This window comes from Cydia splendana, chromosome 1, assembly GCF_910591565.1.
Source record: "Cydia splendana chromosome 1, ilCydSple1.2, whole genome shotgun sequence".
NCBI lineage: Eukaryota > Metazoa > Arthropoda > Insecta > Lepidoptera > Tortricidae > Cydia > Cydia splendana.
In genome coordinates this window covers 19,210,496-19,274,209 of record NC_085960.1, presented here as the reverse complement: position 1 = coordinate 19,274,209, position 63,714 = coordinate 19,210,496, and the positions used below count along the sequence as shown (strand labels likewise).

The 63,714-nt window shown below is 38.2% G+C and overlaps 4 protein-coding genes across 5 annotated transcripts; 2 read left to right on the top strand and 2 right to left on the bottom strand.

Moving 5' to 3' along the window:
- Positions 1-11,911: 11,911 nt before the first annotated feature.
- LOC134791688 (N-acetylgalactosaminyltransferase 7) lies at positions 11,912-27,486 on the bottom strand. 2 transcript variants are annotated; one of them, XM_063762793.1, is made up of 6 exons: positions 27,142-27,486; positions 24,996-25,158; positions 22,813-22,984; positions 18,006-18,942; positions 17,446-17,596; positions 11,912-17,328 (listed from the first exon to the last, which is right to left on the bottom strand). In XM_063762793.1, exons 1-6 carry the CDS (start codon positions 27,335-27,337, stop codon positions 17,178-17,180), a joined length of 1,770 nt encoding a protein of 589 aa, XP_063618863.1. In that variant the 5' UTR covers positions 27,338-27,486; the 3' UTR covers positions 11,912-17,177. The 2 variants fall into 2 exon arrangements, with proteins under 2 accessions (XP_063618863.1, XP_063618871.1); XM_063762801.1 differs by lacking the exon at positions 27,142-27,486 and adding an exon at positions 26,356-26,425.
- A 303-nt stretch (positions 27,487-27,789) lies between these two features.
- Positions 27,790-45,622, top strand: LOC134791420 (myosin-7B-like). Its single transcript, XM_063762442.1, has 9 exons — positions 27,790-27,814; positions 27,959-28,116; positions 28,964-29,221; positions 29,388-29,480; positions 30,366-30,548; positions 30,771-30,970; positions 31,758-31,937; positions 36,606-36,768; positions 45,464-45,622. Exons 1-9 carry the CDS (start codon positions 27,805-27,807, stop codon positions 45,551-45,553), a joined length of 1,335 nt encoding a protein of 444 aa, XP_063618512.1. The 5' UTR covers positions 27,790-27,804; the 3' UTR covers positions 45,554-45,622.
- A 2,060-nt stretch (positions 45,623-47,682) lies between these two features.
- On the bottom strand, positions 47,683-48,453 carry LOC134799924 (lysozyme-like). Its single transcript, XM_063772392.1, has 3 exons — positions 48,252-48,453; positions 48,008-48,166; positions 47,683-47,928 (listed from the first exon to the last, which is right to left on the bottom strand). Exons 1-3 carry the CDS (start codon positions 48,376-48,378, stop codon positions 47,798-47,800), a joined length of 417 nt encoding a protein of 138 aa, XP_063628462.1. The 5' UTR covers positions 48,379-48,453; the 3' UTR covers positions 47,683-47,797.
- Positions 48,454-62,208: 13,755 nt separating this feature from the next.
- LOC134799842 (lysozyme-like) lies at positions 62,209-63,010 on the top strand. Its single transcript, XM_063772281.1, has 3 exons — positions 62,209-62,528; positions 62,614-62,772; positions 62,851-63,010. The coding sequence occupies exons 1-3, from the start codon at positions 62,402-62,404 to the stop codon at positions 62,979-62,981; spliced, it is 417 nt and encodes a 138-aa protein (XP_063628351.1). The 5' UTR covers positions 62,209-62,401; the 3' UTR covers positions 62,982-63,010.
- The last annotated feature ends 704 nt before the right edge of the window (positions 63,011-63,714 follow it).

The window sequence follows — 63,714 nt, the reverse complement described above, 5'->3', positions numbered from 1 at the left end:
GTAGTAATTACTAATTGCATACCTAAATAATAAATTGCAATTATTTTAGTTAATTCATTAGGAAAAGATAATAGATTATAATCGCAAGAAAATGAGTTCTTGCGATTATAATTTCACTAGTCCTAAATAGTCAAAATAAGTTATCTCTAGGTCGTTTCCGTTTCCGTAATTCATGTTACGGTAAAATATCGGCAAAGGAGTCTTGTAATTTTATTTGATAATTACTTATAAGATTTATAATAATTGAATATTATTGGGGAAGTACCCATTTTTTTCAATGCTTATAATAAAAGGATGAAAAGACTTTTGTAAGCTAAACTACTGTGATCGTCCTCTTGTCTTTGATATTATTCATATTTTATATTTCAAAATGATTCACTGAAGGTGACCGGAGTAGGGAGTAGGTATTAAAGACTTGGAAGTAATTTAATGATGTATCGAAATTTGACTTCAGAAGATTAAAATAACTAGTCTAAATTCGTAGTCAGGGAAAAATGTAGGTTAGATAAACTATTTCTAAACTGTGAGCCCTTCCTCATACATACCCTCCTTATTAAGTTTGATGAAATTTAAATCATGTTCAATTGGAACAGAGTTGCTATTCTTTTGTCTATTAAAATTTTCGAACGAAGAATGATCGTCATACCTTACGCTACAGGTTCAAATTTCATGTATGGATGGGCCTTAGGAGGATACCTAAGATATTTTGTAAAAACACGGAAAAATTAACTGTTTTTTGTGCATTATTACGTCTCTAAGTATAATGTGAACGTAGGTGCCTAGGAGGAAGCGCTGTTTAGTCTGTTTAAAAATTGGTTCTTAAAGTGATGTGGTGCTAAGACATATATGTTTTTATTTAAAAATGTGCTCACTTCTGCGTTATATAGTAGGTACATTCGACCTGTGATTATGAATTAACTATCATAGTAACGTTACTTGTTAAAAATATATTTTTGATAGTGAGATAGTGAAGTAAGCTAACATGCCGTATAGTCGTGTATTTAATAATTGTACAAAACGTGTACTTATTTAAACGCATTCCAGAATATTTCTAAAATTGTACTATGATAACTTTGCGTCTGAAAGTTTCATGTCATTGTAGCTTACAGAGTTATAACATTATACGTGTAATTTTAGGTTAGGTACCTATAGTTAGAATAATGATTTTGACATTTAGAATGAATGATTTGTACTAATAGGCATTCGAAATTAATACGTACTGCCACTTTTGCGTAGATAAGTATAGGATTTACAAATGTAATAATTATTTTTATAATATTATTGTGATAAAACTTGTCAATATTTTAATAGTAGTGTATTAAGTAATTTAAAATTGTGGGATATTTATAGCGTTTTAAATAAAATGCAAAATTACATCTACCTATGAACATCTGTAATGCCATGGATTGCGTCAAATAAATGATTATGATTACCTATGCAAGTATCTTATTCAAGTAGTTATGTACCTACTAGAAATATCCCACATGTTCCTCCCATATAACCATTCCAGTCGCAGAATCATCAAAGTGGTAACTAAATGTCAGATGTGTCGTAACAGAGTCCACACAATGTGTCTAGAATTGTTTCGAAACAAAGTGTCGTCGCCGTGTGTACACTCTTCCGTAACAAGGTGTCGACACATTTGTGTGCACTTTGCGTGCGGTTTGCGACTAAATCTGACAGCAAATTTGTGACAGCAAATGTCAATCATGGGCAATGCAAATGATAATAATCGACAGAAACCACCCAACTAGCAAATCTATGTGCTATAAAAGTTGAGAGCACGTTTTTATTTTCGCTTTTTGGTGCTATAAACGGTGTAAAAACAGTCGAGTAAAAGTCCTGTAAGCGTTTACTCAACGCGAAAAGGCGCACTTATACAGACTAAAAGTGTTATAAAAATCGAGTAAGCGCTGTATAAGAAGCAAATCGATGCTGTAAGAGTTGAGTAAAAGTGGATAAAAGCACTTCTAGTGTTTTAATAGCAACGATAGTGCTTTTACTCGACTATTTGTTCTATAAACATTAGCAATTTACTATTACTCAGTAAAAGTGTTCTATAAAAGCAGCCGCACTGCTTTTTCTCAGCAAAAATGTTTCGTAAAGGTAGCCGGTTTGCTTTTACTCGGCATTTTAAATGTGTAAGAGTGCAGTAAATGCTTTTATTCAACTAATATGTGCTAAAAACGATCTCAGGTAAGCGATTATATTTCAATTATTTGATTAAGTTTGAGGCCTAATCGTCTTCACGTGTCTAATAAAACAAAAAGGTACTTAAGTATTTTTTACTGCTGTCATCCATGACATTTATTTTTACCGTGATTGTGTACATAAGTTTTTACTGTCTGTAAGTACACCTAATACAGTAAAACCCAGCGCGAAAAATACTTTATTGATAAAACCAAAGGCACTGGTTCATATATATTCATGGGCCGCCTATTTTCTTAAATTTCAATAAAAAAATATTAATAAAAATAAGTAAAAATTTGCTTACACGATCTAGTTTCTGTTATATCTCATTAATTCGACTATAAGTCGAGTAACTGCGTTTACTGCTACACTTATAGCAGATGATGTCGCCATGTTTATGGATTTATAGTCCGATGGCCGACTGCATGAAACCCTACCTGATAAAAAAATTGAAAAATCCTACTCTGTAGGGGTAGGTAGGGGTACTTTTAGCAGCTTCAACTGCTCTTGGTCGGCCGCGGCTTAACTTGGCAAATTTTGCGCAAATGGCAAAAAAGTGGTACAAATATTCATCAAAAAAACAAAAGTGGTCAGCTACATCCTGTGTTGGCAGGTTCCTGTGTCCGACCGAATTTGTGGTACCAAGTGAGCTACAATTTACCTCATCGAAAAATAGAATGTCACTTGTATGGTAGGATAGCTGCCATTGACTTTTTTTTTAATGCGGACGGACTGAAAACGCTGTCAGGCTAAGGTGAGGCCGACCAAGACATATGTCAACAAATTTAATGTAGGTATTACAATCAGTTGTTTTGATTCTATTTTTCGATGAGGTAAATTGTAGCTGTCACGTGGTACCACAAATTCGGTCTGACACAAGAACCTGCCAACACAGGATGTAGCTGACCAGTTTTGTTTTGCTGTCCTCAAAGGCAGCTATCCTACCATGCAAGTTTCATTCTATTATACGATGGGGTTTTTTTTATGAATTTTTGTGCCACTATTTTGCCATTAGCGCAAAATTTTCCAAATTAAGCCGCGGCCGACCAAGAACAGTTGATGCTACTAAAAGTCAGCTACCCCTACAGAGTAGGATTATTCTATTTTTTTGTCAGGTAGGGTTTCATGCAGTTGGCCACCGGACTATATTGAAACGTCAACATGGCTGACTTGTGCTGTTAATGTAGTTCAAAACTCTTTAAAAGTACTCTAAGCTGAATACATTTTGAATAAAACCTGTAAATACACTTCAGCTCCTATAACAGCGGTTTGAACCCCATTACCCGAATTATGATATAAGCGCGCTGTTACAGCAGCATTGTTGCCAAATGGTTATTTGATTGCTTTTAATAGGCTTTTATAGCAACAGAGAAGAGAGTTAAGTAACAGTTGTATTAAAGCGCCTTATTCAGACAATTAGCTAATCTATAGCTGTTATATGATTTTAATAGAACAATTATGCTGAATAAAAGTGATTTAGTAGCGCTAACTCAGCATTTATTAAAAGGTGGAATAAAAGTGCTAAAAGATAGTGCTATAAACGTTTATACGACATGATTATAGCACTAATTAGCGAAAATTGCTAAATAGTCGAGTTAACCGCTATTATACGATATATTGGTGCTTCAACAACCGTAACTCGGCTGTTATACGATTACAGGCTGAGTAAATCAATTCTTATACGACTATTTTGCTAGTTGGGCATATAAACACCCAACACCCGTCAACCTTTTACAGAAAAGTTTTTAAAGAAATGCAATAAGCTACTTAGGTCAGGCAACGAATGCTCCAAAAGTTGTAGAGGGAAATGCTCGGAACACAATTTTTGACTCCGTAACTCGGTTTGACAAGTTAGGAGGTGAACATATCAAAAGTCCCCGGCCGTAGCCCTTGAGCGGGGGGGAGAGAGGGGGCTTTGAAGGTCCCATTTTCCGGTTTTTCGATTATATCTCGGAAACTATGCATCTCAGCGAGATGGCAACTTATACAAAATGAAAGTTAATTTAATTTGTTAAAAGTTTATTCAGTCAATTTTTTCGATATGTTGAATAGTTCTTGAGATATCCGCTCTTGAAAGTTTATTTAGGGCTCTCAATTTTATCTTGATATATTTATATGAGTGAAGGTGCCGTGTTTGGTATCGTTTTCGTATAAATCTGGGGTGCTGAATCCATTTAAGGTATCACATTGACACCATTCCACAAAATAAATAAATCTTTTTAGGGTTCCGTACCTCAAAAGGAAAAAACGGAACCCTTATAGGATCACTCGTGCGTCTGTATGTCCGTCTGAATACACAAAATAGTTCTTTACCTATAGATGACAGGAAAACCTATTAGAAATCTGCAGTCAAGCGCGAGTCGGACTTAATGTACGGAACCCTTAATACGCGAGTCCGACTCGCACTTGGCCGGTTTTTTTGAAACTCCTCTTGACGCTTAACCGCTGAACCGATTTCGTTGAAATTTGGTATAGAAATAGTTTGCGTCCCGGAACAGGACATAGGATAGATCTTATAACCAAAATCATCTTTTGAAGGTGTGAAAAGTGGCGTGGAAATTTGTACGGGAAATCAATAAACGCTGAACCGATTTATATGAAATTTGGGATGGTCTACATCTTTGATTTAGTTAAATATGATAAAAAAACATGACTTCAAACCTAAACTTAAACAGTATTAACTTCAAGAAGTCAATTCTGAATTCCCCCCTACACCTCATTTCACACCTTTAAAGGATGATTTTTGAGATAACTTATTATGTCCTGTCTCGGGACTCAAAATATATGTGTACCAAATTTAAATTAAAACTGTTCAGCAGTTTAAGCGTGAAGAGGAGTTTAAAAGAAAGTATTTTAATAAGTTTATATGTTTTTACTTCGGAATGGTGTCAATGTGATACCTTAACTAAATTTGGTACTGCGAATTTATACGAAAACGATAACAAACATGGCCTCGTAGCTTTACTGTTGTAGAAGTCAAAATAAAATTGATAGCCCTAAATTCTTATTACTTGGCCAAACTTGTGTAGATTCTGGAAAAGGTAAAATAAAAGTCTTCGGCAGGAATATAAGACACAAATATATTTTTTTTTGCGTTACTTTTTCAATCATCAAATATAATCATACCTTGATTATATTATCTAGTGAGATCCTCATAGATAAACAAAAACATTTACTTAAAAAATTACAAGGTCGAAATGTCACGGAACTTGTGAGAGTAATATGTGAAAAATAAAAACTTTTATGACAAAAAAATCTGGACACAATTTAAGAATCACTCAATTGCGTCGAGGAATCATTTGTATTTTTGCTTGTTTCATTACCTCCTCGCTTCTTTTTTGTCCTTTGTATTCTGTAGCAATTTGTTAGATCTGAAAATAAAGATAACTTTCGTCGTCACGGATGTCGATTTATAGGTTTTAGGGAGTGCAGAATTCGAAAACGATGATCATTTTATAATCCAAGATGGCGGCTACGTATTTTGTCATAAAAGTCGTCATGAATATCGTTTTATAGGTTTTAGGAAGTGCCGATTTCGAAAATGATGACCAGTTTGGAATCCAAGATAACTGCCGTGCACTTTGTCATAAAAGTCGTCATGGATATCGTTTTATAGGTTATAGGGAGTGCAGAATTTGAAAATGATGACCATTTTGGATTCCAAGATGTCTGCCGTGCACTTTGTCATATAAGCCGTCATGGACGTTGATTTATAGGTGTTAGGAAGAGTAGAATTCGAAAATGATGACCATGACCAACGTGCACGGTAGACATCTTAGATTCTAAAACGGTCATAATTTTCGAATTCTCCACTCCCTAATACCTATAAATTGAGATCTATGACGACTTTTTTGACAAAGTGTACGGTAGACATCTTGCTTTCCAAAATGGTCATCATTTTCGAATTCTGCACACCCTAAAACCTATACATATAGTAGTTCGCCCCGAACTGTGAACTCGCGGTTCGCCAAACAGATCAATTGAATGCAGTGCTACGTACTTAGTCTGAGATGGGCATTTCGTAATTGATTCCTGATTCCACGATTACTTGAAATTACTTTGTAATCTGATTACCGATTCCTAGATTACTTTGTAATCTAACAATACCGAATTACTAAGTACAATTCCATATGAGGAATCAGGAATCAATTTTTCGAAAACTACAATTACTAGTAATAGAAATCAATGTCGATTCTTCATTAGGTACAGGAATATACATTACTTGATTCCTTTCAGATTACATTTCGTACTACTACATAAGTACTATCACAGTGTTGGCCGTAATGGTTAATTCTAATTAACAATTAATCAATTGCATTAACCATTAATTCCGCAATTAATCAATTGCATTACGCATCAATATAATTAAAATTAGTTAGAATTGAAGTTTGAGACGTTTAATTACATTGATTGTCAATCTGCATTAACGTTTAATGGAATTAAATAATTTATTTCATAAACTAATAATTAATGTTACTTTTGCTTGGAACTATTAAAATTATAAATAAAAATAACCATTAATACAAGCTTCAGTGAATTATCAGATGGTGATACATATTTTAACATGAGACTCTACACTATATGTTTCTATACACTCATTATAGGTGTATTCCTATTTGTCGCTGCCATATGTGAGTTGGAGACAAATGGGAAACGGGGACAAATGGGATTTATATGCAGAACCTATTCCATCTGTTCCAGGTGGGAACAAATGGGAAAACATCAGAAAATGATGTGTTCCCATTTGTCCCCACCTTATTGGTGTGGAGACAAATGGGAAACGGGGACAAATGGGATTTATATGCAGCGTCTATTCCATCTGTTCCAGGTGGGAAAAAATGGGAAAACATGGGAAAATGATGTGTTCACATTTGTCTCCACACCAATAAGGTGGGGACAAATGGGAATGTTTTATACGAATGAATATGAACGGCGGGAAACAAAAGGGATACGCCCGATATTAGTGTTCCCATTTGTCTCCGCTCTAATGAGATGGGGAAAAATGAAAATATTTCTATGCAGCGTCTTTTCCCATGTTTCTATACACTCATTATAGGTGTATTCCTATTTGTCCCTGCCATATGTGAGTTGGAGACAAATGGGAAACGGGGACAAATGGGATTTATATGCAGAGCCTATTCCATCTGTTCCAGGTGGGAACAAATGGACATACGTCAGAAAATTATGTGTTCCCATTTGTCCCCCCCTTATTGGTGTGGAGACAAATCCTAAACGGGAACAAATGGGATTAATATGAGGCGTCTATTCCATCTGTTCTAGGTGGGAACAAATGGGAAAACATCGGAAAATGATGTGTTCCCATTTGTCTCCACACCAATAAGGTGGGGACAAATGGGAAATATTTATATGCAGTCTTTTCTTACATGTTCCCCGCGGGGACAAATGGGAATACACCCATTATTGGTTATAATGGGTGCATTATTGGTGTATTCCCACTTGTCCCCTATGCATGTGTCCTACGCCATACATGAGAAGGGACAAATGGGAATACATCATTTTCCGATGTTTTCCCATTTGTTCCCGATTCGCGTGACCTACGCCATGCATGAAGCTGGGACAAATGGGAATGTTTTATATGAATGAATATGAACGGCGGGGAAAAAAAGGGATACACCCGATATTAGTGTTCCCATTTGTCTCCGCTCCAATGAGATGGGGAAAAATGGAAATATTTATGTGCAGCTTCTTTTCCCATATGTTTCTATACACTCATTATAGGTGTATTCCTATTTGTCCCTGCCATATGTGAGTTGGAGATAAATGGGAAACGGGGACAAATGGGATTTATATGCAGAGCCTATTCCATCTGTTCCAGGTGGGAACAAATGAGAAAACATCGCAAAATGAAGTGTTCCCATTTGTCCCCACCTTATTAGTGTGGAGACAAATGGGAAACGGGGACAAATGGGATTTATATGCAGCGTCTATTCCATCTGTTCCAGGTGGGAAAAAATGGGAAAATGATGTGTTCCCATTTGTCCCTTCTCTCATGTATCGCGTAGGACACGTGGATAGGGGATAAGTGGGAATACGCCAACAATGCACCCATTATAACCAATAATGAGTGTATTCCCATTTGTCCCCTCGGGGAACATATAGGAAAAGACTGCATATAAATATTTCTCGTGTGTCCCCACCTTATTGGTGTGGAGACAAATGGGAACACATCATTTTCCGATGTTTTCCCATTTGTTCCCACCTAGAACAGATGGAATAGACGCCTCATATTAATCCCATTTGTTCCCGTTTAGGATTTGTCTCCACACCAATAAGGGGGGGACAAATGGGAACCCATAATTTTCTGACGTATGTCCATTTGTTCCCACCTTATTGGTGTGGAGACAAATGTGAACACATCATTTTCCCATGTTTTCCCATTTTTTCCCACCTGGAACAGATGGAATAGACGCTTCATATAAATCCCATTTACTCCGTTTCCCATTTGTCTCCACACCAATAAGGTGGGAACAAATAGGAACACATCATTTTCTGATGTTTTCCCATTTGTTCCCACCTGGAACAGATGGAATAGGCTCTGCATATAAATCCCATTTGTCCCTGTTTCCCATTTGTCTCCACACCAATACGTTGGGGACAAATGGGAACACTTCATTTTCCGATGTTTTCTCATTTGTTCCCACCTGGAACAGATGGAATAGGCTCTGCATATAAATCCCATTTGTCCCCGTTACCCATTTGTCTCCAACTCACATATGGCAGGGACAAATAGGAATACACCTATAATGAGTGTATAAAAACATATGGGAAAAGTAGCTGCACAGAAATATTTCCATTTTTCCCCATCTCATTGGAGCGGAGACAAATGGGAACACTAATATCGGGTGTATCCCTTTTGTTCCCCGCCGTTCATATTCATTCACATAAAACATTCCCATTTATCCCCACCTTATTGGTGTGGAGACAAATGTGAACACATCATTTTCCCATGTTTTCCCATTTTTTCCCACCTGGAACAGATGGAATAGACGCTGCAAATAAATCCCATTTACCCCGTTTCCCATTTGTCTCCACACCAATAAGGTGGGAACAAATAGGAACACATCATTTTCTGATGTTTTCCCATTTGTTCCCACCTGGAACAGATGGAATAGGCTCTGTATATAAATCCCATTTGTCCCCGTTTCCCATTTGTCTCCACACCAATAAGGTGGGGACAAATGGGAACACTTCATTTTCCGATGTTTTCTCATTTGTTCCCACCTGGAACAGATGGAATAGGCTCTGCATATAAATCCCATTTGTCCCCGTTTCCCATTTGTCTCCAACTCACATATGGCAGGGACAAATAGGAATACACCTATAATGAGTGTATAGAAACATATGGGAAAAGAAGCTGCACAGAAATATTTCCATTTTTCCCCATCTCATTGGAGCGGAGACAAATGGGAACACTAATATCGGGTGTATCCCTTTTGTTCCCCGCCGTTCATATTCATTCACATAAAACATTCCCATTTGTCCCAGCTTCATGCATGGCGTAGGTCACGCGAATCGGGGACAAATGGGAATACACCAATAAGCACCCATTATTACCAATAATTACCAATAATGGGTGAATTCCCATTTGTCTTCGCGGGGAACATATGGGAAAACCCTGCATAAAAATACAGAGACAAAAATTACGATGTTTATTCTTGTTAATTGTTAATTATCAATCACATTTTTAATTTTCATTCAAAATTGATTTAATTTTTAATGGTTTGTAAAGCAATAACCATTAATTCTTTTTAATTGTTAGTGGTTCGAAATAAATTAATATTAATGCAAATTGATGATCAATGCAATTGATAATTAATTTCCCTTCAATGGTTAATGGTTAATGGCAATTAACCTTTTCAATGGTTAATTTTTAATGGTCAATTGCATTAACGTTCGGCCAACACTGTACTATCAAAAGTACATTTCGATAGTAGATATAGATGTTGTTGACTTACTAGGATGCATCTACCGATACCTTATTTGAAACAGGTGTGCAGATTTCGAAATTGATGACCATGACCAATAAAACGACATCCATGACGACTTTTAACATAGTGCATGGCGGCCATCTTGGATTCCAAAATAGTTATTATTTTCGAAATCTGCGCTCCCTAAAACCTATAAAACGACAGCCATGACGACTTTTGGATTCCAAAATGGTCATCATTTTCGAAATAAAACCTATAAAACGACATCCATGACGACTTTTATGACATAGTGCATGGCCGCCATCTTGGAATCCAAAATAGTCATCATTTTCAAAATCTGCGCCCCCTAAAACCTATAAAACGATATCCATGACGACTTTTATGACATAGTGCATTGCCGCCATTTTGAAATCGAAAATGGTTATCATTTTCGAAATCTGCGCCCCCCAAAACCTATAAAACGACACCCATGACGACTTTTATGACATAGTGCATGGCCGGCCATCTTGGAATCCAAAATGGTCATCATTTTCTAAATCGGGGCCCCCTAAAACCTATAAAACGACATCCATGACGACTTTTATGACATAGTGCATGGCCGCCATCTTGGAATCCAAAATGGTCATCATTTTCGAAATCTGCGCCCCCTAAAACCTATAAAATGACACCCATCTCGACTTTTATGACAAAGTGTTTTGCTACCATCTGCATGCAAGACATTTCTATTATTTTTACGTACAAAAATGGCCCCCTGTCAACTTTCAATCGAGATTTAATCGATAATTTATTCGATTAATATTCAGATTAATTCAATTTCAATCTATGTTAGGTCGACTAAACTAATCGCGATTAAAATTTGAGAATTAACTTTTTTTATTCCATTAATTTAGTCGAATAAACAGTTAATCGATTAATGCCCATCTCTGACCACGGCATTTTTACACTTTGAGAATATCTGAAAACAAATCAACACAAGGAGCCATTTTGCAAATCCAGTAACATACCAGTAACTTTGTTATTACTTTTGACAGCGCGTGTCATGTGTCAACACAGAGTCGACACAAAGTCGAAACATTGCGACTACTTTGTGACTGCAATATTTCTCAGCCTTAAACCATATTTATACATCATAATTAACAAGTTTCGTAGTATGTAAAGCGTTATTTCTGTTATTTAAGTATACGTATACGCATCGAAGTACTAAAAATGCTTCAAATAATATAGTTATGAACACAGGCACTGAGAAGTAAACAATTTCATTTCCGGCTAAACTAAAACAATGTGGTGGCGCGTTGATTATATTACACTTAGTTTATCAAATCACTCGAGCAGTTTAATTCCCCATAATAATTTAAGTCCTATTGTAATATAAATGCAAACAATATATAATTACGTCTTGTAATCCGTTTTAGAGATGGCGTATTAATGTCACTTATTTTTATTTAACTATTTTTCATCTGACAGTTTCCATTTGACAGGAACAAAATGAACGAATGATTTTGGCATAAAGTAGTCGCAAACTCGTCACAATGTGTGCACACGGCGACCACACTTTATGTCACTTTGTGTCATGTGTCGACCCTTCCCCATTTCTGGTAACTGTGTCGACACGGCGACGACTCTGCGACTGGAATTGTGACCGAAACAGACGGTGTCGACACAAGATGTGTCTACACCGCGTCGTAACGGCGACTGGAAATGGTTGTATGGGCTAACACATGTTACTATACTTGTCATTATAATTTAAGGGTATAATTGATTAAAGACATTAAAACAATAAATATTAATTTATTTACATCGACCTTGAAAATATATAAAAAATGTCGGAATCACAGTAATACCTTTAGTGAGATTATCTCCAATCATTTGTGGTAATCATTATCATTAATGAACAGATTTATACATAGTTCAGTGCTACAACTTTTTAAGAATTTGTACAAAAGTATACATATTATGATACCAGACAATTCAGCTTAGTTAGAGTAGTTGCCAACATTTAAATTATACGGGTTTTTACCGAGGCGAGGATTTTCGCCAATAAATGTGTGAAATATACAGTGTGGGACCATTGACGGTCGCCACGATCCGTGTTTCCGGCGGACCAGTTCGGCTTCCAATTAGAAGGTTGTGCGACATACCAACATCCTTGCTTCTTATTATTAAAATTATAAATGGTTACCTATAGGTAAAGCTTAGTAATGCTTTTGTTATATGTATGGTCAAGGTATTAAATACCGCAGTTTCCAAAAAAACGTAGGTAATAATTATATCCCATTGACAAAAAACGGGTTGGTTATGGGTTTAACATCTCGACAATTTACACATTTAAGAGGACAATAGATACTTGTAAGGAAGACAATAGATTACGGCTAGGTATACAGTGTGGAAAGATATGTCGGGCCCTGGAGGGAAACTACCTTAAATCCTTAAGGATTTTTTTAAATTAGCTTGTCTCGACCGGGAATCGAACCGAGTAAAACTTCCAAAAAATAAACACTCGCTATTTTTTTCTACCAGTCGATACAGTTAAATGTTAATGATAACATTTCTCCAAGAAACATTAGGTCTTACACTCGTCTGTCGTACAAATTATCCATAAAATCGAATATTTAGTACTCAAGAATATTTTTAGACAAGCAAAATTGAAGAAAAAAAGAAAAATCTTTGAATGTAGTTTTATTTCTTTTTAAAAATAAAGGAATGTCTCCTTTAAGTAAAATGAGCCAACTTAAGGATTTAAGGTAGTTTCCCTCCAGGGCCCGACTTATTTTTCCACCCTGTATGTATAAATAATCAGTCTAAAAAAACATTTTAGTGTCAGCATTTATAATAAGTACGTAATTTTCTTTATGTCCTACATCGAGTTGATGTAACATGTAGACTAATGTCTGTACTACATTTGCACCGAAGCGGTGAGTTTGGTAGAAAGTGTCCGGCGCAGCAGTAGGTACCTAATAAGGGTGGGTCCACTGCACCACGCACAATCAACGAACTGAACTAAGTTAAATAAGTGCAAGAAGTGGGGAAGAGGATATTAAGATGAATATTTTATCCGAGTTTGATCTATAAAATATTCAACTTAATCTCCACTTCCACAATTCTTTCACTTATTTAACCTAGTTATATCCATAGCCACGATGTTTTTTTATTTATAGCACTTATTTTCTTTACTTATCTTATTTCTTTAGGGAATTACGGAGACATTTTTGACAGCCAATTTGATGTAACCGGCCCTGTAATAAGACTAATAAAGCTTTAATGAGAAATTAAAAAAAAAAAAACGATAATGGAGCCGTGAATTTACATTTATACGTATTGTTCGTTTTTAAAGAAGCTATATTATGATTGCATTTGATTTCTTACTTAAATTTATATGCAATATAATAAGAAACAATATAACTATGAGAAAGAGACATTCAAATCTAGTTTAAATACGAGTATGCATGTTGAATTTTAACTAAATACTTAACGCAGATAACGGAAAATAAAGAAATAAGACGCAAATTACTCTTTACGTCTGATTGGAATGAAATATTTTGAACTGTCGGTATTTTTAATTGAAGCAATGCTGGCAAGTAGGTAGTCATTAACTTATACACTATTTACTACATGACAATTGTCAAATAAAGGGAAATTTTAATATAATAATACAACTAAGCATTAATTGTTAAATACACAATCTAGTTAAAGTATAAACTAGACCTATAGGCTAAATTTGCCAATAAATCGATTGCTACGAGCATTTTACAGAATAGGAGCTTGTTAATGATCCCTGGCTGTTAGGGTGGTTCACGTTTGTATGGGAAAAATTCAAACTCTAGTGAGAAGAAGCGGCACCCCCTCATTTTGTTACACTTGTTATGTTGACAAAATACGCCAAGTTTTGTAATCTTATCTCAACTACAAGGGGGTGCTACAACACTTTGAATTTTTTCAAAGTTGTATGATATCCAAAAAAAAAGTATTTATTATTCAGAATTATATTTAAGTATCTGGTTTCACACTATTTGCACATGTGATTTATAAGTTTTTAAGTAGAAAAACATTTTTATTTATATTTTTTATAATTTTTCAAAAGTAAGATTTTTATTTTTTTTTAGATTTTTATGTAAGTAGTGGTTTTTACATTATTTGAAAGTGTGATTTAAAAGTTATTAAGTAAAAAAAAAAATTATTTCTAGTTTTTATGACTTTTTTAGGCGAAATTCAAAAAATCATACTTTTGAAAAATTTGAAAAAATAGAAATAAAAATTATTTTCTACTTAAAAACTTATAAATCACATGTGCAAATAGTGTGAAACCAGATACTTAAATAAAATTCTGAATAATAAAAACTTTTTTTTTTGGATGTCATACAACTTTGAAAAATTTCAAAGTGTTGTAGCACCCCCTTGTAGTTGAGATAAAATTACGAAACTTGGTGTATTTTATCAGCATAATAAGTGTAACAAAATAAGGGGGTGCCCCGTAGGAAAATAAAAAAAAATGTTTTTTGAACCACCCTACTGGCTGTATAATAGTGTGTGTATTACCCATAGAATTTCTTAAATTTATTAAGTACCTTATGAGAGTTATGAGCATTTTATATTATAACCGATACTTTCATAAAAGTAAGGGACGAGTGGTACCTACTATTTCAACCATTCATACCTAAAATAAATCAAATGTTTTATTTGTTTTAAAGACAAATATAACGATTCAGTAACGTTGTCAAAACGTCTACGAAATAAAATAGTGATACACAAAATACACAATACTGACATCGCAAGATGTTCATTTTATTTCTTGTTTTTTTTTTGGGTACTAATCACTAAGTTTAATAATTAATTTCTCAAATGGTATAATGGAATTACGTCAAACAATGACAAGTTTGCTTCACAAATATTAACTTAAATAATTTACATCTTCAATTAAATAAAAATATTAAACATTATATCGAACGGGTAAATGAACCTGTCCCTTTGAAAACTTGCATAGTTACTCTACCGACCATGAGCGTAGTTAGCTAACTTATAGTTCTGGGCTGAGCTACATACTCGTACACGAGATACCTACAATATGATCGCAAAGACCGGCAACTCAGTCCTAGAGCTGAGTAATTGAGCAATGAGCATACATTGTTTTTGGGTAATCAGTATTACACGTTACCCCGACACGTCTTCCGACTAGTTATTAGTTATCTGTGTTCTCCAAGGTACACAATTATATAATTATAATATTATTATAATTATAATTACAATATAATTGTGTACCTTGGAGAAATCATTATGCAAAATATACATCGGCTAGGAATTGCTTAAAATGTTAATAGATAATTAAGATAACTAATATATGTCTGTTCTTCATTTACCGCGGGGACAAGGTGGTAATTATGTCTTTACCCAACTACGGGAATGTATGTACGTAAGTTAGTGACGTGTGTTCCACCGTAGAGTTAAAACTAAGTTTTCATATATTTTCCTTGGCTAGGAGAAGATAAAAAAGAATAGCAAGAGATATAGCAGCAATATCTCCGTAAAATAATAGAAAATAGTAGCTCAGAGATGTACTCTTACAAAGGTGTAGGTGACACGACTAATTAAATTTAAACATAAATAAATGCATACATTTCATAACTTTTGTCTTATTCTGACATTACTGACCGTATAGAACAAAAAAAACATACATATTATATATATACAAAAAAAAATCTAAGCACACTGTAACCTAATTTATTCGGTTACTGCAGTCGTCACTATCCCAAACCCTTTCGTGCTTGAGAGGAGGCCTGTTCCCAGCAGTGGGACGTATGTAGGCTAAATTATTATTATATTATTTCTTTGTCCTTTCCACATCTCGGGACCATGGGGTCCCGGACTTTTGGGAGGCATGCGTGGGGCCGAAGCCAACAGCGCAGAGGCCCTTTAAGACAATTTAATCTAAAGGCAAGGGATACACGTGCTGGATACCATCCCCAAGCGCACAATATGATACATCCGGAGATGGTTCCCGCCAGGTGCAAAGACTATTGCAGTGCAGCACTTTTGTGCTGCGATGGGAACTAAGGTCATAGGCTATTGATTTGAATGTTCGATGGACTGGATATCGGGTTATGGGAGGAGATTAGCGGACACCTGCCATGACAATGTCTCAGAATTTTATTACTGCAGTCGATGGGGTTTTAAAATAACTGACGTGGCATTCATTCACGGCCATACAGTTTGCGTTAACAGTGCCTTGTCGAATCAAAACGCCATGCCCATTGCCAGAAGGGAGAATCGTTTAGTTCCACGAAAGGCAACAAAAAATATTAAAGATCTACCCTATCATCTCGAGCATAAGAAAAAAACCGGCCAAGTGTGAGTCGGACTCGCGCACGAAGGGTTCCGTACCATTACGCAAAAAACGGCAAAAAAATTACGTTTGTTGTATGGGAGCTTCACTTAAATATTTATTATATTCTGTTTTTAGTATTTGTTGTTATAGCGGCAACAGAAATACATCATCTGTGAAAATTTCTACTGTCTGGCTATCACGGTTCATGAGATACAGCCTGGTGACAGACAGACAGACGGACAGCCGAGTCTTAGTAATAGGGTCCCGCTTTTATCCTTTGGGTACGGAACCCTAAAAAGGAGGCTGTATAAAAAGTTTGCGATTACTATTGCCTTCAGTTGTAATAAGTCGTTTTTGGGAGCTAAACGAGACCAAGATATGCTTTCTGTACTTAATATTGAGACATTTATGATTTAAGGCGGTTGCCGGCTGTGGGACACTACCACGAGGTCCGAGGAGATATATGTGAAGCGAAATTACCCAAATGCTACTGTGGGGGTCGGTGGTGAAAGGAATGAAGACGTTCCAAGTCAGTCATAGCGACCGCTGGTGTATTCCTAGCATGAAAAATTCGACACACCCGCATAAACTGACAGAATTCACGAGTAAGATATGTTTAGCCGCACATTTTAGGCCACTTTTCAGGTATATCTGCTCCACACCGTCGCACGCGTCAGCATAGCCTCGAACACTTAGGTATAGTAGAGCTACAGTGTGGGGTATCACCAGCCGGGCTTCTTGTTCGTGATGCTCCACTGCTGGTAGGTGTTGTGCGGGTCGCAGGGCGCCAGCGCCAGGTTGCGCGCGTGCGGCTGCAGCGTCAGGCAGTAGTCGTGCAGCCGGTGGATTATTTGGTGGTTCTCTTCGTCATACCTGAAAATATATAAATATTGTATAAGAAGATCCGTTGTAAGGAATTTCTACTTTAATCTACATTTTTGTCGTGTTGCTAGTCTGATCATGCAACAATGACACCCGCTACGAGCTCACCTCCAGGGTCCGTCGACCGTGCCGAGCCGGCAGATGGCCTGTTTGACGCTGTCGGCGTCGGCCTCGACGCAGCGCTCGCCGACGCCGAGCTGCCCGGCCGCGTTGAGCCGGAACAGCTGGTTGTTACCGGCGCCGTGACATGTTGACGTGCCTGTAAAAAAAATTCTGCGTCATCTTTTTTTAAGTGGTAGTAACGAAAAGTAACTCTCGCACACTTTGATGATGAACACCACTTAATTTTTAATTTATTGAAATAAGTTCCATTTAGCCTCTACTCGGGCGCTGCGCGAATCGCCTTTACTTTTTCTTTTTCGCTTAAACGTGTTGCCCATTTAAGTTATAAGCAAGTTTTCAACTGATTAATAAATATGTTTAACCATACCTCCCATACTGGGGTTGGGCTGATTTAGACGACGCGCGAACTTGCATACGATTTTAGTTACATTGCGGACTGTTGGTTACGTGCACGTCCAATTCAACCGACCGATCAAAACCCGCAATGTAATGAAACTCGTATGCGAGTTCTCGCCTCGTCTAAATGAGCCCTAAGCGTAGCTTACCAATATATGCGGGCGCCGCCTTGCCCATGGTGTCGAGGCACACGTTGCCGGCCTTGTTGCGCACCATGCCCCAGCGCACGTTCTTCGGCAGCTTAGGGAACTTGTCGTACACGTCGTACGCCACGTTGTCCATGAACCACTTGAAGTCCTTGCACTTGAGCTTCTCTTTCAAGGCCACTTGCTCGCTTATATCCCCCATATCCAAGAACCTCGCCATCGGCTCTCTAGTGTAGAAGTATTCTTTGTGCTCCTCGTCGAACCACGTTTCGATTACTCTCTTGTAGTTTATAGTTATCAGTGAACCCTTGCGATTCTTCGCCAAGTTGCCAAAGGAGTAGGGCATGAATGCTCTATAAACGTGACCTACTCTGGAACACGGCACCCACTCGATGCTGCCGCCGCACTGCCAAATTTTAAAGCTGAGCTCGAAATTCTCGCCTCCCCAAACTAATAAACCGGGGTCGTACGCTCCGATTTCCAGGAAATATTTCCTGTTTATAGCAAAAAGACCGCCCGCGTGGGTGGGGCTCTTGTAAGGCTCGGATTTGTGCGGGTGTTTGTTGGCTTCTCTGTCTGGTACTTCGTTTTCTTTGTAGAGCATTCCCCACTCGAAGATGCCTCTGAAGTTGGTGTCGTGGGCGTACACGGGCCTGTACTCGAAGGTCTTGTGGTCGACTCCATCTATAACTGGAACGGTCATGGTCTTGTAGTCTCGGTAAATGGGCGCGAGCAGCGGCGGCAGCCAGTTCACGTTGACCTCGCAATGAGCATCAAGGAACACTATAACTTCCCCTGTCGCCTCCTGGGCGCCCCTGGAGCGGGTTCTGATAAGCCCCTCCCTCTGCGCATTGCGAATTAAACGCACTTTGCCTTTCCATCGTTTTATGTAGTTATCGAGATTGGACTTCAGGTTATCCTTATCGGAATAGTCGTCCACCTAGAAACAAATAAAACACGTGAATACTTATACCTAAGTATATATGTATGTTTCGTCTTACTATATTTCTCTATGGTTTCGTAGAAATTGTGAATAAGTAGTTTTTACATCTTTTAACCAATTTAAATTTTACTTTTTAATTAAGGTAGGTAAATGGGATAAAAACTACTCTTGCGTACAATATTAATGATGTAGATTTGTAGAAGAATAGATACCTACTTTGTTACTTTAATTTTTATAAAGTATTTCGACATAGATTTAGCTGTACAAATGAAGTGTAGTGAATAATCCTCTCCGATCGTATTTTCTCGGAAAACTTTGTATTTATCATGTGCCATCAGATATATCGGAGCGGCCGAGGTGCAAAAAATATCTGAACATGCACTTTAACGTGTTGATAATAAAGTCGTTCAGATTTTTGTGAACACCTTGGCCACTCCAATAAATCTGATTGCGAATTTACTTATTACGATACGAAAAAAGTGTATTACTATTACGATACGAAAAAAGTGAGCAACATACTAAATATATTCGATCGATCGAGCAAGACTTTCTGAAGCAGAAGGGTGGATTTCATCACCAAAAATTTCACCATACAAAAAAATATTTTTTTTAAATGTTTAATTTAACACGATTCTAGCTGGGTAAAGTAATAGGGGGCTGTATATTGAGGATATTTATGGTATTTATACAATCATTTGTGGCTTATATTTGAAGTTATCGCTTTCGGAAAATAAAAACGCAAGATGGTGATGACAATCATGGTATGGTAATGACTCTTTTATAGACGGTAATGACACTGCATGTACGGTAATGACGATTTGGGAACGAATTTATATATGTATTAAAAACGTATTAAAAAAACAAAAACTTTTTTTAATTGTAAGGCTTTAGAACTTTAATAAACATTACAAATAACATGTTTTTGAACATAAGACTAGCTACATAAATTATTTTTAGAAAATTATAAAAAATACATTTTATTCATATAAATAAATATATAACAAGTATTTTTATTCTATAATTTTAAATAGTTTATATTCCGAAATAGGCAATTTATGTATTCATTTATTTTTTTGGGTTTTTTCAATGTTAAATCATATTAACAATATTGTACTCTTATTATCAGTTTAAACCCGCATCTTCTTTTATCTACTGCATAACTTGGTATTTATATCATATTATAAAATTGCTGGCTTACCAGTGAGCTTAATTTGTATGATATATTACTTTTTTTTTTGATAATTTGATTCATTGCATAAGTTTGTATTTTTGTTGTTTTATAAATTAACTTTAATAATAGCTATAATGATTTAAATCCATATATATATTGTTTAATAGCTAAACATTAATATATAATCAGTGTTTTATAAGTTGCAAGACCCCTACTTGTAATGCATGTCATAAGTTACAAAATGTTAGGTATTGGGTCCGGTGACTACCCAATGGTATAATTATTAATTGCTGTAATTATATACATCAATTAATATAATATTATCAAAAAACATAAGGCCATTACGATAGTGAGCCAGTACCGTAGCCTATGGTCGCTTGAAACTTAATATATGTTGCTTGTTTAAATACTTTGTTTTAACACGACTAACATGCAATTACAGACTCTAAGTTGCACGATTTACATTATTAGATAATAAAAAATAAATATTTGTATGTTCTAAGTTCTAAGTGACCTAAATTTTGCCTACTTCAGTCAAAATGTTATTTAAAACTAACCATCCTCTAGTGTGAAAAAAATAGTCATATCTTCTTCTACATTTATTCTACATTTATAAGGTAGACATTATATAGTGTTAGAAGACATAGAGAACGTTTTTCAAACATACAGCTTAATTTCATAATGAATTATAGCAAAATAACTAGAAAAGTTTCTGAGAACCGTCATCACCATACACATGAAATCATCACCGGTCGTCATTTTTCCCGGTGATGATGGGTATGGTGTTGACGATTTGAGAGTTTCTTGTTTTTATTTCTAGAATACGAATAATAGTAGTTAATGTCTATGCTACACAATAAACTTCATGTAGTTTGCCATTCATTTCAATAATTATTTCTAATATATCATTTGTAACTTTTTTAAACCAAAGCATAACGGTGATGATGCTCTGTTGTGACAAACTACGTTTTACAAATTTGTTCGTAATATTTCTCACGATTCAATGATGTGACTTTATAGTGAAATCATTTTTGGCATTCTATATTAAAGTGAAAAATAGGGCAAGGACCTTTATCGGTATTTAGTTGTTCATACACGGAGATAAGCTCACATTGACATTACCATGACGGTGTTGACGAATATTCGTGACAAAATTTTAAATATTTTTAAATGTACTTTCTCGGTGAAGGAATTATTGCATATTTTCCCATGTGTTAAACAACAACATGGAAAAGATATAAGTAAAAGAAAAATCGCAATCGTACGATAGGTATGCTATAATTTTCACTGCAAACAATAAGGTTCAGATTTTTCCGGTAGACGGTGATGATTTTAGACACATAAAACATTTTATATAAAAAAAACTATTAAGTTATTGGAGATGGTAATTGAAGGAACATGAAGATAATAGTTCTTAAAAACATATAAAAAAGTTGCAACTCGCACAACCTACTAGTTTTTTTTATAAAGACCGAACCATAAGTTTTCGCAGGATTTTGAAATCCACCCAGAACCGTCTTGCATATGGTTGACTTAGGTTAGAGAAGAGAGGGGTGTTGCCCCCGCGTTATTGGCCTGGGTAAAGTTGGTACGGTACGTGGCGATTAGGGAATGCAATCTCGATCTCGCAATTTCAAGATCTCGCGAGTACTCGCACGAATTTTCGAGATTCAATCTCGTTGACAGGAAATCTCGATTTTAGCAATCTCGGTCGAGATCTTGATTAATATTTTCGAGATCTCGAACGAGATTGAAAGATTGATCCGTGTGAATTACTTTGTTTTGAGTAATCTTTTTGACCTTAGGTTCATGTTGTTCAGGCAGTGCTATTGTATGCGGCCGGCTTTAGCTGACGATAAAAGCACTGTGGCGCGCTCTGTGCGGAAAAATCGGACGAACTTAACGTACCCAGTCACACTTATTTATGATTTTTGCTCGCTTACCCTACATTTTTTTGTAAGTTGCTGAGTGCTTGTCAAAAATATCAACTGCCTCTGCTTATAATTTTGTAAAATTAAAAATAATTAATATGTACCACTTATTCATAATTACATGCAAATTAGAGCTACATACATATATTTTTTTTAATACCAGTACATAGTTTTTTATATTAAAGGTTGATTCATTTGTTGATCTTCAAAATAAAACATGACGTAGGTAAGTACTCTAAATAAGTAGTATATACGGAATTCTTAGAGATTTATGCTCAAAATAACACATTTTTAATTACTTTGTCAAATCTCGATCTCGTCGAGATTAATCTCGATCTCGAAAGTGTGACGGTCGAGATCTCGAAACACCCTATCTCGATTCATATTTTTCGTGCGAGATCTCGAATCGCCAATCTTGGTGCGAGATTGCATTCCCTAGTGGCGATAATGCGCGGCTCCATAAGCGAGTCTACAAGTTGGACGCCGATTATTGGGCCGTGCATTCTGTTGCGACATTCGTGCGTGCACACGGTCTGAGCGTTATCAGTTTGAACAAACTCAATCCAGTGCAAAAATTCAAAGGCTCTTTTTCGGACAGTGCCAGTAGTAACTTGTAGTACTTCCCAGCACCACCACCGCGTGCAGTATGTGCGGCGGCGAGCAGTCGATAGGGTTGGAGAAGCCTTCATTGTGGAACATGATAGTCATTGACGTGGAGAGAAGCTACGTCGGGCAGAGCCAGTACTTGTAGTGTGCGGTACTCACCAGCACCACCTCGTGCAGTATGTTCGGCGGCGAGCGGTCAATGACGGTGTGCACGGTGCGCATCAGCACGGAGAAGCCCTCGTTGTGGAACACAATGATCACCGACGTAGAGGGCAGCTCTGTTGGATAGTGCCAGTATTTGCACTCTTCCATGCGCGTGTCGGGAATCGACCTGTGGGAAGATACTTGATTTAATTCTAGGTTTACTACGTAGTCATTTAATTTTCTTTGGGTTTACTGGTTTCTACAGGCAGCAAATCGCGTCCACAGAGTAAAGTGACCAAAACTGGACCTTCCAAAATTATGTTTCAATCTACTTGATTGTTATTTAAACATTTGACGCACGTCAAATGGATTTAGTAAACAATCGGTTTGTATTCTTTAAAACAATGCAAACACGTTGACTTTTGGCTCTCACCTATGATAAAGTCGGCAATACTTTATTCGAACCAAATTTTAGCTCAATTGTGGCTACCATGGTATAATAATATACTCCGCCTGGTACTCTATTCCCGTCTTTTCTAGGTCACCTAACTGACACAAGCCTACGTCATCATGCGACAGCGCTATATGATAATATGCGATAGCGCTATATATAGCGGCCATGTTATTGTGACGTAGGCCTGTGTCACTCTGGGAATAGAAGACCATGTTTTATTAGACCATGGTGGCTACGTGAATATTTACCTACACTTGCGACGTCACTATCCTGAATGTGGTTCTATGTGAACTGGCTGACGAGTAGTTACCTATTAACAAAACCTAACTCCTATCGTGTAGATAACTGTAAAGTAGCGACTACCTGGCGCCACATCAAGTAGATACCTAGAAGTGAAAAACACGCTAATTGACAAACCAAACGGTGTCAGATTCAGATCAGATATTATAATTTCTTTTGGATAAATAAATATGTAGGTATACTTTTTAGGGTAGGTATTTTAATTTAGGGCATTCTATATAGGTACCCACGGACAAAGTAGTTTACTTTTAGTTCAAATAATAGAGAGATTTAAGAGTTTCACAAAAAACCTTACGCTACGCTATCGTTGAACATTGTTTCAGATAAGGAACCGTGAAATTTTACAATCATAAACGGTATTCAAACCATAGCGATTTTCACCGGATTATACTTGGTACATACTTATTACAAAACAATTACCCAACTGATTATATTTTCTGCAAAGTAAAATAGCTTAAAGATTAAAATTCTGTTTATAAAATGTGTTGTTTGTTTATAAGTATAAATAAATAGTTTATGGAATAATTAAAGGACCTTGAACATGATTAGGTATACGAAATATTATGATTGCAACAGAATAGATATGAAAATTTATAGACGCTTAGGCAAATTTCCAACAACATTGGCAAACCAGTCTTGGTGAATAGCATAAGTACCTAAATAAAACCTGTTGGAAACTTCTATAAATAACTTTGTGTACTTACTCCATTGCTGTTGAAATAGAACTCCTTTCGGTTTCATTAATGCCTTATTGCGTTTTTTACCAGTCGACTACTACGTCAAACAAATATCTGTGTAATTAGGTAATTACTTTGTCAAACCCATTTTTCATTGTCAACATTTATATGAAACAGATAAATGCTGAGTACTTCTATGGAAGTTAGAATGATAGATATCGTGCGAACCGATACGTTTCTGAAGAACCTCCCCAGTTCAATTACATGTTCATTCATGCATGTGTGTTGTGTTCATGTCTCACAGGGAATACTGCGCGGTTTTGCTACATGTGCTTGGCTTGCGCTTATCGTCCGCACCCGGCCTGCTTTAGCCATCATATACAGAACAGCAGTTCATGGCGGGGACGGTTATGTACATATATGCAGGGCCGTCTTAAACTATGCTGGGGCCCTTGGGCACATAATAATTTGGGGCCCTTTTGGAAAGTAAAGAAAGCAAAATTGAACTAACATTTTTCTACTATGACCGTCTATTTATTATGGGTAATCAAATATACTGTTACTGTCTGATCTCGGGGCCCCCTGAGGATGGGGGCCCAGGGCACGTGCCCCGTGTGCCCTTATGGTAAAGACGGTACTGTGTACATGTCACACTCGCTCTCCGTCTCGGCCACGTCGTTGGCGCGGTCGTGCGACATGTCGTGAAGGGCTTGCAGTCCCCGCCCGGCCCTGCCAATGCTTTGCTACACATACCGAACAGCACTTACCTGTTCATGGCGATCATGTCGGAGGCGGCTATGTTCATGCCATATTCGCTCTCCGATTCGGCTACGTCGTTGGCACGGTCCTGTGACATGTGGTAGGGCTTGCCTTCCTCGCCGGGCCCAACCACTGGCCGCCGCGCTTTGGGCTCGAAGTTACCCAACACATCTGGAACAAATTAGTATAGCCGATGTGGTTATAATACACAAGTATCAATTATCCTGACTAAGCTAAGACACTAAGAAAAGTCATGATGGGGATACAGTCCCATGATTGTAGATTGTATGTGTCCATACACATACCAGTAAAATTACAACTTGCCCTGTCTCACCTGTACAATTTTCTTTTGCTATTTCCTAGGTTTTTTTATTACAGAAAATAACTACATTAATCTTGTCTCTTACACCATAAATTTTAAAATGCTTCTATAAACTTAATATTGAACTCAAATCTCCTTAGATTTTGATTAGCTCAATTTTAAAAATTGATAAGAATTATTCCAAAAGTTTGTAAATTGAGGTTGTTAATTATATTTAGTTCACATGATGTTTTTGCCACTATTACCAGTAATCACTGTAAAAATCCTTAATGTCACGGAACAGCCAATATTTAAATTTCATTCAACATTCAGTATGTTAACACAAAGTTATGCAAGTTAGCAAACTTTATAATTAATGCAGGGTAAAGCTACAAATCCGCTCTATACTTATTAGAGATGCAACGGATAGTTGTTTGGCTGTATGTTAGGCCTGACTAACGGCCGAATATTTGGCCGGCAGAACTATACCTACATTTCGGTTTTTAAGGTGCGCATTGTGCAGGTTTTGACCTGTTTCGTAGTAAACGTTTGCGCGGACTCATTTCTAGGTTTAAAATGAGTGCGCGTGCAAGTGAGTGGAAGGTTTAAATTGTTTTAAAATAATAAACGAGTATGATTGAGTATGATTATGACCGTGACTGTTTCTTAAATACAATTGTTTACTCCAAAATCAAGCAAAGTTACTATCCGGTATCTGGCCGGATATTAATATAAGGAACGGATAGACCGGATACCGGATAGTAACCGAATATCCGGTGCATCACTAATACTTATACTAACCTAGATCAAACAAAAAAAAAAAGATCAAACACACAAGCTCCAACTAAAGGGTACTTAAATAAAACCCACAAGAAATAGTTTCCTCAACAAATATGTCTGTATTTCATTTATGTTCATATCGAAAATGGAAGGAAAGTGTAAGATTAGGTTAAAGGAAAATAAGGATTTTATAAATATAATAATGATAATGATTGCTACATATCACTATACATGAAGCAAAAGATATATAAGGTATCACACGGGGAACTATTGGAAGGTATTATTACCTGGGGAATGTCTAATGGATCCATCTGATAAGTTAGGATTATCCAGGGCAAACATGTTGTAACGATCTGAAAGCTCACTCTAATAAGGAGAAGGTATGTTAACTAAAGTGCGCTAAATTTTAGTATCATCATCCCACCCATCAACAAATTGATTACAATTAAAGTATTGAATACAACATGAAATACAGTTTTATAGTAATTAAAATACATTCAGTGCTAACCTCATGACAGCATTTGTTATACCTACCATAGGGCTTACTACACCCTTATGTACCTATATGGTAAATAGTTCAACTTAAGAATATGAGTGGGTAGGTTTAATAATTTTTGTTTGTATCACTTTCTTCCTGTGAATATTTAGTTTAGTTTCTATATACACATTCATTGATTTACCATCTTGATGCTACCTACTGTGAATGAAAACATTTTTATGGTAGCAGGACAATAATAATTCTACTACTTAGTAATTACTTCATATATTTTCTAGCATTTGAAACATGTATTTATGTAATAATTAATACATACACTTGCCATATATCTTATAAGCTAAGCTCAGTTCATAATGAATTGAGTTCACCTTTATCAAATTAAAATCAATTTACATGCAAACAGTTCCATTTGTATCACTTCAATGCAAATCGTCATATTCGCAAGCCGGGTGTCGTGCAGGCAATAAAAACAATGCGACCGAGAACCGGCATTTACGTAGCGTCTCACCCCATTGGGCCACATAACTGTAACTACTTACCCAGTTCAACTTCAGCAAAAACATAAAAATACACTTACCGGTTTTCAGGGTCGGATAAACATCATGGTGCGATTTGAAAGAATTACTAAGGGAGTCCGAAACTATTACTCTATCCTCTTGTTTGCCGACGTTTTCATTTGACCACTTGTGTAGAGCGTAAATGAGCATCAGTAAAATTGCACATATACCACCCATTCGCGCGATCCTTCCGCGTCTTAAATTTGTTATTCGCATTTTGTAAGTATTTAAAATAAGTTCATTACAAATTTGTGTTAATTTATAGAAATTATATTACTTTAAGCCGGATAACAGCAACACGATTCAACGAAAAGCAATCGAATCGAATGACGTGACGTCGACTGACGTTTGTTGACAACGTCAACTGCCACTGCCAGTACCGTTTTAGGGCGCGTTCAAAGTCGGAATCTACTAACCGTTGTTGTCGACCGTGTAGGAGGCGCATTATTTGGTGTTTGGTGGCTAAAAATCTAGTACCCATGATGCGCTATAATACAATTTAAAAAAAAGTTCAGACCAAAGACGAGACGTTGGGTTGACTTTGATTTGAAACTAAAGAAATAAAATATTTTCTAATCATATAAAATTAGTAATTGTTTCTTTGAAATAATCGATATATTGAATTGACGGTGTATTCGTGACTCTAAAATTCGGCGCTCATTTTCGTTAGAGAAATCAACAAAATGGAAAAAGGTAAATTCAAGTCTTGTGTACGAAAAAGTAGAATACGTTTTTAAGAAACGAATTATGTAAAAGTTTATTTGGAAATACCATTAGCTTTATGGGTAAATAGATCGCAATTAAATACCGTTTAAAAGTAAATGTTGTTTGATCCAGTGTCGACAATAGCTGTGGACAACTTTCTGACGAACTGGAATGGCCTGTTCCCGGACATGCAGCTAACGGCAGCGGATCTGAAGCGACCTCAGGCTGTTATGGTGGCTCTGTTCCACATATTGGATCGTCTCGGTGTTAGCAGGGAAGCTGTGTTAATGGTATGATGCTAAACATAGTCACTGTTAGAGAAACCTGGGTGTGGAAAATACTGAATACTGATACTGAATGTTGATGGCATAAGTGAAAGCTATAATTTTTTTTATTTTTATTTACACGAATTAAAATTTAATTGATTTGCAGTCATGCATTGCAGCCCTGTAGTAAGTACTAGCCACCCCTTTCTCAGCACCCCTCATATAGACTGCCGCCCCATATATATACCCGCCCTAGGCACATGTCTACTGGGCCTTAGGGCAAATCTGACGGTTTCTACCAACATAACAAAATAAAATATATATATCTAACCAACTTTAATTTTAAATACCAGTTTCCAAGGAGTCAAAGCATGCTATGCTTAGACTCCTTGGAGACTGGTATTGTGTGTTTATTTCTGCCCAACTTTAACACATTCATTGTCACCCAGCCGAACAAGACATCCATGCCAGACCACAACAATTTCGACATATAAATCTGTAGTACCACGATCCCGACTATCGGGTCATCTGGCCTGGGAACGAAATCATAAAATACCCGACAGTTGGGTTTTCGGAACTGAATGTGTTAACATTTTAATAATTATATGATCCAAACTCGTACGGCTGCGTTCGTGGCCCACAAATGGTCTCGCCGGAAGATCAGCGCTGGCTCTCGGGTCAGTATTATGCTGAGGCGAGCCCATTTCGTGGTAAACTTTAACGCTTTCCAACTTTATTAATATTTGTAGTTTTTAGTTATACTCTTGTATGTAATCTTAGTTTTAAGTTTATCACGAATAAAATGCTTGATTCTGATTCTGATTCTGATTCTGATTCAAACTAGGTTTCAGTTTCAATACTAACATTCCAGTCACCAGAAGAACCCGACGAGCACACAACATACTACCGTGACCTACTGCCCGTGATCAACATTACACGCATCATCAACCATGTGGTGTCCATCATGCCAGAAGCCAACCTGTGCTTCCTCATTAGGCACCTGCTGCAGCCCACCACTATGACCTCCTACACCATCCTGTACGTGCTGTTCAACCAGATGGTGTTCAATGACGCCAGGCTGGGGGATATTGCAGCCAGTGAGGAGGAACTGTTTGCACATAAGGATGAGGTATACATTATTGTCAATTTTACAATATTCATTCAACCTGTCTTTAGGACAAATGGCAAATGAATTAATACACAGTAGTTGACTTAGTGTTGAATTACCGTTTATCTAAATAGGAAGAATCGAAAGGATACCTTTTTGATTTTATGTACTTATGTCACAATTTCAGGTAAAAGCTTTAACAGAAAAGAAGGACAATCTAATTCAAATGAGGAACATGGAGGCTGCAGAGAAGGGTAACAGAGCAGAACGCCTAGAGCAGGTAAATTTTAATATACTTGTTATTAATTGAAGAGATGTTTACAAAAACAATGTAACTGCTTAGACCGGTTGACACTTTTTTAAGAACATTGTTAATCGTTTCAGGTGTCAACCAGTGTAGTCAGTTATGTTGTTTTTGTAAACATCCCTTCAATTATAGGAAGGAATACCTAACTTCATAATGTTTGACCCAACCATTTATCCAAAATATTATGACCTATACCTATATAAAAAAGCTAACCTAATATGTATAAATATTACTAGATAATCTTAAAAAATAAGCCTTATACAAAAACCCATAAAAACCCTTTGAAAGGGAAAGCAGGCTATATTCTGGTAAAATAATACTTAATTCAATAAAATTATTTTCACCACACCAGCTCTCTTGATTGTTCAAAAAAAAAAAACTGATGAAAAAGTTGCATTTTATCCACATGTGGGGCAAAGTCTGATTACTCAAAAATCTCAAATTTATCTGCAAATTTTGAGTTGTTTCCTCATGTTAGCTGGTAGAATCAACTTTAAATTAAGATTTTGAATAATAAATTTGGTTTTGTTTGTTATTTTACAGTTAATATTTTCTTTGGTTGGTGTGGTGAATAATTTTGTGTTTCACTGGAGGGAAAAATTTGTTTAATATGTCAATGTGTCACGCATAGCAAGCGGTTCCAAAAATGGAATCTTGAGTGTTGCGAGGGTTAAAAAGCAGGAGGGTTAAACAAATTTTGCCCCTGAGTGAATCATACATTTTTTAACTAAAAATAACTTATAAACATTGATGACATTGATGGCTGTCTGAATGTAAGGTGTTAAACTTAAAACATAATCAACAATCTGTTGCAAACACTTGGTTTTATTTTATCCTACTAAACAATTTCTATTACAGCTTGAGCATGACATACCCTTATTAGAAGAGGAACTCAAGCAGGAAAAAGAGATAGAGGCTGAAGTAATAAAAGAGTTGGAGGCCATCACTGAAGAGAACAAACAGACGGATATTCTGCTGGAACAGAAGAAAGCTCACAGGGATGGTATTTTGGCAGAAAATGCAAGGAAAAAGGCTTTGAAGGTACTGTAACTAAATGTCCATTATACACAATACTCACCTATTCTGATCAAGATCTGAAGCTAAATATTAGGGTAAATATTTATTTCCAAAAACTTATTGGTACAGGGCTTCTTGAACCTACAACCTCTGGCTTTCCAGCCACAGACGTATTGCTATTAGGTACTTACAATTTACTAATTTACAATAAATTGTTAACACTACATAACAATTTTCATTTTCAAGGTATATGACGCTGAAGACATCAGAGGTCAGGTGGAGCAAGCGGCCCAGAACTTCAGAGAGGCGGAGGAGAAGGTCAGCACCCTGTCTGCAACTCTCACGCAGAAGGAGAGCAGTCTGCACAACCTGCAGTCCTTGAAGCCCACGCTCGACCAGACCAACACGCTCCTGCATGACATTGTGAAAATGGCTGACAGCATTAAGTAAGTTTGAAAGTCTTTCTTAATCTACAACTCAGAGAAATAGAGAACTTACTGTTCACTTATTTACTTGGTGACTAGATTAGTAAAATTGGTAGATGGCCCATTGTAGAAAACGCTTATAACTACCACAAAAAATCATGTTTGGTTAATAATGCCATAATACCGAGGTGACCGTAACGAAACTATGGAAATGAGTGAAAAATAGAACTTGATTCACCCTCATTAGAATATGATATCTACGAGTAGAACTGTGTCATATGCATAATTATTAGATCGCAGTTTGACTTATAGTGGTGTCCCTTTGCTAGGCTTCAAGAAACTCGGTGTCGCTAGTCGATAAAATTAAATCCCTCTTTGCAAATTGGGCTCAAGAGTTTAGCTCCTAGCGTAATTGCACATAGTGGCAGCATTTTGGGTAACACAGTTGAGTCGGAAGGAATTGGTAGAGCCAATCGCAGGTGGAATTATAAGTTAATATTTATTAAAGTCCGCGGAAGATAACTCGGGCCATAGACTAGGAATCCTCTGTCTAGACGGAGTTTAGAGCAATTGTTTAATGAAACCGATGCTGCCAAAAATACGGGGGTGCGGGGGACGAGGTGAGCGAGGTCCCGTGCCGTGATTGGTCCGTTCAAAGACACGGACGTCACACAAAGACACTTTCGACTCGAAAATGGAGTAAAACTACCGTATTTGTGGCAGAGGGCGTAGAGCTACTATGCTCAGTCTGGAGGATGTCTTGTCTGTGACTCGGGCCTAGATGTAAATAGTGAACGTAATTCCCCAGGGAGTTCGAGACCGGCGACCTGGACACGGACAGCTTGGAGGGCGAGCTGGACGTGCTGGGCACGGAGCTGGGCGAGCTGCGCGCCGCGCTGGCCGACGCCAGGGACGCTGCTGCTCGCGCCGCCGACCGCCGCCAGCAGCGCCAGCAGGCCCGCAAGCAGAAGCAGGCCGAGCACGACAGGTCGCTTACCAACCTCTGTGGCGTGTAGATGAGACGTGAATCATTCGCGTGAACTCGAGCGGTGTTTGGACTCCTATCGGTTTTCTACCGCACATCGAACGGATTTTGTCGCCGATATTATTTTATCGCGACATATGAGGCCATACACGTAGTTTACTGTAGAAGGAAGTAAATATTTCACGTCGATTTTTGAAACCTTGAGGCCCTCGCATTCCAATTTTTCGCAATTAGACCCAAATTCCATGTTCGAGTTATTTTTTTGAAGTTCTCCCCTTTTTTTCTTAATTACTTTGCGCCCTTGCGTAACAATAGTTATTTGTTTTACAAGGGGGCAAAGTTGTTGTTTGACCGCGCGTGCTAATATTGATACCCGAGCAAGCGAAAGATTCGAAAAAATGGAATAATGAGCGTTGCGAGGGTTTCAAAGCACGAGGGGTAAACAAAATTTGCCCCCGAGTGAAACACAAAATTTTTCACCATGTACACCAAACCCGAAGCAAATATTAACACTTTCGCAACCAGGCAAAATTTCAAACAATACCCCAGAAACCGACAGTACTCGCTAGTCGGGCAACGACGTGCAACTCAATGCCTCACGCCGCGAACCCGCTAGTCGGGCAAGCGGCGGACGCTCAGGGCTGTGCCAAGTAACTTTCGTATAAGCACGTGGATAAAATTAAATCTGCTGTCTCATCTGTTTAGGCTCCCCGTTTTGTTCTTCTCCTAATTCTAACTCCTATTGATACATACCCGTGTATGCAATTTCACGTAACCAACTAATAAGAATTTTTATTTTGTAATCGCATTAGGTAAAGTAAATAAAAATACAAAGTGTAGTAATAAAATATAATAATCAACTGTACCAACTTTTCGACCACATAATAATCAGAAGACTTACAATTTTTAGGGTTCCGTACCCAAAGGGTAAAACGGGACCCTATTACTAAGACTCCGCTGTCCGTCCGTCCGTCCGTCTGTCACCAGGCTGTATCTCACGAACCGTGATAGCTAGAAAGTTGAAATTTTCACAGATGATGTATTTCTGCTGCCCCTATAACAACAAATGCTAAAAACGGAATAAAATAAAGATTTAATTGGGGCTCCCACACAACAAACGTGATTTTTGACCGAAGTTAAGCAACGTCGGGCGGGGTCAGTACTTGGATGGGTGACCGTTTTTATAGATAATGGTACGGAACCCTTCGTGTGCGAGTCCGACTCGCACTTGTTTCTGTTAGTGGCAGTGGCAGCCCTGAGGTAGTGAAGATGCAATGCTTGCCCGCCTGTCGGGCACTTCGGCGTCGCGTGTAGGTTTATAGCTCTTGCCCGACTAGCGGGTATGCCGGCATCTGAGTAAAGTTATTAGTGCCCGAGAGTCGGGTACGCGGTGTCGAATGTGTTAAGAGCGCTATTACATTTCGGCGTTGAGCGAGTTTAGGTATTTTACGCGCTGCGGCAGGCCGTGCGAGCTCAGTATGCCGATCCCTTCTACCACACTCGCACTACAATGATGGATTAAACATTCTTGATCCTTCGCGAAGCATATTGAAATCAACCATAACAACACTAACTGTACTTAACTTTTAAAGTTCTAAAACTGTTATTTGGTAAGTACGAAAATACTAAATGCAGTGCAAATGTACATAGGGGCCGTTCATAAATTACGTCATCTATTTTTGACGATTTTTGACCCCCCCCCACCCCTCAAATCATCCAAAAATCAAGCTTCGGATCAATCTGTTTCCTCCTACGTCATGTTACCATCATCCGATGTCCAGACCCCCCCCCCCACTCCTCCCATTTGAAACGACGTAATTTATGAATAGCCCCATACTCGTACTTATGAAGGTATATTACTCGAAAGAAATTATAGGTACCTACTCGCTTATTTACATGTTTCGTCATTGCATTTGGTACCTATAGGTTGTAAAGTTTGTATCAACGAGGGTTTAAAAACGAACTGGTACTGAGGATCTGATGATGATTAAGGTGGTCACGGATACCAATCAACCATGTAGTAACATGATTAGGCTCGTTTGATTCGTCTCAACAAGATCTTTGACACTGAAGATACACAGGGTCTGATGATGGAGCTGGAAGGTGGCCACGGGTACCAGTCTATCATGTAACTAAACAACTTCGTGTTTGGGCTCGTTTGATTCGTCTCAACAAGATCTTTGACACTAGGTGATACTCAGAGTCTGATGATGGAGCTGGAAGGTGGTCACCGGTACCAATCAACCATGCAACTAAACCACTTCGTGTTTAGGCTCGTTTTATTCGTTTCAACAAGATCTTTGACACAAGATAGTACTCAGGGTCTGATGTTGGAGCCGGAAGGTGGTCACCGGTACCAATCAACCATGCAACTAAACCACTTCGTGTTTAGGCACGTTTTATTCATCTCAACAAGATCTTTGACACAAGGTAGTACTCAGGGTCTGATGATGGAGCGCGAAGGTGGCGACGGGTACCTGTCTATCATCATCAGCTCCATCATCAGACCCTGAGTAGTATCTTGTGTCAAACATCTTATTGCGACGAATCAAACGAGACCAAACACGAAGTGGTTCAGTTACATGGTAGACTGGTACCCGTGGCCACAGTCCAGCTCCATCATCAGACCCTGAGTACTAACTTGTGTCAAAGATCTTGTTGCGACGAATCGAACGAAGCCAAACACGAAGTGGTTTAGTTGCATGGTTGATTGGTACCGGTGACCACCTTCCGGATCCATCATCAGACCCTCAGTACTACCTTGTGTCAAAGATCTTGTTGCGACAAATCAAACGAGCCCAAACACGAAGTGGTTCAGTTACATGGTAGACTGGTACCCGTGGCCACAGTCCAGCTCCATCATCAGACCCTGAGTACTAACTTGTGTCAAAGATCTTGTTGCGACGAATCGAACGAAGCCAAACACGAAGTGGTTTAGTTGCATGGTTGATTGGTACCGGTCACCACCTTCCGGATCCATCATCAGACCCTCAGTACTACCTTGTGTCAAAGATCTTGTTGCGACAAATCAAACGAGCCCAAACACGAAGTGGTTCAGTTACATGGTAGACTGGTACCCGTGGCCACCTTCCAGCTCCATCATCAGATCCTGAGTACTATCTTGTGTCCAAGGTCTTGTTGAGACGAATTAAACGAGCCTAAACACGAAGTGGTTTAGTTGCATGGTTGATTGGTACCGGTGACCACCTTCCGGCTCCAACATCAGACCCTGAGTACTATCTTGTGTCAAAGATCTTATAGAAACGAATAAAACGAGCCTAAACACGAAGTGGTTTAGTGGCATGGTTGATTGGTACCGGTGACCACCTGCCGGCTCCATCATCAGACCCTGAGTACTATCTTGTGTCAAAGATCTTGTTGAGACGAATCAAACGAGCCTAAACACGAAGTGGTTTAGTTGCATGGTTGATTGGTACCGGTGACCACCTTCCGGCTCCATCATCAGACCCTGAGTATTATCTTGTGCCAAAGATCTTGTTGAGACGAATCAAACGAGCCCAAACACGAAGTGGTTTAGTTGCATGGTTGATTGGTACCGGTGACCACCTTCCGGCTCCATCATCAGACCCTGAGTACCTACTATCTTGAGTCAAATAAATACATATAGAATGTCAGGTCGTTTCAAATATTTTTAATCCTGTCCGGTAGTTTATTAAACTGTACCATTATAAATTATAATACTATAAAAACAGTGCTAGGATCAAAGTCTCTCGTTGCGGTTTACACGCACACAGTATAGCGTTTTACACGGCGCCCGCCGCACACAATGATAAAAAACCTCGTCGTCGCCGTTGAAAATGTGCGGAGCCGACCGACACACGTCCTGCCTCTACAAGCTCTGCCGCGGCACTGAGCTGGCGCAGCGCGCGTCATCGGTAATATAGAGTAGTTTTCAAAAAATTGCCAAAAAATTATAGTAGAATTTCATGAACACTAATGTATACCACCAGTATAAGCAAACGTTGCAGATTGCTCGAGTATGAAAATGACTTCGATATTAAGTAGATTTTCGTAGGAATTGACACTTGTTTCGGAGAGAAAATCGAGTTCGTTTTACTTTGATTTTCTCTTTCTCAAAGGTATGTAGGAAAAATATAGTTTGATATGCCTAAAGTACAGGGTATTAGTAATACAAAATAGCCAGGTTTAGCAGAGTAAAATTCTCAACATTTCCAAATAAGAGCTCGCCATTCAGTGCTTCACAGGGTTTTTCGGAAACGACCATCAGAAAAAAAATCATTACTAATTTAATAAGTCCTTTTTCTAATATTTACAACGATATTTATAAAGATAAGAAGACGCTTTTACTGGAACAAGTACTCATTGTTTCTAATAATGAGCGCAAAGTCCTGAATTTCGTCGACTAGTATCATCAATTTTGCATTATTTTGACTTTTCTTGTAAGAGCGCTCTTAAATGTAAAATATCAAACAAAATCAAACCAAATCAAATCCAAATGGATGTTATTAAATAATTATCATCCAAAATCATCATTTAAAATTCAATTCTACCAGCAAACATAAGAAAACAACTCAATATTTGCATTTGATTACTTTGCCTCACAAGTGAATAAAATGCAACTTTGCTATCAGTTTTTGAAGTGCAAAGTAAGCCTTTCCGAGCTGGTGTGGTGTAAATATATATTTCCAGCGCCCTCTTGGAGTCTTCGGAGAAGCACCGGCGCGCCAGCGAGGAAGCGGAGCGCGCGGCGCGGCTCACGCGGAGCATCCGGGACGCCACCGCCCAGTACGAGCGGGACAAGGTGGCCGGCGCCGCCGAGCTCGCCCGCATCAGGGAACACGCAGCCGGCAGCGTGAGTACACAATTTGTTGAACCGATATAACTCTGCTCTCTAACTATTTTTACAGAATACCAACAAGTACCATATCCTGCTTTGTCCAAGAAATCTAACTCTAGGTACTACTACCCACAGGATACGAGAAAAATATGCAAAATCGGAATAAACATTCACTCTGTGTTCACACTGTTCATTTTTTAGGGTTCCGTACCCAAAGGGTAAAACGGGACCCTATTACTAAGACTCCGCTGTCCGTCCGTCCGTCCGTCCGTCTGTCACCAGGCTGTATCTCACGAACCGTGATAGCTAGACAGTTGAAATTTTCACAGATGATGTATTTCTGTTGCCGCTATAACAACAAATACTAAAAAGTACGGAACCCTCGGTGGGCGAGTCCGACTCGCACTTGTCCGGTTTTTGATCATTCGGAGTGAGAGTGAAAGATGCCGAATGAAAATATCCAACACTGTTGGATTATTTCACTAATGAATTCATTTTTCACTTTTGGTTCATTTTATGTTCACATGTGTCACTTTGAGCACAGACTACATATATACAGACGCCGCCATCCCATACATTAAAAATGCGACCGCCTAAAAGCGCATCGTTACCAGATGGCGTCACTGAAAATGCGCTATTGCCTATCATGGACACGAGATGGCGCTGTGTCACATCCAAATCATAGAACTCCTAACGACATCTATACATCTTCATTGAAAGTTAGTAGACATATGCCGTTGCCAACGATTAGGAATAATCAACAGATGTCGCTTTATAGTGAATTTAATAAATCATGAATCTAGTTTAAAACTGGATCAGGCATGAGTGGTGGAAGGAAATGACCGAACAGGATAGTCTTATGAATCTTTCAGTAGGAGTAAAGAGAGTTAGGGCACTTAAGGAGTACAGGGAGGGAAGGGAGAGGCAGGGTACAGAGAAATAGCGTAGCCAAACGGTATAACCATAAAATAATTTCGGAAAACGATACTGTGGTGATGATAATATTTATATATTATATGCTACATAAGTCTTGCCGAAACTATTTAAACCGGCTGAAAATAAATACCTGTCATAATAATTTTGCGCATGCTACCATTGGTGCATGGCAAAAGGATTAGACATTAGGCCAAGCGCGCACCACGACTTTTTGTCGCGCGATAATTTAGTCGCAGAAATGTAACGTATGTGTTTATATGGCAGTGCGCGCATATGCGACAAAAAAATCGCAGCGATTTTAAAATTGTGATTTGTCACATTTTTCCGCGACTGCTCGCGACGCGATTGTCGCAAAGTGAATTGCGGCATACGGAGTTGTATGGCCCCGCGCGCACTGCGATAATAAAATCGCACCCGGACCTCAGTCGGCATATCGCTCTCCAAGCGTCAACATGTCGGAACCTGCTGCTGAAGACGCTAGATGTTGACCATTTAATTATGGAAATAGAAGGAGATCACCTTTGTGGTATAAATACTCAAAGTCATACAGCGATCACATATTAAAGACAACGTTTCATGACAAACGACTGGTACGAAATCCATGTTGAGAATGAACAAACCGCGACTTTTTCATCGCAGTGCGCGCAGTGAATTTTCTGCGATATATTACAGCGCGATTCTAAAATCGTGTCGCAAAAACTAAAATCGTGGTGCGCGCTTAGGCTTACTACTAGCGAAAGTCCGTGTATTTGCCACCATGTAGGGAATGCAATAACCGGCCAAACTTCATAACCGGTTTCGGTTACGGTTATGCCCGAAAAATAACCGAATATCGGTTATAATCGGTTACGGTTATTTTAGACGAAAAATTATAAATTTACAATGAAGTAATTAAAAAAATACAAAAATCTTTGTTTTAGTACCTACAGTATTAGGAAATCTGAGTAAAAGTCTTCGTTTTTTAATAAAACACACCAAATACAGTAAAAGTAAAATATGACCTTGAACGTGATACAATATTCAATAAAAATATTTCATTAATAAGGGAAGTAAATTTGGTATAATTTTGTTATTAAAGTCCACGAATGACAAAAATTATAGTCACAGGCGTCACAGCCAAAAATGGCAGGATTTTGTAGTCATTTGATGATAAAAACATACAATTTAAGTCATAAATAAATAACCGAAAATAACCGTAACCGGTTATTCGGTTATGAAATTTTGTCAAAATATTCGGTTATAACCGAATATTTCGGTTTCGGTTATAACCGATTTGCATTCCCTACCACCATGCCACTGGTACTTGAGCGTTTCTTTATATTTTTTTAATACAATTGCTCAAAAAGTTTAGTTTTTGTAGCTGCAAATCGTGTGTAAAGTTTGATTTTTTTACACTAGTGCTAAAAAGTAATCTGATTGATACTTTTTAAATAAATGAGTATTATGCGAGACCCGCTTATAAATGACCCACCTGAACAACGCGCGATTGGGCAAAAAGGAGTATTATTCGAGACCCAATAGTATTACTTGAACAACGCGCGATTGAATGAAGCCGTCGTTCGTACACTGTACTTAATATAAATGACCGTATAAATGTATCAATATTGTTTTTTTTACATAATTATATGTTCTGAATTAATAATCAATTTTTCTTCAATTGGCATATGCTTACAACAGTGACAACAGAATCCACATTGAAAAAAATGGCAATTAAAAGTAAAACTTTTTTATTCCCTTCCGCCTTTTTGCCACGAAAGCATAAGTTATTAAATAAAAATGTGTGATTCAGACGATTTTGGAGTTAATGGGATAAAATACCTCAATACATGCTCAATTCACTCTTTATCGTGACTTCTAAAAATTTACGATACAAGTTGCATTGCAATAACTATAAAAAAGTAACTGATTTGACTAGTTCGAAAATACCCTATTGTAACAATAGGATGCGACGTTGTCGAGTCAAACTTTCGCTTCGCAGCAGTTTGGCAACGTCGCGTCTTGCTTTTATTTTTAAGCAACAGATTTGTACCATTGTATTTAGTACCTATACATACAAATATATGTTTTCATAACGTTCCTTTTCAACTTCTACCATGGCAAAACCCGTAGTACCCGTACCTATCAAACCGGAAATTATTACACAAAAGCATTTAATTTTTGTTTTTATATACTTTTTCTGTTGTAATTAGAATAGGTAAATATATCTAATTTTGCTTATATCGACAAGGCAGGTGTTTGTATCACCAATTACGTGACCTTTAAGTATAGACAGACAACAGCGTGCACAGAAACGTCAAAAACGGCATAAAGTACTGATTATTGCTATTTTAAAATTAGTCCCCTACTTCAGGGTAATCCTGTTCCTTAAAAAAGCAGAAATGGACACTGAGGCATTTCATTATTTTGGAATTTAAGTACTATATAATATTATTTGTAGTCTTTTGGAATATCATATTTTATTTGAACTAATAATATTGTATAATAATAAATCATAAAAGCTCTATTTAGGCACAAGAAAGAACTTTCAACGGCAACACTAAAAATAAACTGTCACACACACAAAGTCGTCACGAACCGGCATCGCGTTTGATGCCTTTGCTTTGTTTCTGTTTATACAAACTTTTTAATTTTATATTATAGCTTCATTTGAAATATAGTACAAGTACGTAAATATAATACCTAGACGTGTCTTGCTTGGTGCAGTTACGTAGGTATGCTAAAAGGAACGTTGGAAGACTGATGCGGCGCTTTAAAGACTGTGCTAAGCGAGACATGTCTGCATTTGAAATCGACCACCATACCTGGGAAGCCTTAGCTAAAGACCGTGATGGATGGCGCAAGCGTGTAGTGGAGGGGAGAAGATTATGCGACCAAGCCTGGTTTAAGATAGCAGATAGCAGAAGGTGTCGCAGAAAGAAAGGACTGGAACCTCAGGTGGCATGAGCTTACTCTGCCCAAAATGTGGGAGGTCGTGCCGCTCACGCATCGGCCTCCACAGTCACCAAACCCGTTGTCTAAACAGCAATGAATAAATCGTCTACAATAGACGGAAAGACCCGTGATGATGACGTGAATTGCCGATGTAGTAACGGAACACTACTAATCCTAAAATCTACATATTAATCTGACAGTGTCTACTGTTTGCCACTTCAGGTAAGTTTGTTTTGAATACAAAGGTTAATTAAATAATTTATCACCACACCAACTGGTAAAGGCTCTTGATTGTTCAAATACTAATGCGAAAATTGCATTTTTCCCACATGTGGGGCAAAGTAATCCGATCTAACTTTTCAGTTTCCTTATGTTAGCTGGTAGAATTTACTTTTAAATGATGATTTTGAATTATAAATTCTTTATAATGTTCATGTGGATTTGATTTTTTTGGTATTTTATAGTTGGTATTTTCCCTGCGTTGGCGTGGTGATAAATTTTGTGTTTCATTAGGTGGCAATGTTTGTTTAACCCTCGTGCCTTGAATTCTCACAACGCTCAAGATTCTACTTCTCGAACCACTCGCTACTGTCATAGTTCAAATCTTCTGCTTGCTCGGGAAACAACATTAGCATGAGCGGTTAAATAACTGCTTGCCCCCTTGTAAAACGAATAACTATTGTCAAGTTTTATTTTAACCCCCCATGCTAATATTGATTAGCGAAAGATTCCAAAGTATTTAGTGTTATTTTAAATAACACATGCACTGCATGGGCTATCAAAATCGCTGCAGACTTTTCTTGGTCTAAATATATAATGTTTGCCACTTAATGCTAGTGAAAGTAAGCAAATGTATGTAATCAATTTGCAAACAGACTCCAATGTGAAGACCAGCCACGCTTGCCCCGCAGCGACACCTTATTGTGACTGTGTATTAACTTTAGTGTGATATTACATTTTATATATAACAAATATGTTTCTGATTTCAGGACCCAGCCTCTAGCCACTAGAAGTAGCAATGTATGCAACAAGAGAGTGAAGATGAAATAGTCAATGCATCTCTGTACCACAAGTAAAATATTTTGAGTGGAAGATGGTTGAGATTGATTCCTGTATCGACGGACAGACACATGCTATGAAGATTCTCTTAAAAATAATAAAATACAATTAATAAATTCAATGTTTAACATGATAGTGACTTTATTTTGTCTACCCACCAATAACCAATTTGTTCAATGCTGGCGGGCAATGGCAATATACTTAAATATTTGATGTGGTTTGAGGCTCTATATTTTGACAAAGATGGCCAGCCACTAAAAAGTTTTAATCCTAGATTAGCCATTAGAGTGTGGCTACCAGTCTGATTTGTCAATTGTTATATAAGTACAGTCAGCGTCATATAGTAGGTAGCATCCAAAGTATTCAAATAGTTCAGTACACCATATTATTTGTATGGCGTACTGAACTATTTGAATACTTTGGATGCTATTTACTATACGACGCTGTCTGTACTTAATTTAAATATATAATGAAATAAATTGTATATTATTTCTACGGCCTCCTAGATAGTCATTAGTGACAGTGACCCTGCTCTGCCTATGAAGTAGGAGGTCCCGGGTATAAATCCTCATAGGACATTTATTTGTTTTTTAATTGTGTGTGTATATATTAATGGTCTATTCCCATTTGTCCACACCTCTTGTATGGCTTTGATATGATCATAAAATATGTATAAGATAAGTATCTATTTACATTTACACATTGTATTATTGCTCTCATACATATACGGATATGTTTTTAGTGTCGGATGTCTCTTTTCTTTGAGCAAGTTTTTGTCACCTGCCCTGCTATTTAAACTGCTCAAGAATTTACAATGTTTTGTTACTAAGTATGTCGGTTAGTGTAAGGTGTAAGACTGTCCTAAAATATATGTATATATGAGGACAATTTTGCAATGCGTAAGGTTAAGTAAATAAATGTACAAACAGCAACACTGCTAATTGTACATCGGTGGACTTTATTAGCTTAATACAAAAGGCATAAGGTCCACCAATGTACAATTAACAGTGTGGGTGATGGTACCATGTAGGTTTAATTTATTTTAATTATTATCACGTTTCTAAGAACAAAAATTATATTATTATTTAATAATGTTGATAGAGTTCAACCACAGAAACTTTGCAGCGCAATAGTCAGTAAACGTCATTCTATATGGTATGTGTTTGTCAAAATCGTTTAGGTAAATATTCGTTGTGTTTTGTGATGAACGGGAAAAACATGGTGAAACCTTACAAAATCGGCGTGCGGGAATTACTTTTCCGCGTGACGAATAATTTTACACTAGTAAAAAATCAGCACTAGGCAATTCGAGCTCAAAAACGACAATGTTTACAAAATTTAGAGTTGATGACGGGTAAGTGGAATGAAACATTTTAATACTTGCACCATATCTAAAGTCAGACCGTAAAAAGTGTGCAGCGATTTTGATAGCCCACGCAGTGCAAGTGTCATTTTAAACGTCAAAGTTCTATGAAATTATGACGTATAAATAACACTTACGCTGCGTGGGCTATCAAATCCGCTGCAGACTTTTATTGGTGCGACTATATTACATAAATAGATAATATATTATAATATTGGTTTAGACTAAGGTTTCACACCAAATTGAACACACCTAGTAGGTATAGGCATTACCTTATGAACTTTCTCTAACATTTCGAAAAACCCATTGGTTCGAGGTGGGTTTTGAGATCGAAGTCCTCTAACCCACAACCTCCATGCTTATGCTTACGGCATGGGTGGCCTACTAGTTAAAGCTTAAATTTATTTTGAATGTATGTTTATTGTTTTAATGGTTTATTTCGTTTTTCCGAAATCCGAAGTTCGCGAATTGCGGGCAATTTCTCTGTCAATATAATTACGCCTTAATGGGAGTAAAAGAGAAAGATGCTCGCAATTTGCGAACGTTGGTGTTTGCGGTTGGCCCTCTGTACCTATTTACTGCTAGGCCGTCGCGGATATTACAAAAGCTCAATAATTTTGATGAAGCCAAATGTCATATTCTCACAAATATCTCAATATTATTTATCAACATTTAGTATATGTATACATATTAATAGTGACATATATTGTTGGAATTGAACTTATTTAACCATAAATGCACAGCTTAAATTTTTCATAGACGGTAAATATGGTAGAAATTTCACAAGTATCAAGACTATTTAATCCATTTTCTGTGGTGTTGTCGCATACTGATTTTTAAAAACTATTTTTTATCTAGCGCTGCAAAGTTTCTGTGGTCGAACTTTATGATCAAGATCATTAAGTATGAGGATTTACCATAGAGGTACAATCATATAGAGATGACACGGGGGAGGGGCCAAACGACCGATCGAGATGCACTTATGGAAATTTCAGTAGGAGTAGCAGAGAAAGCGGTATTATTGCTTGTCCTTGTCACAGTCGCACTTTTTGTTTGTTCCCCACCAAAAATTTAGTATGGTTTATGGTGGGCAACAAATAACCCGACCAAATTACGTAGATTGTTTTTGGTATGTTGTCAGGAATGTTAAAACGTGTTTTTAATATTGTCGCTTTGCGTATGTTTTGTCCCTCACGGAGGCACGCGTATAGCTCATCTATGTAATACTAGGTCTATGGGATTTACTACAGTGACATCTATTGATAGTTTTTCTCAAACAATCGAGCTATTTAGTGTGTTACAACGGCAAGAAACTAACTGTCTAATAATGCGATAGATGGCGCTTAGAATAGTTCATGCCATTATTTATTTATTTTTTTCTGCGTCGATTTACTATGTGTAAATGGATGTTTTAAAAGGTTTTTGTTGTAATATAGTAAATAAATTAGAACTATACATGTTAATTTAAAAATTGGCAAGATTTCAAATGACACAAATATCTATTTAGGCCCAATGGTGCTCTGAGTGACATCTCTTGAATTTCTGTGGAACTAAGCGAGGCTTGTATGGGTCGGCGACTCTATATATATTTACTTTATGCTTTGAGTGAAAGATGAATAATGAAACCCGAAAATGAACACAAGATGAACCGTCTGATCCCACCTTTAAGCGTAAAAAATAGTAAAAATCTTTTAAGAAAATTCATACTTTATAATGGGTGCGAAGGCGCGTAGTCCCATATATATACATAATTATATATCTTTTATTCTGACAAATGGTTTTCTATAGCTGATTGCGAGTAGTTAATGTCGACTTACTGAGTAATTGGTTCCAGAGGCTAGTCAATTGAAAAGAGCGTTAACTCCCATACAAAGCTATGAGAATCGTTATTCTTGTAAATTGCGCTAAAATTATTTGCGTATAAAAAAAGTCACTGTTACTTCGAAGCGTACGTCGGCACAAAAGCACGATGAAAGAACAACAAAAGCATGTCGTGCGTGCATTAATAATTATGGTTGCAAGAAAGAGAAGCAAACAAAAGCAAGAAAGAAAGATTTTTTGAAAAGATGTGTCCCGCCGAGTTTCTTGCCGGACCCATATTGGGATACCCTCCTCCAATTGAGTGGGGATTTAAATCTTCTCGGGTCAGAGCCGGTATATAGCATTATTTGACATTCATATCATAAGCGCATTGTAATATGCCTACTGAATAATAATAAACTATCTTTATCTTTTATCTTTAAACAGCGCAGTTGTAACTTGTAACTTTACTAAACTTGACGCTTATGTCTCTGCACTATTTAATTAAGCTGTAAACGACATGTAAACGATGATATGACACTTAGTCATATTTTAAACTATCATTATAGTTTCTCGATTTACGGCTTTGATCTGTATCATAATATGTTTTTTCTGTTTTAGTTGACGACAATGCAAAACAATCTTCTCACCAAAATGAAGGAAGTCTACAAGAGGGTCGAGGAACAAAACCAGAGACATCAAAAGTTTTGAAAGTTTTTATTAATATCTTACGCAGTAATTACAAGGAATGTTGTTAGTACATAGTAATAGTATTTAGGATGATAATGATGATGAGGCGCGCAAAACCTTCAGCTAATAAATATCTTTAATGTTTAATGTATCATGTCATTCATGTCATGTGTCAATGTGTCATATGTACATTGTCCGTTGTTCGATATATTTTATAATTGTATTTTTAAATAAAGAAAACGAAATAATGAGCTCTGGTTTATATTTTATAAGTCTAAGACTTAATCTTTACCTACTCTAAAACAAAACTTGTAGACTTTATTTTGTCTGTTAGCATAGGGCTGTTTGTTCGCGTCCTAATTTAGGAGACTTACTGCGGGCATATTTACCTATTAGCATCAGTCACCATCATAATTTTAATGGCGTTATAGTTAGTATTAAAATAGTTATTAGTTTAAAGGTAGGTACCAAATGATTGAAACCAACAAAACTAAAAATATCAGGTCGGTAACGTGCTTGTGTTCCAACTCGCAAGCGACCTTAAGGCTCCTCTTCACGTTGGGCCAACGCCAACGCCAACGAGGGACGCAGCCTTGCGGTAGAATGAGATAGCAATATCACTTGCTCCCTCTAACGCATAAATGCGTCCCTCGTTGGCGTTGGCGTTGGCCCAACGTGAAGAGGAGCCTTTAGAATGTTACTGCTGAAAAAACAACCACACTCTGCTGAGTTTGATCCGTGTGATGGATAAAATTAGTGGGTAAGAAAAAAATCTTACTAGATCTACCAGTAGAAATAGAAATAGAAATAGCAGTAGCGAATACAATTCTAGTTGATATGAATGCACCAATCTTATTTAAAGTCATGTCAACTTGTTACATATCGGTAGGTACATTAAGGATTAAAATGCACCCCCACTTTGAATCTTTTCACCGCCTTTTGTCAAATCGAAAATTAATCTTAAAAAAAGAAAAACTGACTTCGAAAAGGATAAAATATAATATTATTCCTTTTACAAGCGCTAGCAACTGATATGTTTTAATTAAAATAATAATTATTATTTTTATTAGAGCGTATTAACGACATGCTATGGATACGATCACACAAGACGTTCTATAAATTCTTAGCGTCTTGTAGCGTCCATGATGTTTATGGCTTTTAAAGTGAGTGTGCTTTGTAGAAAGTGTCGGGTGTAATGGCAACCTTCTGCGCTTCACCGGTATGTCATTACCCGGTCGGTTTGCTGTGAAATTGCTACTACTATAAGTAGGTAACAGTTTGACGCAGTGAACCGAGATGTAGGCTTTAATAGTACCTATAGTCTGTATCTTTAGGTATTTAAATAAAAGTAAACAAAAATTTACCCTCAAATGGCTCCTTAAGCCAGCTGAGGGTAGATGAAATCATTACATGGACAAATAATGTAGGTTAAAGTTAGGTCATTCAGTGACTGATCCAGGCGGTTTTTGTATTTAGTTGGTTAACCAATAAATGTTATAACTACCCGAAAATGTACATATTATTTAAACACCTAAAGATATAGAGTATAGGTACATTATTTTCAAGGCGAAACATTTTGTAAGGACGATGAAACAGGCCTAGTTTTACTTTTGGGTCATCGGCAATCGTTTTTGTAAAACTAGCGCCTGTGCCAATTCTTGGGATTAGGTTACCGATGGCAAGGTCGCTGAAATGAAGGAATGGAAAAGTATGCAGGATTGTGCGCCAGGCGGTCGGTAAAACTCGTTGGGAGACCGAACAGCCTACTAATATGTAAAAAAAGATGTGTATAAACAGATAAATAACGTTTATTCGTAAAATAATCAGGATTATTTATGTGTAAACAGGTAATTGACATAATATTAACTAAATTTAAGCTCCTCGGAGACTTCAGCTAGTTCCGTATTTAAATTGCAACAAATCAATGAGGAGGGTGACAACTTTGGTAATCTAACTCAGCAGTAGCCGTATATAGCAAAGAAACGGCGCGACTACCCGTGACTACCTACCCGTTTTTTTCTAACTGTATTAACTAATAGAGGGACGGATGGCACCGCTCCTATGCTAGGCGTACAGTACAGGTAAGTTCTTCGTCGACGTCGAGTCTAGTTCTATTCTAATGGCGATCCCTGGTACCAATATATGCTCTAACAGAAATAAAAATAATTCTGCGGAGAAAAGTAATGGCAGTAGTTTTGGTGGAAATTATAAAAAAAAATCAGTTCTATTAAGTTGAGCATATTATGTGTGTCTACATATGAGCATCTAGCAGCTGGAGATGTCGGGCTTGGCGCCCTGGCAGTGCGCCTTCCAGGCCGTCCAGCCGCCGAAGCCGTGGCGCGCGAAGATCTTCTTCACACAGGTCGCCGCTGCGGTGATATCGTCCGTGCGCAGCGCTGCAACACACACACCGTCAGCAACCGAGCTCATCAACTACATATCCAAGCATGTTTACTGTATATACCGCTAGCTCACCTGCGCAGGAGACGTTGCACTCGAGGCCGGGCGGGCCGTCGCGCGTGCACCAGTAGCGGTCGTTGACCTGGAAGAGCCCGTGGTCCCAGGAGCTGTCTCCGTTCAGCTTGCCGATCGCGTCCGTGCGGAAACCGCTCTCCTTCTCCACCAGGCACACCCCTGTAATGACATCGTGGTATCATCAGTAAAGTTGTCAAATAAAACAAAAAACTACATACTATACCACTGTGTATAATGTACTTACAGTCTCTCATCTGGGGTTCGGGGAAGCCTTGCTTCCTCAGCTCGCGCACCAGCTCGCACTTCTCGAACTGCTTCGCCGCCGCCAGCGCCACCAATGCCCCCAATACTACCAACACGAGTTTGGTCATCGTTCACTACACCACGAATAGTTCAACAGAAAGTAACTACAGCTCTTTGCAGCGTTTGCTGGCGGTAATGATTGAAACGGCGGCAGCAAACACTTTATATATACTCGTATGCCTTTTATAGTTTCCTGTAGGCTTATCTCGAAGTGATGATACATCAGTAGGTTTATACGTGTCCTGACGTTGCTTTGTCGTAAGCTGTGATGAGTCGTTTGACAACAAAGCACTTGCATCTTGCATCGTGTATTAACGGTTGCGGTTTGAACGAATTGCGAATGTAATATAAGCCGTAACTATAGTATGCATTTTCTCAAATGATTTTTAGGCCTCAGACCCTAATCCGTTAAACAAAAGCCAAGAAACAAAGGCTTATGGAGAGGCGCCTTAGTCGCGTGCCAAAGCAACCATGTCGTTAAAAAGCAACTACATATCATGATAGTATTAAGGTTCAAAATATAACAGCTCATTCTGCGATAATGAGTTTGGGTAATGTAGGGCGATCGGTCGCCTGTGTGTGGCCTGTCAGGTAACAGAATGAGCTGTTACGTAAATATTGACCATATAAATAGGACGGTAAAATTTATTTTTAAACTAGTTTGTTACCATTCAGTCAGTAGCGGTATAGTTTGTAGGTTAATAGACCCCGGCGGCTAATCCTTTGTCTATTGTTAAGTAAAACCGCACGAGCTACTTACCTGCAAAAAAAGGGTCTTAATTCTTCTATTTGGCACCTGAGCGCGGGCTAGTCCAACGCTTAAAAAACCAGCGCAGATGCGCTCTCCGATAACGCGCCTTTGTTACGCATCTCGATGACACATTTTAGACTGGTTCTGTAGCGTTCGACTCGCCGGCACTCAGTAACCGTAGTACTGAGTGCCGGCGAGTTGAATGGACCACACACATCCTAACAAAATATTTATCCATTAGTTAATTTTGAATCTTATTGTAATTTCCATAGGAGTTGTAATTAAATTACCTGGGTAAATAATGAATAATGAAAATATTTATTTTCAGGCAACTATTGGCCCATAGATAAATAATACCTTGAAACTAGCATACATATTATTACAAAATATATCTTAAAAACTAAAAACACACAATTATGGCTGCGATGCAGTTCGCAACCCCGCAGTGTCAGGGAGTCGGCCGCGGAACCGCCGGAACTTGACACCCTTCGGCCAAAACTCCTCCTTGGTGAAGCGACCTGCGCGAATGTTCAGTCGGAACGCTCAGCACAAAAGAATTTAAACTGTAAAGTGAACGAACGATTTTTAATGCAGGCGGTTGTGGCACGTGGCACGAGCGGTTTTACTTAACAATGGACAAAGGATTAGCCGTCGGGGTCTATTAGAAAGCTACAAACTATAGCATTGGTAACCGCTGAACAAAAAAAAAGAAGAAAAATCATTTGAGAAAATTCATACTTATACTTTACTCGTAAAAAACTGGTTATACGAAGATAAAGTTGCGGGCAGGAAATCGATTCAGAGAAATAGATTGTTAAGAGCGCTATTACATTTCGGCGTTGAGCGAGTTTAGGTATTTTACGCGCTGCGACAGGCCGTGCGAGCTCAGTACGCCGATCCCTTCTACCACACTCGCACTACAATGATGGATTAAACATTCTTGATCCTTCGCGAAGCATATTGAAATCAACCATAACAACACTAACTGTACTTAACTTTTAAAGTTCTAAAACTGTTATTTGGTAAGTACGAAAATACTAAATGCAGTGCAAATGTACATAGGGGCTGTTCATAAATTACGTCATCTATTTTTGACGATTTTTGACCCCCCCCCCCCCTCAAATCATCCAAAAATCAAGCTTCGGATGAATCTGTTTCCTCCTACGTCATGTTACCATCATCCGATGTCCAGACCCCCCCCCCACTCCTCCCATTTAAACCGACGTAATTTATGAATAGCCCCATACTCGTACTTATGAAGGTATATTACTCGAAAGAAATTATAGGTACCTACTCGCTTATTTACATGTTTCGTCATTGCATTTGGTACCTATAGGTTGTAAAGTTTGTATCAACGAGGGTTTAAAAACGAACTGGTACTGAGGATCTGATGATGATTAAGGTGGTCACGGATACCAATCAACCATGTAGTAACATGATTAGGCTCGTTTGATTCGTCTCAACAAGATCTTTGACACTGAAGATACACAGGGTCTGATGATGGAGCTGGAAGGTGGCCACGGGTACCAGTCTATCATGTAACTAAACAACTTCGTGTTTGGGCTCGTTTGATTCGTCTCAACAAGATCTTTGAGACAAGACAGTACTCAGGGTCTGATGATGGAGCTGGAAGGTACCATTACCAATCAACCATGCAACTAAACCACATCGTGTTTAGGATCGTTTGATTCGTCTCAACAAGATCTTTGACACTAGGTGATACTCAGAGTCTGATGATGGAGCTGGAAGGTGGTCACCGGTACCAATCAACCATGCAACTAAACCACTTCGTGTTTAGGCTCGTTTTATTCGTTTCAACAAGATCTTTGACACAAGATAGTACTCAGGGTCTGATGTTGGAGCCGGAAGGTGGTCACCGGTACCAATCAACCATGCAACTAAACCATTTCGTGTTTAGGCACGTTTTATTCATCTCAACAAGATCTTTGACACAAGGTAGTACTCAGGGTCTGATGATGGAGCGCGAAGGTGGCGACGGGTACCTGTCAATCATCATCAGCTCCATCATCAGACCCTGAGTAGTATCTTGTCTCAAACATCTTATTGCGAGGAATCAAACGAGCCCAAACACGAAGTGGTTCAGTTACATGGTAGACTGGTACCCGTGGCCACAGTCCAGCTCCATCATCAGACCCTGAGTACTAACTTGTGTCAAAGATCTTGTTGCGACGAATCGAACGAAGCCAAACACGAAGTGGTTTAGTTGCATGGTTGATTGGTACCGGTGACCACCTTCCGGATCCATCATCAGACCCTCAGTACTACCTTGTGTCAAAGATCTTGTTGCGACAAATCAAACGAGCCCAAACACGAAGTGGTTCAGTTACATGGTAGACTGGTACCCGTGGCCACAGTCCAGCTCCATCATCAGACCCTGAGTACTAACTTGTGTCAAAGATTTTGTTGCGACGAATCGAACGAAGCCAAACACGAAGTGGTTTAGTTGCATGGTTGATTGGTACCGGTCACCACCTTCCGGATCCATCATCAGACCCTCAGTACTACCTTGTGTCAAAGATCTTGTTGCGACAAATCAAACGAGCCCAAACACGAAGTGGTTCAGTTACATGGTAGATTCAGATTCAGATTCAGATTCAGATTTTTATTGGTGAAAAGATATACAGATTTTTACACGTCATAATATAACATAATTTAAGATTTAACTTAAATTTACGATAGATAATATATTATAATAATACAATTTCAAAATGTCAATTATATGTGATACATGTCAGAATGAATAGTCAAGGAATTACATATTTATATATATAACAATTAGACTGGTACCCGTGGCCACCTTCCAGCTCCATCATCAGATCCTGAGTACTATCTTGTGTCTAAGGTTTTGTTGAGACGAATCAAACGAGCCTAAACACGAAGTGGTTTAGTTGCATGGTTGATTGGTACCGGTGACCACCTTCCGGCTCCAACATCAGACCCTGAGTACTATCTTGTGTCAAAGATCTTATAGAAACGAATAAAACGAGCCTAAACACGAAGTGGTTTAGTGGCATGGTTGATTGGTACCGGTGACCACCTGCCGGCTCCATCATCAGACCCTGAGTACTATCTTGTGTCAAAGATCTTGTTGAGACGAATCAAACGAGCCTAAACACGAAGTGGTTTAGTTGCATGGTTGATTGGTACCGGTGACCACCTTCCGGCTCCATCATCAGACCCTGAGTATTATCTTGTGCCAAAGATCTTGTTGAGACGAATCAAACGAGCCCAAACACGAAGTGGTTTAGTTGCATGGTTGATTGGTACCGGTGACCACCTTCCGGCTCCATCAACAGACCCTGAGTACTATCTTAAGTCAAAGATCTTGTTGAGACGAATAAAACGAGCCTAAACACGAAGTGGTTTAGTTGCATTGTTGATTGGTACTGGTGACCACCTTCCGGCTCCATCATCAGACCCTGAGTACTATCTTAAGTCAAAGATCTTGTTGAGCCGAATCAAACGAGCCCAAACACGAAGTGGTTTAGTTGCATGGTTGATTGGTACCGGTGACCACCTTCCGGCTCCATCATCAGACCCTGAGTACTATCTTGTGTCAAAGATCTTGTTGAGATGAATAAAACGAGCCTAAACACGAAGTGGTTTAGTTGCATGGTTGATTGGTACCGGTGACCACCTTCCGGCTCCATCATCAGACCCTGAGTACTATCTTGAGTCAAATAAATACATAAAGAATGTCAGGTCGTTTCAAATATTTTTAATCCTGTCCGGTAGTTTATTAAACTGTACCATTATAAATTATAATACTATAAAAACAGTGCTAGGATCAAAGTCTCTCGTTGCGGTTTACACGCACACAGTATAGCGTTTTACACGGCGCCCGCCGCACACAATGATAAAAAACCTCGTCGTCGCCGTTGAAAATGTGCGGAGCCGACCGACACACGTCCTGCCTCTACAAGCTCTGCCGCGGCACTGAGCTGGCGCAGCGCGCGTCATCGGTAATATAGAGTAGTTTTCAAAAAATTGCCAAAAAATTATAGTAGAATTTCATAAACACTAATGTATACCAACAGTATAAGCAAACGTTGCAGATTGCTTGAGTATGAAAATGACTTCGATATTAAGTAGATTTTCGTAGGAATTGACACTTGTTTCGGAGAGAAAATCGAGTTCGTTTTACTTTGATTTTCTCTTTCTCAAAGGTATGTAGGAAAAATATAGTTTGATATGCCTAAAGTACAGGGTATTAGTAATACAAAATAGCCAGGTTTAGCAGAGTAAAATTCTCAACATTTCCAAATAAGAGCTCGCCATTCAGTGCTTCACGGGGTTTTTCGGAAACGACCATCAGAAAAAAAATCATTACTAATTTAATAAGTCCTTTTTCTAATATTTACAACGATATTTATAAAGATAAGAAGACGCTTTTACTGGAACAAGTACTCATTGTTTCTAATAATGAGCGCAAAGTCCTGAATTTCGTCGACTAGTATCATCAATTTTGCATTATTTCGACTTTTCTTGTAAGAGCGCTCTTAACTAAGGGATGAAAGGCACTCATTTCTGCCGAGGTAGTTTGGCGCTCGAACGCAGTGAGCGAATACAATTCCAGCAATGTCGACAACTAACGCCGACGTCGGGCACCTATTAGGTAAAAAGGCTACTTGCAATTACATTAATTTTGAACCGACTTCAAGATTTCAAAAGGAGAAGGTTCTCCATTCAGTTGTACGAGTAGGTACGATTTTTTTAAATGATTATTAGTTCATAACGTCGGTTCTCGACCGATTTTGAAAATTCTTTGTTCGATTGAAAGTATATACCTACTTACAGATTGGTCTTAATTTTGTTAAAACCAAGTTTTGATGATGGGTTTCAACTTAGGTACCTCTGTTTTAACTCACCTCGGTCTCCCTTATTTCAACGCCGGTTCTAAAGATGTCAACGTCCCATCAAGAGTTTGATATAGATTGTGTGATTTGCAAATAAATTGCGTAAATAGTGTTTTTACCTGAAGAGGCGTAGCGGGCGTAGCCCTTTCACATTTATTTATATTTTATGTTTATTAATTGATAGCTCCTAACCTAACATACTCCGATGGCAACTGACTTTCGCAAGATTTCTGTTATATCGCATTGTTTTAAAGTTGCCTTGTGTGAATTTTGAAGTCTTTGGTACTGGACTAAAAATAAAATTAAAATAAATCAATAATTATTTCAAACTACAAAAATGGTAAAATATATACACATCTATGTTACCATATAAAACCGATATGTTTGGCCACTTTCGCCGTCACTACCTATTTGATGCTGACTGTACCTACCCTGACACTAGGTAGGTACTTACATTGAAAAATAAATTATAGTGTACCTACTAAATAAATTAACGCACGCATATCTACGATAAATACAAATTGCCTATTTTCCATAAACGTATGCAGAGCAACAGCGGTAAAGTTTTGTAGCCTCTCTATTTTGTGTGGTTCTGTGCACCCTTATGTTAAACTCCCTAATATAAATGAACTAAATGTTGTGACTGAAACTTCTCCAATGAAAGGCGTGTCTAAAATTCTTAGCACACGAAGCCCCGTCGTCATGGTCGAACAATCATCATGTACTTAGGTGTCTTAGGCATTCCTTGAGGTACCTACGACGAGAGTATTCTTCGTCAATTAATCAAGTTCATTTCGGACTTGCATTTGTTCCTAACTGGATATTGGTACTGTACACCTACCTACGACATCTATGGAGTTGCATACATTATTTATGTTACAGTGACAGGCGAATCTGCTTGTGTTGTGTGGTACCTATGTCTTTTTGCCACCATAAGGCACACGTATTATGCGCTATGCATAGACACGTCGCTACTTCGGATTTTCCTTAAAAGTGTGAAACATTGTGAACGGTTAGGTACTTGTGATTCATTTCTCCATTCTGTTTTATTTACCCATGACTGTAGATAATAAGTACCCTACTCTTGTGAACGCATTTTCTTACGGAAATTTTAAGACAATACCTATAACAATTATTTTTACCTTCCTCAAACTGCACTTAAACGATATGCGCGTAGGTACGGTATACGCGTCTCTGTTTGTGTGTTTGTATGTTCGCGATAAACTCAAAAACTACCGTAAAACGGGGTGAAAAGACACGATTTTCAACTTCAAGGACGATTTTCGCCAATAATCCAAATGATAAAAGTAATAATTTTGATATCATTTTTTGAGTCTTGGTTAGTTCTTCAATTTTGCATGTGTGAAATAAATTTTTACCTACACAATTCAGCGAGCTCAGCACGGTTCCATTTTTATCGACTATCACTATGCGCGTCCCTTTCGCACTTACATACTTGTTAGAACGTGACAGGCATGGTGACAAGGGATAAAAACGCGACCGTGCTAAGCCGCCAGAGAAAATCAAAGAAAACTACCTGATTTCTCTATATCCTTAAAACGGGGTCGATAGACACAAGAAAGGGGTGAATAGAAATATTAAGTTTTAGTTGTCATAGGCATCGAATTTGGTCATTATTCTGTGGATACTCTATTGGCAAATGGTATATATATATCTGTTAAACAGCTATTTGACCCAAAATTATTTATACGTGTCTTTTAACCCCCACGGCGTGTCTTTACACCCCTTTGTTGTATCTAATCATCCCCTATGGCGTAACTGTTCACCCCATATGCGTGTCCACTGACCCCTTTTATCACGTAAATTTGCTTGTTCTTGGTTTTTTGCAAAAAAATGCTTTATTATAGAGAAAATTAGTGATATTATTTATTATTTAGGTACTACAGATACTATATTACCAGGTTAGCTAACTTTTACTTAGTTAATGTCAAAACATTTACCGCTAGAACAAAGTTCAGACAGGCTTCATTTCTTACCTCGGCGAGACCTTACTTTAGAGTCAAAAAAATCTAACTTTTAGGCAGTTTGATTAAGTTCTTTTGGTATCAATGTAAAGAATAAATAGTTTACAATATATGCATTCCAAAAAAATCTAATATTAGAGATGTACGTTTTTAAATATAACAACTTGAAAGAAAAAGTTCAAAATTTCTCCATTCACCCCGCGATTTCTGTTGACCCCGTTTTACGGTACTGAACGGATTTTCATGCGGTTTTCACCTATCAATAGAGTGATTCTTGAGGAAGGTTTGTTAAGGTTTTATGTAACCCGTGCAAAGCTGGGGCGGGTAGCTAGTAATATAAGAACATGTGGTGTAGGTACCTATTTGTTTAATTCGTTTTTGGAATTGCTGAACCCCATAGAAGTCATCAGGTATTTGGTGGTAAGTTGACTTCGATCTCTCTATTATACATTGGCTTATTATTAACCGGGCAACTGAAATATTAAACAGGAACTTTCATTAGGCATATATTGGGTCCTTACCTATGAAATTGGCGTTTTTGTTCATAGATATAAGTCTGATCCTAGTTTTTTTTTTTTTACAAAAGTACATACACAATTACAATAAAACTACAGTGCACTCAATAAACAACGATTTTACATACAATTAATTGTTATTTTTTATTGTTAAGTGTTCAGAATTAAGCCTTGAAAATAGGTCTTTTCATGTGCTGTCGGTTCGAGTATTAAAATTACTTATATTTTTCTAATGGTACCAATTTTCAAGAAATGGAGATATTGAAAACATACCTTAAAGGTGTCAAAAATTACTGGAAAAATTTTGTTTGGTTTGAATTAGCCATCAAAAAAATATCCGCAAAATTAATTGTATGGAAATTTGTGTTTCGTTGAAATTCTCCGAACAAAACGCCAATTTCATAGGTAATGACCTAATAATAATATAAATTGGCTGTGCATTCATTTTTAGCGCCAATAAATTTATATAAGCCTCAAATATAACCATCATATTATTTAAAAAAATCAATATGTACTGTAAATTAATTTTAAACATCTAGGCACATTTTTTTATTAAGTAATTTTAAAATAAATAGTTTTAGTAGTTAGTAGAAGTAAGTAAGTACACTAGCGTTTACCAAAGTAAAGAATCACTGTCTTTTCGAGTCAGACAATGACTGGCATGGCATCTCAAGACAGTTTATGGTACCTCATCATCATCAGCGTTATCTTGAAAAGTAAAATCAAAACCTGCAGGCCAAGGTTGTTATTAAAGAGATATAAGTAAAATACATTTTATCTTTCTAGGTCAAACTAGGGCGATATACCTACATTACCTACTTAGTTGCATATTATAATTTGTAAACCAGGCAAATGAACTAAATTCCGTAACTGCAACGATGAATTTTTATTACGGTTTACCTACTGGATAAAATTCCAGTAGGAATATATATATATATAAAAATACTTACTACTTGTAGGTATTGTTTGTTTATTTGTTATTAACCGATTTTCAGACTGGATAAATAAGAAATGTCCATAACTTTCTAGCAACACGTATGTATATACAATAGTACATTACTACAGAGGCCGGGACGAAAGGGGTTGCCGGCCGAAGACATATAGACGGCCGAGCGCGGGCAACCCCATTTCCCGCCGAGGTATAGGTAAAACTTTTTGAACTGATCTTGTTCACTTACCTGTACTAACAATGGCATTGTTCTATTACAATCCTATTATCTGCTTTTGTTCTCGTAGGCGCCAACCAATTTACTTACAAAATAAGTTAAAAGTACATTGCATGTATATTGCATTCTAAACCTTATTTCTTGTTGAATGGGGTTAAAATGGTCTAAAAAGATAATATCATATTCAATCTTTTGGAAAGTCACATGCACCTTAGCCACGATAGGGACGTATTCTGGTGTTAAATAAAATATGTAGAAAGATAAAAATGTATAATTATTATACATATTAGTTAATGTCCACTTGCACTCGCATTGACCCACGGTCGCCACATAATTATTATCAAGTCCAGTAAAACGTAGCCAGGGTCGTTAAAATCACAAGGTACTAAATCCAATCGAAAGCAGGGAATGTCCGGTAAAACTTAGCCAAGTTGCGTAAAAGATCAGTAGGAATTGAGTAAGAACACATGTACTGAACGAGCGAAAGCCAGTTAGACACTAAGATTTAAAACTACAATCATATCATAATGTGTCCCACAATTTGATAACAGGCCAGGTAATTTTTTTTTATTGGTGTCTCGCTCGCTCTTTTATTACAATTGTAGTTAGGTATAGGTCAGAAAAAATTACCACTAAATAACATTCCGACATAAACAGATAAACCACGTGCTTATCAATTGCAACAATGCGAGTACGACCCTGGCGGCACATCTGTTATCTCTAAATGCAAAACGTGTGAATGTTATTCTTACCTTCAAAGCATTTTTATCCTTATGGTAAGACTATAGAGCCGAAAATATAATGGAATTTTATGGTATCTCATAGCTGTTTTTCTACTGAGTGTGTTCTTTTTGAGTGTCGATGGTTGTTAAATGCAAAAAAAGTTAGGTTAGCCATTATTTAGTTAGTGTATTTTGTAGTCTATTGTTTAAAGAAATAGAGTCGTTAATCTATACTAACATTTCAAGGCGGTTATAATCTGCTTTTACTACGAGGGGATTATCCTAATTTGTGGTTTACCACTCAATGGTATTGTATTCTTGAGACTCTTTGAGTAAACTAGATCAGATCGTTTGATTCACACTATATGTATAGTGCTTTTCTCAAACATGCAATTAAATAAATAAAATAAAAAATCCACGAAACCCAAGTTTTATTTATAGAAAAAACTAAAAGTAAACTACACCCAAAATATAACCAACACGTACCTATATCATTATCACGCGTATGTTTTACATGAGTCGTGTATTTTTACTACCCGTATATTTTCATGTATCTTTGATTTTTTCGCCTTGTATCCGTCTGACTGTCGTTTTCGTCACATAAGTTTACATAGTCTTTCATGTTGATATCATGTTTCACATACATCGTTGCTTTATGCACGGAGTAAATAAGTATAATTTCCACAGTGTTGACGAATTTGTAGTTACATTCATTTAAAATATGCCACAAAACTGTTTCTAATAAACTGTAAGCCATTTTTCTTAGTTTCTCAAATAATAAAATTGCCATAAGCAACCATATACATACTTCGTCTTTGACTTGGCGGCAGAGGCAGCAAGTTATTAAAATCAATTCTGCTTACGCTGCCAATTCCAACGCCTACGATTACAATTAATATTAATTTCATTATTTCGTCGGAACTCAAAAAATTAAAGTTAAAAAAATAAATTAATTTAAAATTAAAAAACACGACTGCGAAAAAGCGAACTGAAAAGACAAAAATAATTTATAGTTGTGTTAGTTACCCAGTCACATGATTGATATTTTTCATTGACTGTACCTGTGTATTTTATTTCAATTGCAGTCGGGGACCTTGATGTATTGACATTTTCCCATTTAAAAGGTCCCCGACTGCAATCGAAATAAAATACACAGGTACAGTCAATGAAAAATATCAATCATGTGACTGGGTAACTAACACAACTATAAATTATTTTTGTCTTTTCAGTTCGCTTTTTCGCAGTCGTGTTTTTTAATTTTTAATTAATTTATTTTATTTTATACTTTTTAGATTTTTTAAACCAACCATATGTTTTATGATTTGCACCTGGCTTTGGACCGCGTGCAGCGCGTCACATACGTCGGGCTACGCCCGACTCCTTTAGTATCAGGGCGCCTCCAGCGCCCAGATTTGGTAAGCGTACAACGTGTCACGTACGTCGACTCTTTTAGTATGAGGGCGCCGAAGGCGCCTGGCTTTGGAACGCGTGCAGCGCGCCACGTACGTCGGGGTACACCCAACGCTTTAAGTATGAGGGCGCCGAAGGCACCCGGGTTTGGTAAGCGTTCAGCGCGCCACGTACGTCGCGCTACGCCCGACGCTTTAGTATGAGGGCGCCAAAGGCGCCCAGCTTTGGTAAGCGTACAACGTGTCACGTACGTAGGGCTATTACGCCCGACACTTTTAGTATGAGAAGGTCGAAGGCGCCTGGCTTTGGACCGCGCGCAGCGCGCCACGTACGTCGGGCTATGCCCGACGCTTTGAGTATGAGGACGCCGAAGGCGCCTGGTTTTGGTAAGCGTGCAGCGTGTCTCGTACGTCGGGCTGCGCCCGACTCTTTTAGTATGAGAAGGTCGAAGGCGCCTGGCTTTGGACCGCGCGCAGCGCGCCACGTACGTCGGGCTATGCCCGACGCTTTGAGTATGAGGACGCCGAAGGCGCCTGGTTTTGGTAAGCGTGCAGCGTGTCTCGTACGTCGGGCTGCGCCCGACTCTTTTAGTATGAGAAGGTCGAAGGCGCCTGGCTTTGGACCGCGTGCAGCGCGCCACGTACGTCTGGCTACCTACGCCCGACTCTTTTAGTATGCGGGCGCCGAAGGCGCCTGACTTTGGAACGCGTACAGCGCGCCACGTACGTCGCTTTAAGTGTGAGGGCGCCGAAGGCGCCCGGGTTTGGTAAGCGTACAACGCGCCACGGACGTCGGGCTACGCCCGACGCTTTGAGTATGAGAACGCTGAAGGCGCCCGGCTTTGGTAAGCGTCCAGCGTGTCACGTACGTCGGGCTACGCCCGACACTTTTAGTATGAGAAGGTCGAAGGCGCCTGGTTTTGGACCGCGCGCAGCGCGCCACGTACGTCGGGCTACCTACGCCCGACTCTATTAGTATGCGGGCGCCCGGTTTTGGAACGCGTATAGCGCGCCACGTACGTCGGGCTACGCCCGACGCTTTTAGTATGAGGACACCGAAGGCGCCCGGTTTTGGAACGCGTTCAGCGCTCCACTTACATCGGGCGTCCTAGGAAAGAATCTACAATTTTTTTAGAAGAAATCATTTATCCAGAAAATACCAAGCTGACTTTGCATAGCATTCGCTAAGACAAAGTGTGAAAATATCATCATCATAAATGTTAAAATTAAATAAAAACATACGGTTATTATGATACTTTCACAATTTGTTCTACCAAAGTTGGTGCAGAGTTAGCTTAGAGAGACTGCATCATATCGAGTAATAAATAGAAGCTATATTTTAAACTTTTCGATTCCATTAGCGCAATTTAGAAGGTGTATTAAAAACTATGAGTAGTATACTGTACCTAATATAATAAAATTATATTTTTTTATGATCAGCGGTCAAACCCCTTCTTTTTAATGTCCCAATCAATAATAATATTTGGTTTTATGAGATAAGCTTTTCTTAACATATTTTGTCAATTCTTACTTTCTCAAACTTAAACTTAAACCCACATGTTGCGCATATATTATTAATCGGCTTTCACAGCCCTTCATTTTGATACCCTACTCGATAGGTTTGCACGATATTTTTTTCTAAAGGTTGCGTAATATGGCGTATTAAGTCCGCCATATTGTTTTTATAATGACGTCACATAGCTTATGTCACCCGGGATGACGTAAGGATTCTAATGATGTACCATACGTCTAAATCGGTTAAGGCTATCAGAAGTTAAGGTGGAATAAAGAAACTCACATACATACAAACATGAACGCTGAAAACAATACACTCTTTTTTTTGGGCAGTCGTGTAAAAATTAACAACGCACCATAAATCCAATAAAACAGAATGAATATTTTTCAACTTTACCTCCATAACAATTTAAAAAATATAACTACGCGTGTTTGAGTAGACCTTTTTACCGCTAACGTTTAGATGAAATATTTTAAATGTTTTTATTTGTGTAGTTAAATTTATAATTTAAAATTATAAAATTATAGAATGTATTATTTATTAAGTTCATGTTGATTTTATACAAATAAAACTGCAAATTATAGCAAACATTGTTTTTTGTTTTTTTTTTATAGGCGTAGTGGCAGAGTGTCATTACGAACCATAAAGCAAATACTGCCTCTAGTTTTTTTTAATGGATGAATGCCACGATGCTGTGTCACAAATATCTGTGAAATGAAAATTAATAAAGAGGACTTTGCCGGCCTAGGCCTGCAAGATGTGTATGAAATTCCATTAACGACCTTTTGTCCTAGCCGCACCTGAAACGTCATACTTCGCAGCCTATTATAAGGAACATAACATCAATATTTCATTGCATGTTTGAGAAAAAACCTTTAATGACCTGATTACTTCTGAAAACAAAACACTTGCATCATTAACACGTCTCTCTTTTGTTTATTGATTGAATCACACTACGTCATGGCCTTTTAGACGCTGCTACATCCTCAGGGCTTACCGAACTATGTTTCACCTCGAGATAATAACTCTACAGGGAAACTAATACCCTATATAAAGTGTATGCCATCGTCGTTTCAAGCACATTCTCAACAAACGCTGCGAAGAGCTGTAGTTAGTTACTTTCCGTTGAACTCTGTGTGGAAAGCGAAAGATGGGTAAACGCGTCCTAGTAGTCTTAGCGGCGTTGGTGGCGCTGGCGGCGGCGAAGCAGTTCGAGAAGTGCGAGCTGGTGCGCGAGCTGAGGAAGCAAGGCTTCCCCGAACCCCAGATGAGAGACTGTAAGTACATTGTACACAGTGGTGTACTATGTAGTTTTTTATTTTATTTGTCAACTTTACTGGTGATACCACGATGTCATTACAGGGGTGTGCCTGGTAGAGAAGGAGAGCGGCTTCCGCACTGACGCGATCGGCAAGCTGAACGGAGACAGCTCCTGGGACCACGGGCTCTTCCAGGTCAACGACCGCTACTGGTGCACGCGCGACGGCCCGCCCGGCCTCGAGTGCAACGTCTCTTGCGCAGGTGAGTACAGACAGTAAACATGTTTGGATATGTAGTTGATGAGGACGGTTGCTGACGGTGTGTGTGTGTGTGTTGCAGCGCTGCGCACGGACGACATCACCGCGGCGGCGACCTGTGTGAAGAAGATCTTCGCGCGCCACGGCTTCGGCGGCTGGACGGCCTGGAAGGCGCACTGCCAGGGCGACAAGCCCGACATCTCCAAATGCTAGATCACCTAGATGGCATACGTTAAATAAGACTGCGTAACGTGAAGGATTAAGGTAAACGTACTAGTGATCGACATGCTAATTCCCAATAGATGACACCTTGCTGTCACCTTTATTGACAATGGCTTAAGTTTCATGATGACATGCACTGGGACCGCGTCCAGCACCAGTACGTTTACCTTACGTGTGTTCTTTGATGCTCGTACTTTACGTTTCTAATAAGCACTATTCATTCTATCAAGATTCGCATTATTTATTTCCATGTATGTATAATGTGTAACAAATAAATTACGTGTTTAATTTACTATCGTATTTTTAATTACTTAATTTTTAACCGACTTCAAAAAAAAAGGAGGTTCTCAGTTTGACCCGTATGTATGCATGTATGTATGTATATTTGTTCGCGATTATCTCGCGTTTGGCTGAACCGATTTTGATGCGGTTTTCAGAAAAGTGTTTGTTACATTCTGGAGAAGGTTTTAGTATACATAGATCTGAGCTGATGCTGAACCCTGGATGTACCTAGTGGAACTCAGGTTTGGTGCAACATAGGCCCACGCTGTTTTGGTCATCAGACGCGTCTTGATGAGCACTTGGAAGAGCAGTACCCAAGATGGAGCTGATGCTGAACCCTGGCTGTACCTAGTGGAACTCAGGTTTGGTGCAACATAGGCCCACGCTGTTTTGGTCATCCGACGCGTCTTGATGAGCACTTGGAAGAGCAGTACCCAAGATA

Coding starts and splice junctions, on each gene's coding strand:
- LOC134791688 (XM_063762793.1), bottom strand. CDS start 27,337: ATGCGAATAACAAATTTAAGACGCGGAAGGATCGCGCGAATGGGTGGT. Junction 25,159..27,141: donor TTATCCGACCCTGAAAACCG/GTAAGTGTATTT, acceptor AATTTGTTCCAG/ATGTGTTGGGTAACTTCGAG. Junction 17,597..18,005: donor GGCGGCGCCCGCATATATTG/GTAAGCTACGCT, acceptor TTTTTTTTACAG/GCACGTCAACATGTCACGGC.
- LOC134791420 (XM_063762442.1), top strand. Junction 30,971..31,757: donor AAAATGGCTGACAGCATTAA/GTAAGTTTGAAA, acceptor GTAATTCCCCAG/GGAGTTCGAGACCGGCGACC. Junction 31,938..36,605: donor AAGCAGGCCGAGCACGACAG/GTCGCTTACCAA, acceptor ATATATTTCCAG/CGCCCTCTTGGAGTCTTCGG.
- LOC134799924 (XM_063772392.1), bottom strand. CDS start 48,378: ATGACCAAACTCGTGTTGGTAGTATTGGGGGCATTGGTGGCGCTGGCG. Junction 48,167..48,251: donor CGAACCCCAGATGAGAGACT/GTAAGTACATTA, acceptor ATGTCATTACAG/GGGTGTGCCTGGTGGAGAAG. Junction 47,929..48,007: donor GTGCAACGTCTCCTGCGCAG/GTGAGCTAGCGG, acceptor TGTGTGTTGCAG/CGCTGCGCACGGACGATATC.
- LOC134799842 (XM_063772281.1), top strand. CDS start 62,402: ATGGGTAAACGCGTCCTAGTAGTCTTAGCGGCGTTGGTGGCGCTGGCG. Junction 62,529..62,613: donor CGAACCCCAGATGAGAGACT/GTAAGTACATTG, acceptor ATGTCATTACAG/GGGTGTGCCTGGTAGAGAAG. Junction 62,773..62,850: donor GTGCAACGTCTCTTGCGCAG/GTGAGTACAGAC, acceptor TGTGTGTTGCAG/CGCTGCGCACGGACGACATC.